The sequence below is a fragment of the Vipera ursinii genome (genome assembly GCF_947247035.1).
Source record: "Vipera ursinii genome assembly, chromosome: 1".
Taxonomy (NCBI): domain Eukaryota; kingdom Metazoa; phylum Chordata; class Lepidosauria; order Squamata; family Viperidae; genus Vipera; species Vipera ursinii.
The window spans coordinates 121,874,113-121,946,201 of NC_139512.1; the positions used below are offsets into that span (position 1 = coordinate 121,874,113).

Consider the following 72,089-nt stretch of genomic DNA (forward strand, 5'->3'; position numbering starts at 1 on the left):
AAAAAAAACAAGTTAAAAACATGATTAAAAAGCAAGGAGGCAGCATTAGATATTACCAAAAATGGAGTCATCTCATCAATTCACCATTCCCTTGAGGTTCTAGGCTTGTTGACACAGCCAGGTTTTGACGGACTTAGAGAAGGTTGACTCTACTCTGGGTTATGTAACCTGGAGGGAGGTTATAACTAGTCACCATCATCCAAGGCATTGCCTACCTATCTGTACCATAAAGGGGGGGGGATGTTTTTTCCTTTACAGACCAAGTCTGATCTGGTCCATGTTTGGACTCAGTCTTTCTTTTTCCCCTACCCTGAATTTAATCCTCTTCAGTTCAATTTTTGGAGAGGTGTTCAGTATGGTGTTGACAGATGAACACTCTTGCCCCCACCCCCTTTCCAACATTCCATTACAGGGCTTTTCAACCAGTGGTACGAGTACCACCTGTGGTACATTGGCACCTGGCAGGTGGTATGTGACCATCCTAGAAAAGTGGTAGTGGGGGAGGGGAATGAGCTGAACCAGTGGCAGCACCGCACAAACCTGAGCGAGAGATACCTGGAGCCGCAGGGCTGTCAGGGCTCAGTAGAAGTGCCAGGATCAGCGCTTCTTCAGAGCTGTCAAGGCTCAGCGAAAATGCCAGGATCAGTGCCAGGCTCCAGCTGGAGCTCGGTGCTGATCCTGGTACTTCTGCTGAGCCCAGAAGAAGCGCCGATCAGCTGGAATGTTGCAGCATCTCCAGGGTCTTGTGATTTACATTCAGATGCTTGGCAACTGATTCATACAGTATTTATAACATTCACAGTGTCCCAGGGTCATGTGAAGTGACCAAAACCTGCTGCAACCACCCAGGAGATGGGGGAAAATAAAAACCAAACACCCCCACACCACACCCCCGCCTGCCAATCCTCAACAGAAATGCTCACAAAAATGAAAACCTCGGACAGGAGGAAGAGCACTGCCGGGTGGGCAGGCAGGTGTCTTACTCGGTTGTGGCTTGGGGGGCACTTTTTTTCAGTGCCATTGTAACTTCGAACAGTCACTAAGTGAACTGTTGTAAGTCGAGGACTACCTGTACTTCATCACTTTTTTCCTTTTTTTTTGGTCATCAAGTTTTTGACACCTTGCTGGGCGACTGGTGGTACTTGGATGTTGCCATATCCTAAAAGTGGTACAATGGGTGAAAAGGTTGAAAAGCCCTGTTCTATTAGGTTGGAAAGCATAAAAAGAGGCATAGTTAGAACAGTTTCAGCAACCTCCCTAATTTGGCACTTCCTGTTCTGCTGGGTATATAACAGACCAAACTGTACTCCTAGTGTATTTGGGAGGACCCAGTTGGAGAAGTCAATTGTGGAAGGCTTAAAATTATCCCCAATTTTTCTGACATATTTTACTACACTAATGGAATAGAATTGGGCTCCAACAATCCATATAACCATGGCACCAAAGAATTAAAGTTAGAATTGCACTTCCATCTATTAGTTGTCCAGAGTTTTGTAGCCATGATCTGGTAGTCATTTCAAAGAATGAGGCAGCAAGAAGCACATTCAGACTTGCAAGATTCTGTTACTAGAGGTGTTATACAAACAACAACAACCCAAACCAAAAAGAACTGATCTATCTTGTAAGGATGTTGTGTGACAAAGGAATGGCCTCAAGGGACTAGAGGCAGAGCTGCTACCAAAAGAAAAATCAGATAAAAGAAACCCGAGTCTGGGGCTGTCAGCCCTCTCAGGTAAACCATTTCATTTCATTTCATTTCATTAAATTTATATGCCGCCCTTCTTCCTGAGGACTCAGGGTGGCTCATAACAATAAAAATTTAAAAAACATAGAGTAAAATTTTTTAAAAGAGAATTAAACAATAAATACAAAATTACAAAACAATTTAACCCAGTATAAGCCTAATTAAAAATCGTAGTCAGTCTTCAGGTCACGGCGGAAGGACCGAAGGTCAGGGGCCATCCGCAGCTCCGGAGGCAGTTCATTCCAGAGGGTCGGCGCGCCCACAAAGAAGGCTCTCCCCCTGGGGGTTGCCAGCCGGCATTGCCTGGCCGACGGCACCCTGAGGAGGCCGACTCTGTGGGAGCGAACCGGGCGATGGGAGGTTGACAATGGCAGCAGGTGGTCTCACAAGTACCCCGGGCCTAAGCCATGCAGGGCTTTAAAGGTTATTACCTGCACCTTAAATCGCACTTGGAGGGTAACCGGAAGCCAATGCAGCTCATGCAGGAGTGGTGTAACATGGGAATACCGAGATACTCCCATAAGCACCCGTGTGGCTGCATTTTGCACCAGTTGAAGCCTCTGGGTGCTCTTCAAGGGCAGCCCCATGAAAGAGCATTGCAGTAATCCAGGCGAGAAGTGACAAGGGTGTGGGTAACCGTGCATAGGGCATCTTGGTCCAAAAAGGGGCTCAACTGGCGCACTAGGCGAACCTGTGCGAAGTGCCCCCTGGTCACAGCCGTTAGATGATCTTCCAACTTAAGCCATGAATCCAGGAGGACACCCAAGTTGCAATCCCTTTCTGAGGGGGGCAATATCTCCCCCCGCATCAAAAGAGATGGAACTTGTTCGACAATACGAGATGCCAGTATCCACAGCCACTCGGTCTTGGAGGGGTTAAGCCTGAGCCTGTTCCTTCCCATCCAGACCCGCACCACCTCCAGGCACCAGGACATCACGTCAAGGGCATCACTGGGTTGGCTCGGGGTGGAGATGAACAACTGGGTATCATCCACATATTGGTGATACTTCACCCCAAAGCCATGATCTCACCCAGCGGCTTCATATAGATGTTAAACAGGAGGGGGGAGAGAACCGACCCCTGAGGCACCCCACAAGTGAGGGGCCTTGGGGTAGATCTCTGTCCCCCTGCCAATACAAACTGCGAGCGGCCCGAGACATTGGAGGAGAACCACCGTAAAACAGTGCCTCCCACTCCCAACCCCTCGAGCCATCACAGCAGGATACCGTGTTCAATGGTATCAAAAGCCGCTGAGAGGTCAAGTAGGACCAGGACAGAGGAACAGCCCCTGTCCCGGTCCCGCCAGTGATCATCCCCCCTTGTGACCAATGCCGTTTCTGTGCTGTAGCCGGGTCTGAAACCAGACTGGTACGGGTCCAGATAGTCCGCTTCATCCAGGAATTGTGGGAGCTGACGCACCACAACACTCTCAACAACCTTCGCTACAAGGCGAAGGTTGGAGACAGGACAGTAGTTATTCAACAAGGCCGGGTCCAGAGCAGGCTTCTTGAGGAGGGGCCTCACCACCGCCTCTTTTAAGGTGGAGGGGAAGACACCCTCCATCAAAGAAGCATTAACAACTGCCTGGAGCCAGCCCCCTGTCACCTCCCAGGCGGCCGAAACCACCCACGAGGGACATGGGTCCAGTAAACAAGTTGTAGTGCTCAGTCTACGCATGATCCTGTCCACATCATCCAGAGTCACAGGGTCAAATGGTATGATCAAGACCTGCCCTCTCCACTCTGCCGGATTCCACCCAGTCAGAGTCCAAGCCAGTCCGGATCTGAGCAATTTTGTCCTGCAGATACTGTGCAAATTCCTCAGCCCTACCCTGCACGGCGTCATCCCTCGGTCCCTGATTAAACAGGGAGCGGGTCACTCTAAACAGGGTGGCTGGGCGGTTTTCTGCGAACGCAATGAGAGCGGAAAAGTAAACACGCTTTGTCACTTCCATTGCTACTAGGTAAGACTTAAGATAAGTTCTTAGCTGTGTTTGATCGGATTCGGATCTGCTGGACCTCCAACAGCTCTCTAGGTGTCTTTTCCGGTGCTTCATCTCCCAGAGCTCCTTGGTAAACCAGGGGGCCACCTGGGGTCTGCGCCGGGTCAGAGGCCACAAAGGCACAACTTGATCCAAGGCCCCAGCAGCCGCCCTCTCCCAGGCTTCTACTAGGGCCTCGGCAGAGACGTGGGCAGGGGAAGCAGGAAATGTCCCAAGCTCTGTCTGAAACCTTTCAGGGTCCATCAGGTGCCTGGGGCAGAACCACCTGGTCAGTTCCACCTCCCAGCGGCAGGAGGTAGCGTACTGAAAGTCTAGCCAGAGAAGAAAATGATCGGACCATGACAGGGGTTGGATGATTAAATCCCCCCTACCCAGATCATTAATCCACTGCCCAGAGATAAAAACCAGGCTGAGTGTGTGCCCTCCATTATGGGTCGGGTCCTGAATTATTTGAGTCAGGTCCATGGCCGTCATGGAAGCCATGAACTCCTGGGCCAACTCAGATGCCTCACCCACGGAAGGCAGATTGAAATTTCCCAGAACTATAAGCCTGGGGAACTCAATCGCCAACCCGGACAAGACGTCGAGAAGCTTGGGCAGGACCGATGACATGCAGCTGGGAGACAGGTACGTGATCAATAGGCCCAACTGAACTCCAGGACCCCACTTCAAAAGGAGAGACTCACAGCCACCTATCTGAGGGACAGTGGCCACTTGCAGACAAAGACTCTCCCTAATAATAACCGCCACCCCCCCTGTCCCTGCCCTGGGCCCATGGCTGCTGAAGCACCCGGAAACCTGGTGGGCATAATTCTGAGAGAGGGACACCCCCCTCTTGGCCCAACCAGGTCTCCGTGATGCAAGCCAGGTCCACGTTCTCCTCCTCAATAAGATCCTATATGAGGGGAGCCTTGTTCACCATGGACCTGGTGTTGATATAGACCAACCTGAGCCCAGGTTCCTGTAATCCTATGCCCCCGGGGGAGCGAGAAGAGCAATGAGGGTGGGAATAGGCCACTGCTTGAAGGCAGCGGTGGCCTGATAAAGCCCTCTGCTCCCACACTCTCTGCCCCTCCCAATCATTGTCGGGATAGAAAGACCCTCCTCACTTGGAGCTACATCCATTCCCAAACCCCTACTCCCCCCCACGACCATCCAATGGTCTGGACTGTTGTCCGGGTTGAACTCCCCCAAGTTCATTCCAGATCCCTTGGACCTCTCCCCTCCCGGATCCCCTTAAAATGTTGTTTAAAAATCTTAGTAAAAATCCCCTCAGGTTCCTCTTTGTGGCATGCCATCTCTCGGGGTCCCACAACCTGTCATTGAGGAAGATCTTCCGTAAAACAGATGGACGCTCCTGCAAGAGGGGGGAATCTCGCAGCGAGTAAAGTTCTGCTGCAGTGTAAGCTGGCATACAAAAGGGAAACGGTCACATCAGACAATGAAGGGTGCGGCAGACCTAAAACAACGGGTTCAGCCACGACAGCAAGAACAGCTGCAGCCTCCATGGTGGCAAAAAAAGGGGGGGGAGGAGGCGAGCACAATAGCAGGCACCATGGCAACAGCAACAGCAAGCACCATGGCAACAGCAACAGTAGGCACCATAGCCGCAGTAATAGTGCCACCAGGTCCACTGCATCCGTAGAGCCAAGCTCGCCGAGTGGCGGAGGGGGGGAACCACGATATCAAAAGCCCCTTTCCCCGACCCCCCTGCCACAGCCCAGGTCCCATAGCCAAACGTACAAGCAGTGTTTGGCTCCAGTTCCAGTTCAATTCGACTCAACTCCATTCGCAAAAGAACAGTCGAGTCGGTCGGCCCTGCCCAGCCGCCGGTGTCTTCTCACCGGTGTGTGTATTTGGATGGCCGGCTTCTCCTCCTCCGTCCTCTGCCATTTCCAGGCATATCCCGACGGGGGAGGGTGCTAACACTCCACCGATAGTTCAGCTGACTGGATGGGAACCAAACGATGGTAAAAAAAGTCCCATGGCCACCCAACAAAGCCGAAATCTGTTCCTCCCTAGGAACTCAGAAACAGCAGACAGCCATCAAGGTCATGCGCAGTTGAACCAGACAGGAAACACAATTAAATGAACCAATTCTACTTTATTGTAAGATTACATTATCAGAATCTTGCAAGTCTGAAGTCACAAACTTCCCATTTCCACTTGATGAATTGCATAATTGATTAGGGCAGGTGTTTCCTAAGTTTCTTTCTCTGACTATTAAATGACTGCAGGCACTTGCCTCTGTTATTTGACTGTTTCCTAGGCAGCAGCTCCACCTCTTTCTCCAAGGTCACTCATATATTCCATTACACTGGCAAAACAGTAACCTTAGATAAGTTCCTTGTTAGATCATACAATGATAAAGTGGGGGAGGGGGATGCAGTTTGAGACTTCCAAGATTCTGTTACTACAATTTTACAATAAAAGAATTCCTGACTTATATAATATCTGGTCTCTCTTGCAGCTTTGATCACAATCTTTTCAAGTCTGAATGTGCTCCCCCTCTTCACTTTATCTTCATGTGGGCCAGAGAGTGGCCTATCTTAGATATTTTCTCATTATTTTCTTGGCTCAGTCTCAAACCCTGCTAACCTGATCATTGCTTTGGCAATGTTTGTTCCTTTAAGGGCATTCCCTTTGCCTTCTATATTATTTTTCCATTTATTGGCTTAGCTCAGTGGTAGGCAACCTTGGCTCTTTTATGACTCTAGGACTCCTTGGCTGGCTCAGGAATTCTGGGAGTTGAAGTCTACGAGTCTTAAAAGAGCCAAGGTTGCCTACCCCTGGCTTAGCTAATCACCTAATGCTAACTCAGACTCAGGGGGATTTCCTTCTAAGAAGACAACACATCTTCCACTTGTCTGATAGGCACCCGATGGATTGGAGTGCAACTTTCCATATCTCCCAGGGTATTTACAACACACAAATGCAGTTGCCTCATATTTATCTAATTTAGCAACTAAGATTTTTTTCAGTGACATCCTTGGTATGTTTACCCACGTAACCCTTCTTGGATTCAGACATTGTGCTTCCCTTCCAGTAGCTGTTGGTAGCCTCTTACTTAAGAGACCAAGAAGCTTCTGCAATGACCCTAGGAACCTGCAGAGGGAACAAACAGTTGGCTAAGAACTTAACACTATTGCACTTAGTTGCTTAATTGCCCAGTTAGACAAGAAAAAGCCAGATAAAGGATGCAATGAATGCATATTTTCTTTCTTGCAGAAACTGTTGAGTAACAATTACAATTGGTTTGAGGATTGATTTTCACCCTGTTTTATACAGCTCTATTTCTTCCTCTGGTGACTTTCAAAGGGAGAATAAAGAAACTGTGGCCTTTAGGTACTGATGGATTCTAACCTCCATCAGTCCTAATCACTAGACTGATAATTAAGAGACTTAGTAGGTGTTGGAATCAAACTCCAGCAACATCTATTTTTTTATTAGTTTTATTCATTTATAACATAAAATGTGAAAATACAAAAGCGAATAGTAGGGGATAACCATAGAAAAAGGGAAAACAAAAAAGGTGTGAAGAAAGGGAGGGGAAGAAACAAAAGGCATTGACTTCCGACTCTGTGGCAGTAAAATCAGACATTAAAATAAAATCTCAACTTTTTTACTTTTCTATAGTAATATGCACTAGCCATTTCTGCATCGTCAAATCAGTCTAAGTGATAAAACCCAAAATCATAGTATCATTTTTTTCCACCTCAAGCACAAAGTCCAGAAGTGGTTTCCAAGTAGAAACAAAAGCACTTAATGTTCTTTTCTTTTATCAGCACAGTCAATTTGGCCATCTCTGCTAATTCCATCAGCTTTTGTAACCATTCGTCCATGGTAGGAATCGACTCCAGCAACATCTAGAGCACGGGTGTCAAACTCGCCATGTCATGTGACGTGTCGCGATGTATTGCAACTTTTTTTTGCATTGCTGGAGCTAGGGTGGGTGTGGCCTCAGTGTGATGCAACCGGCCCACAGGCTGGCAATTTGACACCCCTGATCTAGAGTCTTAGATTACAGATCCCAATCCTTATGGCAGTTGGATCTTCGCCAATGGAAATCTTTAGCTGATGATTTCTGCACATCCAGCCATTGTTAAAAGGCAGAAGGCTGATGTTTTCCTTCTAGAACTTTCAGCAATGGGTACTGTTATGTATCCAGGTGCAGGCATCTGCATAGCAGCGGCCACTAGGGGGCGTTGGCCTGGACGGTTTTGGCGGGAAACCCAGTTTTGGCGGGAAACCTAGGGCCAACTCCATTGGCTAGCCGCCTACCTGGCCAGGTATATAAGGAGGCCAGGTAGCCCTTGTTCTTCAGTACACCCCCCCCCACAGTAAAGAGCTGAACACGTACTCTGGCTGGCATCTCTTCCTTGCGTCAGACCCACTACATTACAGGTACAATGCAAAATTCATAACTGAAATATTAAACAATAAATCAGGGAATAACATCACATTCCATCAAGAGGGCAGAGGGGGTCAGTTTTAGGGCAGCTGTTCCAGCAAGGCGTGACAAAGGGAAAACAAATTGGAGGGACTGCTTTTGTTACTAAGAGATCCAATATCTTTGTGTTCTCTTTTTCTCTCATTTATCACATGGCAATGTTAAGTCCCATCAGGCTTCCTAAAGTATTTTGATGTGAACATTACGAGAACTGCACTGTACTTTGGACAGCTAAGGAATTTGTTTTTTGCAATCTCCCTCTTTACATCTTTCCTTTTGTATCATTCTGTTTTAATGTAAATCTAGACAGGGATTGATGGTTTTTAAAAGAACACAAGCCGATTGGGAAGAGGGTTTGTGAACACACGTGAAGGTTCCAGTCATGAGAGCTTTAAGATGCATTTCTTATACTTTTTGTAGGTGAAAATCAAGTTTCCCTTCATCTACTCCGAAGTATAGTATTAGTCTGTGTAATTTTGGTATGGTATCGATAAATACTGTTAAATAAAAATTTGCTGCTCATTCAAAGAGTCAAAGAACTTGGATTTTAACTTCAGGACATTGTAAAAAAAAAAGAGAGAGAGAGAATTCAATTGTACCCAGTTAGCCTCAACTGTATCTTACCTGGGCTTCAACTGATGTATTAGATTTGGGAGTAGATTCTACTGTACAAAAACATCTTTTGAATCTAGAGGGTATTTTTTAAATATCCAATTAAATGCTCATGTTCTTTAGTGCAGTTTTATGTGGGGGCTAGCTGATTGCAATTTGGTTTGTTGTTGCTTATTACTGCCTTTTTATCATTGCATAGATATAATTATATGAAGATGAAAATGACATTGTTGAACTTCATTGTGCTATCATGGGAAAACCTGGAATATTTTTTTTGAACTGTTTGATCTCCCAGTCATTAATCCCAGGCCAGAAAACTGATGCTAGAGGCAAATCATGTTTCATCTCCCTCTTTCTCACTTCTCACTTCCAAATTATTTAACCAACTGTGTCTGAAGTCCTAGATTAATGTATTGCTTGTCATAGAAGGGCAATGGGCTGGTAAACAAGGCTCAATGGTCTACAAAGTCACATTTATCCAATAGAAAGCAATGCTTGAATAATGGGCCACCTTATGAGAATATGGAGAGCAGGATTAACGTTAATCTTTTCCAGTGCTGTTGAAATAACTTTCCCATTATTTCTAAAATGGCTCATATGAAACAACCTAAAATATAAATGTTATCTGAATTTACAACACACCGGCCAAGTGATTTTCATTAAATTTTATTTCTTAAATACATAGCCTATTTCATAGCAACTACATAATTAGCGATACAATTGTATACAGGTTTCTCCTGAGCAAGAACGTTTCAATCTGTATTCCAGTGTGATAAGCCAGGAATGTAACCAAATTATGGTTCCCAGAGCTAATGATAATATCTCCCCCTCCACCAGAATAAACATATAATGTACAAATTGGTAACACAATAATTATTCAGAGTGGGTCTCTTTCCTAGCCACAATTCCCCTAGTTCATTTTCCCAATTGTGTAAGCATTCTAACTCTGAACTAATAATTTAAATATCTGCTAAATTTACATCCAGTTCCCATAAGCTGATGTCTTCCAGGTCATGCATTAGATATATGTCCCACAACACTAGGCCAATATGGTTCTTGCTGATGAAGATTTGTAATCCAGCTAAATCTTAATAGCACCAAGTATTGGAGACTGAAGCAAAACTTTTTCATAGGCTATTTCAGAATCTGACTGTTTTTTCCTAAACAGACTGTTTTTTCCTAAACAGAGGACAACTTGGGAAGATTGCCAGTGTATGTCAGCATCATTTGAGTGGTCCCTGAATGGGACAGAGCAAAAAGTAGGGATTGGAAGAAACTCTGCAGTGGCTAAAACATTCATTTGTATTCTCTCTTCTGTCTTTTCACCTTAGCACTACTGTTCTGAAGTGAGGATAGAGTGCTTACCATGAGATCATTCTCTTCCACATTCCCTTTTTTTCTTTCTATATATGCAGAGTGCTGATTCTATACTGGAAGAAATTAATTCAGTCTCCTCCATGCCTCTATTGTATTTCTTCAAGTAACTGAATCAAAGTGCATACTGGCCAACATCTCTCTCCATTACTTAGCCCGGATCAAATGCCGTGTGGCTTCCAAATGGTTTGATATTTTATTGCTTATGTGAGCAGGTTGGGGGAATATATATCCCTGCAAGGGCTGAAGGCAGGTTGGCTTCATATCTCATTGGCACACCAATTTAAACAAACAAGTAATAGCATTGCATCATTTAAAAAATAGGGGATGCTCCACACCACTTCTGAGTTTTTTGTTCAGGGTCAGTTTCAATCCAAACAGAGATAGGTAGTTCTCTTTTATCACCTCAAGAGTTCCTTTGCTTTTTTTTCTTCTGGATCTGATATCTCAAATCCACTCATAGCCAGGATGCAAGCAGGTAACTGAGCTTGCAATGAGGCTGGATAGCACGGGATAACTGGATGAGAGCAAGGGTCACGTGCTCTGACCATTTCTCTTCTGGTAGCATGCTATGCAGTAGCGCTCCTTGTGCCCCCTGCTCACTGAACAAGCATGACACACAGTGTTCTGGCACCACCTATGGGAGTGGGAGAGAAAGAAAACAGGAGATCACTTTTTATTCGTGCCCAAATTTAATGACCTGATTCCTAGCCCATCTCTGTCTGATATGAAGGGAATTATACAGTTACAGCTGAATGTTCAGCTTCATCAGTAATGCTGCCTAATTACTCTAACTCACACAGTAGCAATGAGAAGCACAATTTAATCTTGTGTCTTGGTTCACACTATTCCCAATGAAATTTATATACCAATGCAGAAGGCAGCCATTATCTCCCTGGGAAGCAGGCCATAACCAAGAAAAGCCTAATGCAACGGATCACCTTAGCTTACCTCAAAAAGCATGAACCTCTGTAAATATCAAATATATAAACATTGAAGAGCCCTGCCAGATCATGCAAAGTTTAGTCCAGTATTCCAGATACCAATTGAGGCCCACGAGCCAGGTTTGTGTTCCTAGTAACTAACATCCTGCCAACAATAATACCAAATATACTAATAATCAAGGTATAAAGTATAGTTATTATAACCACAAGATATTGAGAAACCCATCTTATTAGTTTGTCTAATTCTCTTTTAAAACCAATGCACATCACAACTACTGATAGCAAATAAGACAATTTAACTGGTATCCTGTGTCCTAAATCTTGTGTCAATCATCTTAATTGAGTAACCGTAGGACTTAGTATTATGAGAGGGGATGAATGTGCCATTTCACATCTCTACATCATGTAATCTTCCTTCACAGGTGAGCAACTCATAACCTCTTCTTTTTAGTTGACCCGTAGCTGCATCTTCTCCAAAGCAGAAATACAGTGTTCTTTGGAGATGCAGAGAACAGAACTGGGTATCACACTGCAAGCATGGATGCACCACAGATTTGTGCAGAAGCTGTGCAATATCAGCATTTTCCTTTTTTTATCCCTTCCCCAGGGATCCGCAATACAGAATTTACAATTTTACAGTAGCCAAATACTGAGTAAATGTTTTATTTGAACTACCCAAGCACAGGTCTACCATCAGACAGCCATGGACCTGGGCTGATTAGCACAGCTGGCAAAGGAACAATAAAGTGTACTGTAAAAGTACATCACAGATGGAAAAGTCTGTGGGACCATGATTAAACAAATAGGATGGCACCACAGCTGTCCCACTTTCTGAGAGCCTCTGCAAAAGATGTAGTATGCAAATAATATTGTGGTATGGGAAAGCCCAGCTGTTTAAAGGTCAACCCTCTCTGTTTTTATCTCCCGAGATATTTCTTATCACACTTGTTTTCTCTGCTTACGAAAATGGCAACATCATATTTAAGGTTTAGACTTCCCTTTTCTGCTGCTTACTGGAAAAGGATGGCCAGCCTCCTGAACCGTAAAAAATGCCAAATGCAGTGGTAGCTGAGCAACGTAAATAAGACCCAGAAACCCCAGAGTGGAGCTTCCATCTCTTTTACCAAGTAAATTCAGACCAATACTCTTCCCCTCACCTTGTAAACTGGATCAGGAGCACAACACCAGAGATAGTTGCATTAGCACTTTCCATAGTGCACTTTCCTCATCCCCTCGTTTCTCTCCCTCCAAAGGCTGTAACCCATTAGCGACCTTCCCTAAACTGACGGCCTTGAAATGTTTTGCTTCAAACCTAATATTAGCGAAGCAGGAGAAGGGCAGTTTTAATCCAAAAATATACTGGGCAATTCTGAGGAAAGCTACTTTCCCCCGGTTCACTGTACTATGCAAATCTGAAAACCAAGAAAACCAAGCCCCAGTTCATCCAGTCCCACCAAGGGGGTGGGGGGTGGGGTGGGGGAAGGGAAGATGAACTCTCTACTAAGGCCAGGCACTTGAGGACATAGTTCTTGTCAGAATCCATTTATATCCCATTCATAAAACTCTATCTGTATGTTCTAAAATATTACATCCCTCACTGGATTCTGCCATTCCCAAGGAGGAGAAGAAAAGATGTTAATTGGCTATCCTTATCCATTTGTTGCATTTATTTCAGCCTGCCTGGAGGCCGTCATTAGACCAGGGGAAGAACCTTTGAACTGAGAAGAACAAAGAAAGCGGGGAGAGGGGGAGAGAGATCTGGTTTGTATCTCCTCTGAAAGGGAGGAAGTAAATGTCGTAAAGGTATGGAAGATTTCTTCTCCCATGGAAGGTTTTGACACCTGAACTTTTTAACTGATCCGGGACTGACCAAATGGACTGAAGGGAGGGGTTTTTCACTGGGGACAATTTAAAAGTACCAATCTGTAACACAGTTTCAAATCCTGTCTAGTATTTCCACTAACAATCATGTTTTAGTAAAAGCTCCTTCTTGGACAAATTCTGGTTCCAAGAGTTCTTTCTTTCCTAAGACGTGGATTGGGGTGGGTCCTGACAGTTCTCAAGCATTGATCAACTGCAATAAGGAAATCACATTCACTGGGTCTGTCAGTCTAGTGGAGAAGGAATCTTTCTCTGAAAACCTATGTTTCCCCCCCCTCCCTAAGCTCTGGGACGGATTGTGGGATGCTCACTTAGAGTTCAATATCTGTTTTGATTGTGGTATGCTTGTTCCCACGTTATATTTACTTTACAGCCATTTATAGGTATTGTATCTGGGTAACATCTCCAGTAGTCAGAACTGGGCAGTCTTATAAATGAAAATGAGAAACAGATGTAAATAAATACATCACCTGCACTGGTATCGGCGTGACATAAGCTTGAACTCTTTTTTGCACTGAGAACACAACCCTGTGTTCTGAGGAACTACATTCACAACTGGCACAGTGATACCTTCCGTCTTCTGCCACAAAGCATCCTTCTCCCTAAAATACAGAAAGCAAATACTCTTGAGTTACTTCAAAATACTTCTTGGCAGTTTTTGTCCCTCTTAGGCATTTGTATTTGGCTTATTTGGTCCCAATGCTGTTACTCTTTCTGAAGTCCCACAGTGGTTGGAGGTTTTAGAACAATTAACCGTAACTTCCTTTTTAGAGGAAGTTGATGAAATTCATTTAGATGACCTCTGGCATAAGAAACCCGAATATCCTGTCATGGTAAACCAAAGGAAGGTAATTTTATACAGCAGCTAATTTGTTTTTTTTATGTTAAAATGATTACATCAAAAGGTTTGTGTCATGGTTCTGACAAATGAGACCAAATAAATCAGAACTCCGAGGCAGAAAAGTTTATTGGATATACAGCATCGGCACGGTCAAAAGTGAAACCACATCTCTATTTTCCCCTTCCCTTTTACCTCTGTTAATTCTCTATCACCAATATATCAAGTTGCATAAGGTACCCAGGGACAGTGAATATGTCACCAGCTGGGACCTTGAAATCTGAACTGGTTTGGCAAAATTGGTCATTCATTACTATATAGCACCTGGCTGAAAACAGTTTCATACAATACAACTGGCCTGTCAGCAGATATTGTCCTCTGTCAGTACAAAATGACATCAATTTGATCTTCACAGGTCAAAACGCAGGTTGGACTATGAATGTATCTGTGCAAGGAAAGCACCGATTGCTATATATCAAGCTTCAAAAGAGAGTTCTCATGGGCCTCCATTTCAGAGAGACCAATAGGAAAGGCAATACAATCTCTCTTAACAGACCAAAAAGAAAATTACCATAAACATTGCTTGGAAGTAATTAACAGCAGCTACAAGATCAAATGACTCTGCCACCTTCTGGAGAGCAGTTACAGTGAGAACATAGTCTGCAGTCTTTCAAAATGAATGCTACATTTCAGTGGCCCCAGGGAGTCACACCTTCATGGCCTTTACTAAAGGAAAACATCTCTCTGTCCCTTCTCTTTTTAAATGGATACTGATCATCTCGCCCTTATCATCTCCTCCTAACTTGGTTCAGAGATACATTAACAGTTTAACCAGCCAAAATCTGAAAGGTACCAAGAGGTAAATCTATTCCCCAGAGCTGATTAAAAACAATTCTGTTTAAAGGGTGGCGAGTTTACCCTCACTTTCCCCCTTTTTTTTGAATTAGCTCAGATTCCTAATTATTGGCTATCATTTTTCTCATCTTCAAGAACACAGTAGTAGCAAAGATGAGCTGGCTAATTATCATCTAACTGGGATCTGAATTGCTATTTGTAAAACCAATGCCAGGTACAGTGGAGGCCTACCTCTGTGATAGTGCAGGGAAAAGAACAGGGAAAAAAGGATAGCCTACTACAAGGTGGCTGGACTCAGTTATAAAGGCAACGAGTACACATCACTGGAAAGTTTGAAGGATCAGTTTAGGGGCAGATTGTCATGGAGAAAAATCTATCTATGCGTTCATTAAAAGTCAATGCTGCCCTGATGGGATATAATCAGTTATAATCAGTGTCATATATCTAAACCTGTAATCAAGGTATTTGTAATGGAAACAATTACATTCATTGTCTGGATGACAAATAAGCAGGCCATCTGCTCTATAGTGGATAATGGCCTTGTACTGTGTCATATGATGGAAAAACATGCCACAGGATCTAAATGGGCTCTATTTGCTGTTTTCATTGGCTTCCCATCGGGTTTCTTACTCTATATCTAGGGTAAAATTATGGTGCAAGTATTCGGCTTCATCAATAGAGAATGTACAGGAAAAATTGAAATCTGACCCTAAGAGAATGAAGGTTCAAGACACACTGGGAAATAAGGCAGTATGAAAACACTGAAGACAAAGGGGGTAAGCTGACTGAATTGTCTTCCTTTGCATTACTCACCAGATTTGCCCATATACATATGGAGTAGAGAAATAAGGAGGTAAGATGTGCTGCAAAATGGAAGGAAGTTTGCCTGCAGAAGTAAGTTAAATTGGATGCTAAGAATCTGATTGCACAGGTCTGTTAAGGGGAAGAAGTCAGAAGCGAAGCTACAAGATCTATAGGGCAAGGTTTCTCAACCTTGGCAACTTTAAGATATGTGGACTTCAATTTCTAGAATTTCTTAGCCAGTAAGGCTTGCTACGGAATTCTGGGAGTTGAAGTCCCCAGGTCTTAAAGTTGCCAAAGTTGAGAAATGCTGCTATAGAAACATAATAGATAGATGAATAGATAGATAGATAGATAGATAGATAGATAGATAGATAGATAGATAGATAGATAGATAGATAGATAGATAAGCTTTATTGTTATTTTTTTTACCGTGGGCACAATTCGCACACATTAAAAATGAAATTTAGTTGCTGGTTCTTAAAGTGTACACATACAAAATAGTAAATGAAAGGAGAGATTGGATAAGAAATCACATATTGCTTGTTGGACAGTGGAGATTAAGTAAGGAAATTAGACTTAGAGCACTCTAGAAAACAGGGATTCTATCCCCAAAAATTAAAAAGGCAAAAAAATCAAAATTTGGATGAGTAGGGAAAAATTGGGGAACTGTAGATGCAAGACAGACTTGGACAGATGCATGCAGAACAGGTGCACAGGGGAGGAAGAGAGCTGAAGAAACCTAGCCTGGAAGTGTGGCTAGGAAAAAAAAGAAAGGAAATAGCCAATAGGAGAAGGCTTAATGTAGCGACAAAAGGGACGCGGTGGCTCAGTGGGTTAGGACGCTGAGCTTGTCGATTAGATGGTCGGCAGTTTGGCGGGTCGAATCCCGAGTGCCGCATAACAGAGTGAGCGCCTGTTACTCATCCCAGCTTCTGCCAACCTAGCAGTTCGAAAGCATATAAAAATGCAAGTAGAAAAATAGGGACCACTACGGTGGGAAGGTAACAGCGTTCTGTGCGCCTTTGGCGTCTACTCATGCCGGCCACATGACCACGGAGACGTCCTCGGACAAACGCTGACTGTTCGGCTTTGAAACGGAGATGAGCACCGGCCCCTAGAGTCGGAAACGACTAGCACGCCTGTGCGGGGGAACCTTTACCTTACCTTTTACCTAATGTAGCAACACTTTTGAGTTAAGGGAGAGGGAGTTTACTTCTTACTGATGAGTAAGAAGTAAAAGAGAGAAATCACTTTGCCCAACTGGATTCCACTGCATGTAGTTTGCAAGTCAAGAAATTTAACTGAGGTATAAGAATAGAGAGGAAGAAAAACAGGCTGGATTCAGATAAGCCAGATGGAAAGACGAGATCCAGTAGACAGTATGAGTGAAGGGATCTGTTGTGTGAAACATGCTCTGTGGTCATTTTTACTAGGGAAGCAGTACAGTAGGTTTCAATATGTCCTGTACTTTTGAGGTACGGTGCATCTTTAAGGGAAAAAAAGTCTCCTTTTGTCTCTGAGCAAGCCAGCACGCAGGGAGAGTCATTCCACCGAATTCAATTGTTTCCTATTATTGAAATGTTTTTCTTGTACTGGGTTAATGCTTCCTGTATATTGTTTTCTTAACACAAGTAGTATAATAATAAACCTTTATTGTCAAAGTACATTCTCGTGTACATTGAGATTAGCTGAGCCTCTCCCTGTGCTCCCTCCCCCCAACACACAGTGACAACAAACCCACCATCCTACCACACCATGTGAACCAACCACACACCGGCCTCCCAAGTCAATTCTGCATAAGTTCACAGAGATTATATCCCATTCAAAAGCCTAACAGCCCACGGATAAAAGCTGTTTTTCAGCCTGTTGGTACGGCTGGCTATACTCCTATATCTCCTACCCGATGGTAGGAGAGTAAAGAGATACCGTCCAGGGTGTGAGTCATCCCTGAGAATTTTCCTCACTCTTCCCAGGCAACGAGCCCTGGCGATGTCATCCAGTGGTGTCAGGGGACAGCCCACAATGTCTTGTGCTGTGCTCACTACCCTCTGTAATATTTTCCTGTCCGCGGCTGTCAGACCAGCATACCAAACCACAATACCATACGAGAGGACGCTCTCTATAGTAGACCGGTAAAAGAGGGTCATTAGCCATTGTTCTACCCTGTTCTTCTGCAAGACCCTGAGAAAGTGAAGCCTCTGTTGGGCCTTTCTAGCCACCTAGGTTGCGTTAACTTTCCAGGTCAGATCTTCACAGAGGTAGACTCCCAGAAATTTAAAGGAGGAAACTCTCTCCACACAGTCCTCCCTGATGTAAAGTGGGGCAGGTTCCTCCTTTTTTCTCCGGAAGTGTAACACCATCTCTTTCATCTTGCCGATGTTTAGGTGCAAGTTGTTGTTACTACACCATATGGATAGTTTTTGTACCTCTGCCCTGTATGCTGTCTCATCCCCACCTGTAATAAGACCCACCACAGTTGTATCATCTGCGAACTTGATTGTCGCAGTGGATGGGTCAGATGATACACAATCTATGTGTATAAAGAGTACAGGTAGGGGCTAAAGCTGTAAAGCTGGTCATGTGTCTGACCATACCTAGAGTTTTTTTTAAAAAAAAAATTGGAGCCCCAGGACAAATGGAGAAAATTGCCCCTTGGTGCTACCCTTCAACCCCTTGGTTACAGGAAGACTTGGCAGCAAGCTTATTTAAACTGAATTAGCTAAAATCTGGAGGAACCACCTTAGGACCTTCTTGCAAAGCCAATTCTAAAAGAGGGCCTACCTACTTTTAGAGTTTCATTGATTACCTTGAATGCACTGGAAGTGTCCATGGGCAGCATTTGAGCTTTCCTGGTCTGTAACTTATGTAGTATGCTCCCAACCCCCCACAGGTATGAATTTCCAAATCTAAAATCAACGTGGGAGAAAACCATTATCTATTCCTGATGGGCTTCCTTTACTCACTGCAGCAATTCCAGAAGTTTGATTTTCATATTGCTGATGACCATTCCCTGTTCCGACAGCTCCTCTTTCAATTTCTTCTCCTTCTCCTTAGATTCCTGGCAGTTTTTCTCCAGCAAAAGTTGTAATTGTTCCTTTTCTTGCTGAGAGCTAAGTGGGGAAAAGAAAGGCTCATGCAAGTCACTGTGCACATCAGAGCTATGGAGTGCTTCATAGTTCCTTCCAAAAATGTGCTTTGAAACTTTTTCCAGTAGAGGGGAAACCTATAGATCTTCCATACAACATTCCCAACTGATCCCGATTTTCTTTCTGTAGGTAATCTTAGTGATATCTAGCAGAGGTGGTAGGTCCGAGCATCTCTCATTACTAGACATGCTGGCCAGCTACCAGAGGTTGTAGTTCAATCATATTTGATGGAACATAGAAGCAAGAAATGCTACTAGAGCAGTTTAAACCTTGATTTAGAGCAGAGGTCCCCAAGCTTTTGGGCACCAGGGCTCGGTTCCATGGACAGAGAATTTTTCCCATGGACCGGAGGGTGTGTGGTTTTGTGTGCTGCCTGCATTCCGCGGATGAGGCTCTGCTTGTTTTTGCGGACCGGTTGCTGGCATGCCGCACTCTGGTACTGGTTCGGGACCCCTGATTTAGAGTCTATTCAAGTGTTTTAGACTGCTGATTGTCTATATCTGTGATCTCTGAGCATGGTATCTTTAGAAGGGCCCAGTCCATTACAAGAATCAAACAACATACAAACATGCCATGACATATCATTTAATTTAATTTACACTGATAATTGCAGATGGCCTTCTTTTCACTGGTAGCAGCCCACTATCCAATGAAATTGTGCCTCAGTTTCAGGTTCACGAATACCGGAACTTGTCTTTGCGTCCTTACCATTTGAAGCAAGTGAAACACATTATTAGAAAGCTTTATAAAACATCAACCCAGAGATTTTAAATTTCTTTTGCAAAATATAAGTGGGATGAAAATCAGAAGTACTTGATTGGTGAGAAAGCTCCCTGCTCTTTTATGTTTCAAAATCACCGAGGTCACACCTTTGACCTACAGTCCCTTGGTACTGTTTGCAGGGACTAGTAATACATCTCTGATATTTTAGACAAGGTCGTTTGTTCTTCAAGCATCCCTTGGAAGATGCCATGGTTTGAACCCTGAGCTCTGAATGCCAGACATGTGCTCTGTCAGTTGGCCAGTTCCTTAAATACAGCTTTATATATAATGGGGTTCATGCCCTCACCAGTTCAGCTGCTCCGTGAGATGACCTGTTGCTTTTTCCTTGGCTATTAACATTTTTATTGCCTGCCGGACATCTTTTGTCATTTTATCCAAATGGCCAGCTAGACTCTGGGAAATCAAGGATGACAAGAAGGCATAGCAGAAGATCAGTGACTATCAGGCAGACAGCATACACACCTGTCTCCCAGGAGTCAAAATTATCGTCAAGATGTGGGTTCTAGCAGTTCCTAGTAGCTCAAGGTTTTTTTTTTTGCCAATTAAGACTTGATTTTGAACCCTCAAATCCTTCAGTCCTGTAACTGCTACAGGCTGACTTTCATTCCACCCAAATTCAGAGAACTGTAACTCTCACCTCTATCTATCTATCTATCTATCTATCTATCTATCTATCTATCTATCTATCTATCTATCTATCTATCTATTCCGCCCTATCTCCCAAAGGACTCAGGGCGGCTAACAACAATAAAACACAATAATACAAATGTTTAAAAAAAAAGATTTAACTAACAAGCCCCAGTGATAAAATATTAAAAACATTTTTTTAAAAAAAAAACCCTATCGTCCAGGTCAGCCTGATGGAAATGTTTTGAGGTCGCGATGAAAGGACTGGAGATCCGGGGCCATCCGGAGCTCAAGGGGAAGCTGATTCCACAGGGCAGGTGCCCCCACAGAGAAGGCCCTCCCCCTGGGGGTCGCCAGCCGACATTGTCTGGCTGATGGCAACCTGAGGAGGCCCTCTCTGTGTGAGCACACAGGGCGATGGGAAGTCGTTCCTGGCAGCAGACGGTCCTGCAAATATCCCGGGCCTAAGCCATGTAGGGCTTTATAGGTAAGAACCAGCACCTTAAACCTATTACTCCATCTCTCGAGTCAGCTTCATCTCTTCTAAACTCTCCGAAAACTCTTCCATTCTGGTAAAGTCTGTGATCTCTATGTATACCAGAAAGAGCTAATTTACCAGAAAACTAGAAAAAAAATCCCTTTAATTTCCTAAAAAATAAACAAATGGCATCCCCCACTGAGCCCCGTTTTCATTCCGTAGGTAATCCTAGTGATATCTAACAGAGTTGGTATCCTTAACAATGCATGACATCTAGGAACATTTTAGCAAAGATGCGCCAGTTCCTTATAGTTTTTTTTAAATATATGGCTCGCCATTGGTCATATCCCATTTAAAAAGATAAAATATTAACTACATGTGGAACCCTCCTCAAGGTTGGCGATACCCTATTCCTTGGCTGTCATAGAATAATAGGCACCTACCTTCTCATGCACTCCAGCTCTCTGTGTGGCACTGTCATCTTTCTTTACAGGTCCTTCCAAATCCTGAAGCACACCAGTCTGAATCTCTTTCATTGCCAAAGGTGATCTTGCTATTCCATGATTCTTTCCCTCTGTGACAATGCCTCTTTCCTTCACAGGAGCCCTGGTTTCCTTGCTGTTGCTCTCACGTGGTAGATGTGTCACTGCGATGGAAGAGACTGGTGCTATCTGCAGGACATCATCTTCTCTGGGCCATTTCCAGCATTGGCCCAGTTCCTCACTCAGCTGTTTTGCTACACTGGTGGCTTGCGTTTTCTCCAGCTGCAGCTTTTCTATTTGATTCTTCAGCTTCAGGCACTCCTCTCTTAGCGTGGAAGCTATGCTCTCACTCTTCTCCTGTTGGGTTTTCTGTAGAGTTTGGCTGGTGGTCTTCCATGTCTCCAGCTCACTTCTCAGCCGTGTAATCTCCTGAATCTGAACTTCCAGACTGGCAGTAGCACTTTCTGTCTGTTTTACCAAGACTTCTCTTTCTCCAAAGGCTTGTTGCAGAGTGGCTTGGAGCTGTTGCTTATCCTCTTGAAGTCCGACTATTTCTTTTTCGAAAGTATTTAGCTGGCCCGTGAGTGTCTGTAAAGTTCTTTCCCATCTCCTCTGTTCCTCAAGAGTTTCTGCTTCCAGCTGGATCTTTTGGCTGGCCATTTCCTCTAACTGGGCTTCCAGTGTTGTGTTTTTCTCCAAGCTTTCCTTTAGGCAGGCAGATTGGTCAGTTAGCTCTCTCTGCCAACTCAGGGCTGCTTTCTCATGGTCCCTCAGGGCCTTTTCCTGCTTCTCTAGAGACCCCTGGAGGGTGACAAGTTGCTCTCGACATACCAGCAGCTCTTTCTGAAGGTCTTTAATTTCAAGCTTGGAAAGCACCAGACTTTCTTCTTGAGACACAAAAGTTTCCAGAAGAGTCTCCTTCTCCTTTTCCAAATTCTTTATTTCAGCCAAACTCCTCTCTAGTTTCTCCTTAAGGGGATCCATTTCTTGCACGGTTGAGTAGTCTTCTCTTTTTACCGTCCTGCAACATTCCTCTTCTGTCAGCTCCTTGACTGTTTCCAGTTGGCCGTGTTGGCTCTTCATGGCTGCCACATATGCTTCCCACCTCTCCAGGCTCTTTTCAGACACTTTCAATTTCTCCTGCAATCCCTGACATTGAGAAATCAGTTGCTGTTGCCTCAAACCTTGGGCCTCCATATGTGCCAGATGCTCTCTCCTCTCTGCCTCCTGAGTACTCAGTCTCTGTTCTGCCTCTTTGAGAGCTCTCTCAGCACCTTCCTTCTTGGCCCATGCCTCTTGGCATTCCCCAGTCAAACTGGCAATCTTACATTCTGCTTCTCTGAGTGCTTTTACTACCTTGGCCAATTCCTGCTGTTGTTTTTCCTGCTCACCTGTTTTCTCTTTCAGTTGTTCTTCGTATTTTGTCAGTTCTTCTTTTAGAGAGCGGTTTTCGTTAGAAAGAGCTTGCTTTAGAGATGCTTTTTCCTCTTGTTGCGAGGCCAACTTTTGCTGCCGAACACTCATCTCCCCAATCGGTGTTCTCATGCATCCTTGCTTCTGCAAGGTGTCACCTTCCATTATCCCATCCGCCTTGCTATAGGGGCAGTGTTTGGTTTGAGGATAACATAATCCTTCGATAGAAGGCATGCTGGCTGGCTGCTCCTTTTCCAAATGGACCTGCAAATCACCATCAGCCCTCTTCTGCTCCTTGTCAGAAGGTGGACACTGGACATACCTTTCCATAAAAGGGTTCAGTTTCAGAAGGGAACCCATCTGCAGGAGACTGTTTTTTCTGCTTCGCCAGACTCCAATCCATTTCTCCAATGGCTGTTCCAGCCCAGGCCTCAACTGATCATCTACCCTTGAATCAGTAACATCCATTGTTCTGGGCATGCTCCTGTGTACTAAGGTGCTTCCTCGACGAAGCCCATGTTGTTGGTTTGAGTGTCCAACCTAGAATGAATGAATAAATATTTGATACAAGATGGTACTACCCTAAAAGAAATACTAAAAGATTTCAAGTTACAGTCACCAAAACATTGTACATACTCGTAAACAAAGTTGGGATGGGATTCTCTTAGCCTGGAGACCAAAAGGGATGTTTCCAAAATGTTGCAGATCAAAAACAGATGGGCGTAATTTGTAGTGTAAGATGCCTAGAGTCACCATGTGCGATTTGGGCAGCCATATAAATGTGTTTAATAAGTAAATAAAAATAACATCGTAAACAATTACCACCTTCCCCATTAAACCAAGACCAGTAAGAAAGAGGATCAGTGACAATGGGTAACATACATATTGATAAATGAGGGCCAAGGTAAACACAGCTAATATTTTGCAACCTATCCCCCTTTTTTTCCTTGCAATAAACCTGTCTGCTCAGACTCTGTAACAATTTTGCTTTGCTGGCTCTCTGTTTGAGCAGAAGTAAAGCCTGGCTGTCTGCTTCCTTGGTTAAGAATTACTGCAAGAAAGTACGTAGCATTTGCGGAGCAATTTGCAAGGAAAAGGTAGTTCTCGGCCTACAACAGTTCCATTTAGTTCAAATTTACAACGGCACTGGGAAAAGTGACTTATGACCGTTTTTTCACGCAACGATTGGAGCATCCCGCTGGTCATATGTGATCAAAATTCTGATGCTTGGCAACTGGTTCATATTTATCCTGGTTGCAGTGTCCCAGGATCACATGATCAACTTTTGTGACCACCTGAGAAGCAAAGACTGTAGAGATGGAGGTCAAGGATATGAAGGGACCATGCGCAGCAAACTGCCTGCCTCAGTATCCTGATATCCGCATGTCTATGAGCTCATCCAATTAGCATTGCCAAGGACTGCCAAGATCCAGCTAGATAAGAGAGACTCTGCCCTGGCTGGGATGTTCGGATGTTCTTTAAGATTGACTAGGTAGTACACCAATAAACAATGCTTTTGCTGTGCGTTATTTCCTGCTTGTTAAAACTGTATAAATACAATAAACTTTGCGTAGGCAGACAGACATTTTGGGACACCCTGCGGACTGGTCTCTGAATCCCACAAAAGACAATGGGGAAGCTAGACTCCCTTAACAACCAGGTTGCTAACTTAACAACTGCAACGATGCACTTAATAACTGTGGCAAGAAAAATTGTAAAACAGGCAAAACTCACTTAACAAATGTCTCACTTAGCAACCTAAATTTTGGGCTCAATTGTGCTCATAAATCGAGGATTACCTGTACCCTCACTGAGCTTGAACATTCATTTTCCTCTCTCGGGACAAACTCTGTAAAGCTGATGTTGCAAAACGGAATGGGAAATAAGATGGCTAGGAGAGAGACTGATTACAGAAGCCTTTATATCTCCATTACATCCTCCCTTAATTACAACATTGAATGTGTAACTTTTTCTAAACGTTTGCCTTTATTCGCATAAGAAAAAGGGTTGCCTGGAATTGTTCCAAACGTTTCTGCAGGATACCAGATTGGGAAAAATGGCTGTAAGTTATCTTTTAAGGGAAATGGGAGAAGTGACCTAATTTCAACTTTTGAAAGGCTAGTCCGGCAATTCTAAGTTTGAATGTGATACACATTATACATATTATTTATTTATTGTGAAAACGGCATAGGTAGCATCTCAACCAGATTTACAAAGCAATTTATGAATTTTGTTCTTGAGTCCATAATCACTTTTGTGGAGAGTTATGCAGGAAGTTCTATATTTTTTCCTTTTAATAGTATGACAAAAATCCTGGGATGAACCAAGAATCCAATCACTGCTGATATCTTCTGGCAGGAAAAATGTTTCATTTATAAAGGAGGCAGAGGAAAAACTGGTGTGGCCTCAAGGCACATACTATACAGCTGATTACTGAAGGTAAGCAGGTGAGGCTTGGTCATTGGTTACACTTGGAGCCCATGATAGAAGAAAGGTTAAATAAAAAAATTGTGTACCTTAGACAATCCATCCTCTGATGGGGTATACTTTATAGCTCTGGTGGAAAATTGTGGCAAAACTCTAGGAAAAAATAACAATAATAGATCAAGGAGGAAATTACTGACTTCTGTGTCTAATTTCCTATTCAGGCTCTCTTTCATAACATTTCTGGAGGAGATAAGCTACTTGAAGTCAGTTTGAATTGTGATCCTCCAGAAATGAGTAAACTACAATTTCTAGTATTTGCTATCATGGCTGCTGTGGATCTTTTATTGACGCTACCCTCAAGAGAGCATTACAGATTATGACGTGGCCTAAATCTGTGAGAAGGGCAGAAAGGGTGCATACCTAGAAGCATTGTATAAAGGGGACAGCAAACAGTCCGTAAGAGTTTGTGCAAGTTTCACAGAGTCTGAGGGTTCACGAGCAGAAAAAGTAAATGAATTTGAACGTGAAAGGTACATGAACAACTAATCTTGTAAAGGTGTGGAGAACAATGACGAAGGAGGAAAGAAAAAAAGAACTTATATTTTATAATTCTAGAGAAGCATATTTGTAAATAAATAACACAATTAACTAAAGCCTGATTATAATTTCCAGTGCAGCTGTCCTATCAAAAATATACGCTCCTTGTGGCCAGCATTTTGAACATTGGAAAAATATACATTCCATAGCACATAGGTACCTGAACAATAAGCCACTGAACTGTTCCCTTATATTGCTCCAAGATGCCTTATTCAGAAACAGCAGTGTGAGATGGCTATATGTGAATCCCTAGTTCCTCACATTTGGGAAGGCCTGCGTCTTGTTACTCACTCTGAGACTATGGGCCAGGCAGCATCCAAATCTTCTCTGCGGAGGGCCAGATGGAAGGCAATGCCATTCAACTCATAGAGGGAGCTCAAAATGTCTGTCCGTAGCTTTTCCTCCAAGAAAGGGCTATGTGCATAGTACCACTCACTGTAAAGAACAAACCACAAAGCATACTAACTCCCAGCTGCCCATGTTACCTCCATTCCGTTCCTACTACGGACCAGAGCCAAACAAATGTAACTGGCTTAGAAAGTGGGAGACCACCTATGTATCATGAAAATGCAAGAGTAACTAATACAGTTAACCTACATCTACCATCCCCTTAGCTTTGCCAATTGAGGATTATCCTAGGGTTGTATCGAGGCCCAGGGCAAAAAGAGCCCTAAAATCTTTAGTGAGATTCTCAAAGCCTATCTAAAAATTAAATTCATTCATTAATTCATTCAATTCATTCGTTCTTGATTGTATTTAAATAACACCATTTAAGTACAATTCATTTCATTCATTCGTTCATTCTTGATTGTATTTAAATAATAGCATTTAAGTATAATTTGTTTAATTCAAAAACTAATTGTTACCTTGGCACGAGCTGTTTCTTTGTTCTGATCCCACTTCTTTAGTTTTTTAAAAAAAGTTTACCCTGTGAAGATAGCTAGGGAATTCTCCTGGAACATTTCCACTCTGCCATGCTTTTCATCCCACAAAACCTCAGAAGCAATTTGGAAGCAACTGGTCTCTAACTCCATTTGAGTTGACTTGAAATGCTGAGGCGAAGGGGTGAGTATCAATGCCCTGAGCTACCACACTCTCTGCCACAACAAAAACCTCATCACCCGCACGCCAAAGAAAACAAGATCAGCAAAAACAAATAAATTATTAATTGTTAAATCTTGTCAATTTTGCACCTTTTAATTTATTTTTTTTAATTGTATAGAAGGGAATTTATGACATAGGCCTTGTGAAATCTCTGCGTTAGCCTCTTCTTACAGGTCTTAATGTTCAGAAATCTGGAGAACAGGGAAGAAAGAGCTCTTGTCAATGTGGAAGCACACAGGTAGCCGAATTTTATGATAGCTTTCCCAGCTCTGTACCTGAATCAGAAATAAATCAGCCTAACTCTCCCAACACGGCTGATGTAATGCGATAAAGAGATCCAGCTGCTTCCAAACTGGATACTTGCAAGAAAAAGCTCTCACCTGGTGGCTTCTGGTTCCATGAAGCAGAGTTGCAAGGTCTCAGCTAACTGTTGATGGACCAGGCAGTAGCGGATGAAAGCACGGCCTTTCCCCACAGCAGTTTTCAGCTATCAAAGAAACAAATGTATGTTCCAATGAAAGACCAAAGTAGTAAAGAACTCCTTAAATTGCCCTGTTTGCTAAAGGTATTTATTTATACATTCTTTCTAGAGCAGGGGTCTTCAAACGTGGCCCTTTTATGACTTGTGGACTTCAACTCCCAGAATTCCTCAGCCAGTGTGCCTGGCTGAGGAATTCTGGGAGTTAAAGTCCACAAGTCATAAAAGGGGCACGTCAATTAGTGGTACCGGTACCACCTGTGGTACATTGGCACCTGGCAGGTGGAACGTGACCATCCTAGGAAAGTGGTAGCAGGGGAGGGGAATGAGCTGAACTGGTGGCAGCACCGCACAAGCCTGAGCGAGAGATGCCTGGAGCTGCAGGGCTGTGCGGAAGCACCAGGATCAGCGCCAGGCTCTAGCTGGAGCTCGGTGCTGATCCTGGCACTTCTGCTGAGCCCAGAAGCGCCGATCAACTGGAATGTTGCAGCATTTCCAGGGTCTTATGATTTACATTCAGTTGCTTGGCAACTGATTCATATTTACGACGGTCACAGTGCCCCAGAGTCATGTGAAGTGACCAAAACCTGCTGCAACCACCCAGCAGAGGGGGGGGAAATAAAAACCAAACACCCCACCCCACCCCACCCCCGCTGCCAATCCTCAACAGAAATGCTCACAACAATGAAAACCTCGGACAGGAGGAAGAACGCTGCTGGGCAGGCAGGCAGGTGTCTTGCTCTGCTGTGGCTTGGGGGGCACTTTTTTCAGTGCCATTGTAACTTCGAACAGTCACTAAGCAAACTGTTGTAAGACTACCTGTACTTCATCGCTTTTTTCCTTTTTTTTTTTTGGTCATCAAGTTTTTGACACCTTGCTGGGCGACTGGTGGTACTTGGATGTTGCCATATCCTAAAAGTGGTACAGTGGGTGAAAAGGTTGAAAAGCCCTGCCCTAGAGACTATCCAACTTGGCTTACATCTTCTTCTAAGTTCCCTGTAATTTGTCTTTCCCCCTTGCTTCCACTGCAATGATCCATTGTGCCAATGTCCTAGTCTTGGTGCAAATCAATCCATACTGATATTTTTCACCAGTCTAAATAAAGAATGAACTATCACCACATTTCCTTGGGAACTGCACTACCTTGCTATAGAACTATGACTGAAAGGTTCTAAACAGAATAGCGTGTATATATTTTTGTAGGTACGTGTGTGAACGCTTATGTATGTGTATGTGCATATATACGGGTATATATGCATACGGCACATAGATAGGTAGTCCTTACATAATAGCTGCCCTGTATAGTGACCATCTGAACTTAAAATGGCACTGAAATTTATGACCAGTCCTCAAATTTATGATGTTTACAGTGTCCCTGGTGTCATGTGATAACCATTTAGCCAGCTTCTGACAAAGTCAAAGGGGAAGCTGGCAAGAAGTTGCATTCACATGATGTTTAATTTAATGCCTGCATCTCTTGAGTGATGAAGTTGCTGGTTCCAATTGTGGTTGTTAAGTGAGGACTACCTGAATAAAGAAAGCAATGTAATCAAGCAGTGGTAAGTATGTCAGGGAACGCTGTATCTCCTTTATATGCATTCCTGGAATAATCTATGCTCAAAACTTCAACAATTTCTTATCAATAATAAAAAAACACTTTAAAGAGTTGCAACCCAATCTTATGTGCCGGTAAGAGGTTACTCAATTACACCTGGGTCTCAATTAGTACTGAATCCCACAAAGGGGTCACACTATTTGAGTTTGCACTATTCAAAGTGATATTTCTAGGGAAAATATGGCAATTGGTTCCAGCTTGCTAGAAATAAGCCATGAACATTTTTCAAACCAAGGATAAGGAGATGGGACCCACATCTGCTCCAGATGGCTGTACCCTAGGCAGGACAGTGGTTCCTCCATTGGTTTGAATGCCAGGAGATAAAGTGTTTAATTATCAAGCTCACAACCATGACAGAGCCTTTTAAAGAACATTAAGTTGACTAATCTTGCTTCTAACTGTTCCGGGAATTGCTTATCTAACTATCTTAAAGTTATAGAGATCTTTGGGATGACAAATTTGAAAAGGCACCTTGTGAGTCTATCTTCATTTCTGTATACCAGAAAAATTAACTATACGTTTAGGAGCTCAAAGAATTTGAAATAAATGGCAAAATATTAAACAAGATTTGAAACCAAAAATGTTATAAATGAATTAAGGGTCTAGAGAAATTTGGAACATTTAAACTTTTACTATAAAATGTTGGAACCAACTATACTGTATGAAATAAACAGCTTGTTGTGGAAACCAGAATTATGTTGTCTTGTGTAAATCATAAGAGAAATTAGAGACCTTATGATTTAAATTGGACACTAGAGGGGACTAAAGATGCAAGGCAAAAAAGAAAACTGCCTTTGGTGTTGATAAAAATTGGGATTTACAAAATGACACATAACACTACAACATTTGAAATATTGTTGTTAGTTGCGAAGTTGTGTCCGACCCATCGCGACCCTATGGACAAAGTTCCTCCAGGCCTTCCTGTCCTCTTTTGAAATATTATAGATTTTTGAGGGAGGGGCCAGACTATCAGTGACAATGCCTGCTTCTGTGGATAGATTGAGTTTAAAGGATGTTAATAAAGGAAAGACAGATCTGAAAACATTCCTTATTACATTTTGCACCCAGAAAAATTAACAGTCTAAAATCCCAACTGCAACAGCACAGTAGTTAGCCTTAATTGAGCATTAGCTGAATTTTGGGTCTCATTAAACATGACCTCCTATCTAATTACATTGTGCACTAAATAGAATATTACATTAGTCAAACTTGCGCTAATCACAACCAATGTACATTATAATTGCTAGATGGAAAAATTCTTTTTTTTCTTCTTAAAGGAAGAAATTAAAGTGAAAAAGATTCTTTAAAAATATTAGACACCATAGGTCTTTGAAGTATTTAACCCTAACCCTATGTTACCATAGAAACATTCTTCCCATTTCTTATCGGGTTCCCTTTGTCAAACACAAAGGCTAATTCCTATTTAAAACACAGAGCACAATTCTAGGACACCTTCCCATTATTTCAGTGGAAAAGAATGATTTTGGAAGAATACAGTATGAACTCCTGGGCATATGCATGTTGTCAACAAGGGAGGTAGAATTATTCAGTAATTCCATTCAACAAACCTCACAACTGTACACTGACCTAGGAAATAATGTACTATATTCAGTTTTGTTTATCACAATGCGCCAAACCAATTGTTTCAGTTTTATAAACTTTAGTTTAGTTTATATGTACATGTGATCAGTAACAGAATGCTCTTGACATGAAAGGCTGAAATGAAGCTCAAAGGGATGAAAAAAATTGTTCAAATTAAGGAAATTGCAATGAGATTATATTGGTCCCAGACATTAAAAATAAAACTAACACTGTGTATCTGGGTAGATCTTTAAAAGCTTAAAAATGGAGCTGTAGAAAGAGATAAATGTGAACAGCTAATCTTGGAATGTATTTCTGGCAAATCATTTTGACTAACCAGATTGCTATAGTAACTACATTTCCTTTTGTAACATGTTTAGTGTTTTTTATGATATAGTAAAGGTAAAGGTTCCCCCGCACATGCATGCTAGTCATTTCTAACTCTAGGGGCCGGTGCTCATCTCTGTTTCAAAGCTGAAGAGCCAGCGCTTGTCCGAGGAGGTCTCCGTGGTCATGTGGCCAGCATGACTACACACCAAAGGCGCACGGAACGCTGTTACCTTCCCACCATAGTGCTCCCTATTTTTCTACTTGCATTTTTACGTGCTTTCGAACTGCTAGGTTGGCAGAAGCTGGGACGAGTAACAGGCACGCACTCTGCTACGCGGCACTCGGGATTCAACCCGCCAAACTGCCGACCTTCTGATCAACAAGCTCAGCATCCTAACCCACTGAGCCACTGCGTCCCTATTTTATGATATACATTTCCAAAAATTTTCAAAAATGAAAGAATTAATTGCCTCAATCTTCCCAAACCTAACAACCTCCCGATAGATCAGGGGTAGGCAACCTTGGCTCTTTTATGACTTGTGGACTTCAACTGAGCATGCTGCCTCAGGAATTCTGGGAGTTAAAGCCCACGAGTCATAAAAGAGCCAAGGTTGCCTACCCCTGAGATACATGAATTGGAACTACAGTTCCCAGAAACCTCATACAGCAGGCTGGATTTGTAACATGTCGTATCTGGAAGGTAACAGGTTGACACAGAACTGTAGAAACAGTATTTACTGTCATCTTTGTGAATATCATCTTACTGTCTTGCTTCTTGAATGGCGAGTTGTTTAAGCCACCATTGGATGACTCACAGATGTTCCTGAATTACTACTCAGAATAGCCCAGCTAGCAGTGATGAATGATCCTTCATCATTAGCCTTGCAGTTTAAGATATTAGAAATTGTAACTCATCAATATCTGGAACATTCCGGATTTGAAGAATTTCCCATATCTCTTCTATGTTTTTCCCATGGCAAAGAGAAATGCAGCACAGTTGATTTGTTCTCACCAATCCACACTGCCCCCTATATTCTAAAATAAACTCACATAAAATATACACTAATCTTACCTTATCTAAAGAAACGACATGTTGAACCCCTGCATGTGGGTTGCTGTTATGCCGGGTGAGGTTTCGGCTCAGAAAATCCCAATAATCTTTTTTCTGTCCAAAGAGATTTTTCTTTTCTTTCAAATCATACTAGAACATGGAGGAATGGGGAAAAATAATATTAATGTTTATATGCTCTTCATTCTCATCAATGATTCTGTAGCTGATTGTAAGCTGACTGGTGACAGAACTGAAGAATAGATTTTCTAAGTAAGTGTGTTTTAGGGAATACTATAAAGATACTGGAGATTCAGATAGGAATGCCGGGGGAAAATAACTCTGTACTCCTGCTGTTTATCACAAAGCAAAAAGTAAAAATCTTTTGAGGCAACCCAAAGATGAGACTTTGCCTAAGGCAGGGGTAGGCAACCTCGGCTCTTTTATGACTCATGGACTTCAACTCCCAGAATTCCTGAGTCAGCTGACTCAGGAATTCTGGGAGTTGAAGTCCATGAGTCATAAAAGAGCCGAGGTTGCCTACCCCTGGCTTAAGGCAACGTCAACGTCAGTGACGTGTTGCAACATATTGTGACTTTTTTGCCATTGCCGGCAATGGGGTGGGCGCGGTTTTGCTATGATGCACCCTTACCCCTGGCCTAAGGAGTAAGGAGTGACTTCAAAAGCTGGGAGTGCATTATGTTACAACATTAGTAACTAGAACCAATTTAAATTGTATTTCTTGTGATGGACTCTATAATCTAGGTGTAGAAAACCATTCTTTACTTGGGGATTCTATAGTATTTCTTGGGTGTTATCAATGAGGATTTTTGATAGTGGCAGCTACCAATGCATGCAATGAGCAGAAATTAGTTAGAACAGTTCTCTCTCTCTCTCTCTCTCTCTCTCTCTCTCTCTCTCTCTCTCTCTCTCTCTCTCTCTCTCCCTCCCTCCCTCCCTCCCTCTCCCTCAGACACATTCTTTCTCCTCCCTGCTTCAAGAGCAGAAGACCACATTGTCAGAGATCTGAATTAAGCCTAGCAGAGGGTTTCTGAAACTGCAGCAACTCCTGCTCTCAACCTCCAGGAGCCCAACAGCCCAAATGCCTGTTGCCAAGCCACGTCCTGGAATTGATGACTGAGTCTCTTACCTGCAGTAGAAATTCCAGTTGGGAACAGAATGGTTGCAGTTCCTGGCTACCATCTGTCACTGGGAGACCCCGCTCCCGGTAGTTTTGATTTAAATCAACCAGCGTATCTAGTGGGAATAGAGGGAACTCATAAAACATTTGAGTCCTGCTGTAGCATTTCTCCTCCTAAAGTTAAAATCAGGTGAAGAGAGTGTGTCAAACATACCCATTATACCCAGGGGTCTTCAAACTTGGCAACTTTAAGACTTGTGGACTTCAACTCCCAGAATTGCTCAGCCAGCCCTGGGAGTTGAAGTCCACAAGTCTTAAAGTTACCAAGTTTGAAGACCCCTGTATTACAGTCTGGCCAAAATGTCAGAACAAGGAACAAAGAGGAGATATATCTAGGACGACCCCATAGAGGGACTTAATAGTCTAGCAAAAAAAAAGGCCGACTTCCATGAAACCATTTTAAAGGAAGGAAGGAAAGATGATGGAAAGAGCATAAAAGAAAAGCTCATTCGGCAAGGTTATTTATGCCATGACCTCCCTTCTTGCAAAGGAACAGATTAAAAAAAAAGGTTGATCTGTTCTGGGCAAAGAGGCAATCAATCAATCAATCAATCAAAGGCAGGTTGACTCATACAGTAAAATATGTTAATTGATGGGATGCCCTACTCATTGTTTTATTACTCATACCTTCAACCAGAAAGCTCAACTTTCAGGTATATCCCTGCCTTCCATGCAGGATAAATTGACTGGGAGGGTCTGTACTTTTTATTGCTGAACTTCTAACAACCCAAGTCTACTCTGAATTTAATTTTATTACTCCGGCCCTGTTAATCTGTTTGTCAAGAACCCATCCACGTCTAGCTTCGGGTCTTACCCAGTGATTCCCATCTTTGATGCCAATCTGTTCGAGGCCTGTATATGACAGTGTCATAGTTACAGCACAGTGAACACAGACAGCATTGCAGTCAACATTCATAACCTCCTATGTGTAAAGGGTATCAGGGAAGGATATCAAGGAAGCATCAGAATAATTTCTTCAGATTATGGCATCCCTGCTAGATGCTGTAGATGTGGTGAGTAGGCCTTAGAATAATCTGCCTTTTATTCTTGCAGGCATCTTTCAAATTGCAGGAAGGTATGTGGTGGGCAACTCCAAATAAATGCAGTGAAGATACATGAGGTTTGCCACAGAAGCATAACCGATGCCACTATAAGCTCCTGCTAAACTCGGATGGGCACACATGATTCCACTGGGTTAATTATTCCATTCTGAGCAGTTTCTTTTCTAGCCTGTGGCATGATAGGCACTTATCTGTGGTTTTCTGGCTAATTCTTTCTAGCTAGAGATTTGCCTAGAGATTATGTTAATCTCCCAGAGAGCAAAACTGAAAAACTGCTTCAATTTTAACAGGCTACCTTCAGCGACTGGGGTCTGGTCACTCTTTCTAATTCTGGCTGGGTTCTAAGTGACTCTCCTAAAAAGGTCAGCAGAACTGCCTATTCCACAGCCATCAATTGTGCTTTGTTCAGATACCAGGTATGAAACATAATATAAACACAATACAAAAGAATACAAATTCCAAGGGATATGTGAGAAATATACCCAAACAGAACCCAGATAATGCCCATCCTTTTGGAGAGCAGCCACACATACTTACTCTTTAAATCCTTAATCACATGGAGTACTTCTCTGTCAGCAGCCATAGTTCCACATCACCAATTCTTCAAAGGAAACAGCTATTAAGTTTTAAGGAAATTCCATGCTTGGGTCTACAGTCAGCAAGAACAGCAAGATTATTTCAAGGAAGCAGATCTGGGTGTCTATAAAGAAATGTAAATTATTTAAATATGTATTGTTATTTAAATATTTACTGTTAGGGGTCCCTGATTCTGGGGATCTCCTCTTAATGGCTGTGTAGACATGCAAAACACTCATATAAAAAACATCAGTATAGAAATAGGTTGAATTTAATGCACAATATATAATCTACTCTATTAAGAGAGAGTAGCTGAATTTTTCTTTGTGTGCTTGTAAATTCGTAGATTATTGATATTCAGTGATTACTAATCCCGATAAAGCAAGACCTTTTTTCCACCCAGAAAATTCAGAAAACTCTGAGCAATAATTTCTTCTCTAAAACATACCAGGAACTAATTAATATCACATGGCCAACATTGCTTAGGATGAGTGTTTTACAGCAGCTGTCTTCTGAAAACATGGACCCATCTGTCCTTTCTTCCTCGCTCACAAGAAGGAAAGCTGAAAAGACAGGCAGGAAACTAGTGAGTTGGTTCTCCTGCTCCTCCTTCATCTGCTGTTCTAGGTGCTCCTTCAATTGATAACCCCAAAAGTTTGCTATCTGATGGATTCAGATGGACAATCCCCTTGCAAGGATCATCAAGCAGTGCAAATATGCCTCTGCATGGAGATCAACCTTGGAAACATCATCATCATCATCATCATCATCATCATCATTATTATTATTATTATTATTATTATTATTATTATTATTATTATTATTATTATTATTTCAGTTTATATACCGCCCTACTCCCAAAGGACTCAGGGCGGTTTACAAGGCAAAATTTAAAAACAATACAATAGTAAAATTAAAATTAAATTAAATTAAGTATAGCCCCAAAAAGTCAAAATCACAATTTAAAATCATTAAAGAGCTCAAAGAGCCAGGTTTTTAGGTCCCGGCGAAATGAACGAAGGTCGGGGGCAGTCCGGAGTTCCGTTGGCAATTGATTCCACAGGGCAGGCGCAATTGATTCCATGGGGATCGCCTGTCGGCAATCCTTGACCGGCGGTACCCTGAGGAGGCCCTCCCTGTGGGAGCGCACAGGACGATGGGAAATTGACGCTGGCAGCAGATGCTCCCTCAGATAATCCGGGCCCATGCCATTTAGGGCTTTATAGGTCATCACCAGCACCATTTTCTCCTGGTAGGGATCCCTGGAGAGTGGAAGGTGAGTCTCTCTTACAATGAATTTAGCTCCTGGGGACTTCTCAGATAGATCTATGCAGCAGTGCATAGATTTCTTGGCAGCAGCGCTGGCGTTGTTTGCCAATATCTTCTGGGAAGGTTTTTCAACTTCTCAGTCTAGTCCACCATCCTAGTACTTTTCAGAAGTTTCCCATCCAAGTCCTGATCAGGACTAATCCTGCTTATTTTACCTGGGTTTAGGAGTCAATTAAAGGAGGTTTTCAATACCTAAGAGTCCTCAGTTAGTACTGTTACTTTAATAACTTTCAAAGAGGTAAGGACACCTTTTTCTTCCATCTGTTAGATAAATCCTTTCTGTCCCAACTGATGTTTCTCACTTCAAAAGGCTTTTCAGCCTGAGTTTCTATGCCATCCATACCTTTATTCCTGCCTTCATATATCCCTTTATCCCCACCCTATTTTCCATCCTGGGGGAGGGAACACCCCTCCCTAATTTGGTTAAAGATTGTGATAGAAAACAGAAACAACTATCATAAAATCAAACTTCATTTCCCTTCAGCTTTCTAGCAGCCTTTTCCCCTTAATGTCCCCCCCCATACTTTCTAGCTATTCTTGGAACTGAACAAAATATCCCAATGACCAAGCCTGCCTTCTCTTATATTTGCCTAATAATTCAAAAGGTCTTAGTCCACAATCCAAGTGCCTTGCGTCTTTTGGCCTATTCAAGGAACTTTTACAAACCACGTCAGGCCTTGTGAGGAAGTCAAGAGAGACCTTGGCAACTCCCACCTTTTGCAGCCCATGGGTAGAACAACAAATGATGACCTAATGGCGCACAACCAGACATCCCAAAATCACAACCATTATTGAAATACTGTTTTTTTTTTTAAAAAAATGCAAATTTGTAAATTTAAGCAATTTCTCAGCTTAAGGTCCAGGCCAGATGACGTCCTCTCCCTCCCCACCCTTGACCCTGTGCCTCTCAAACCTTCGCCAGACAGAAGATTTGGCTCTCTCAGTTCTGCACCATAGCTCTGTAGAAACCTTTCAGACCTTTTCTTATAAGCAAGTCCAAACGTGGGCCTCACGGAGACTGAGAATTAGCTGCCCTGCCCGTGGGCAGTTTTCAACCAGCCTGACAGAGATAGCTACCTGTTCGCAGTTACTTCCTTCATGTCTGCCCCTCCTCTCGTAGGGCAGCTGCTGCTGGCAATCCTGGCATTTGCCTCCAATGTCTGAGCAGCCCAGGCTACACATACCTGATTTGAGAGGCTGGCTCTTAGCTGAGGACTGGAAAAACAAGCTCTGACAGAGCAGCTTCCTCTTTCCATTGGAAATCACCCTTCCCCAAAGGGAAAATGTGATGTTAGAATCTCCCGAGATTTATTTATTTTTATTTATTTTAATTCCATTTATATCCCGCCCTTCTCCGAAGACTCAGGGCGGCTTACAAACTTAGCAGATTCCAGAAAAGGGAGCACTAATGTAGGCCTGATTCTAACCCTTTTAGATTCAGACCTTGCAACAGGTAGAGCGGCTGCACCACTTCTTTGCTATTTTCTGTACTGCGATTTGGTTTGCAATTTGGGGGGGGGGGAAAGGGGGAAATCAGTACATCTTGGGGCAAAAACAAAAGCCAGTATCACTGCGATTGCCAGGTCTTTCAGAGGATACTGTGAGCCTAGTCGTGTTTTGGCAAGGCTGGTTCAGGGTCTGAATTAAATGCAACCCACAACTAATCCTTAAAAAGCCGCCTTGCAGATAAAGGGAAGAATGAAAAGGAACACTGCAGACCTTGCCCTCCGGACACGTATGTGAGGGATGATATATATATATTCCTTTCCCTCTCTCTTTTTTTTTTCCTGAGGCTGATTTCTACACCAGCTCCTGTGAAGGAAAGTACTTAACCACGCGGGACCCTTTCCTGCACCTTGAGATACTTAATGGAAATCCAATCCTTCGGGAGAAGGGCGGTATACAAATTAAATAAATAAATAAATAAATAAATAAATAATAAATAAACCCCGGGTGGGAGGACGAGCTGGCTGGAAGATAACGTAGTTCAGTTTCATCTCAAGGCCGGCCAGTTCGCTTCCGGCTGGGGCAGGTCAGATTAAGGCAGCGTTTCCCAACCTTAGGAACTTGAAGATGCGTGGACTTCAACTCCCAGAATTCCCCAGCCAGCATAGCTGGCTGGGGAATTCTGGGAGTTGAAGTCCACGCATCTTCAAGTTCCTAAAGGTTGGGAAACGCTGGATTAAGGGACGGGAAGCTGGACTTTGGGGCGCGATCGAGAGAGACAGCTGGACTTTGTAGCCGGATCAAGAGACTGATGAATTTGGGGGCGCGATCAGGAGACAGCGGGGTGTTTCTCCTCTGCCCGTCCGCCGGACAGACGCAAAGCGCCCGCAGCTGTGAGACTCACCGCCACGTCGGCCCCTCTTGACCCAGCGGTTCCTTTGCGACCTCCCGGTCTCTCCCGCGGCAAATCGAAAGCTTCTCGACGGAAAACCTCTTTCCGGGTTCGAGCGTCCGCTGCCCTTTCCTTCCTCCGGAGGCGCCGCGCCACATCTTCCTCTTCGGAGGGGAAGGGCGAAATCGAGAGTCGCAAACCAAGAGCCTGCGAACAGGGGATCGGTAGCAAGGCTGGTGAAGAGAAGGGCCCACCTTTGCCATCCTAGACCAGGCGCCAGGGTTGCCGAAAGCAGGCACCCCCACATCTAAAAAGACGCGATAATTGGGCGACGTGCCTATTAAGTTTTGAAATTGTGAAATGTTTATGTGAAATTATAGACCTTCCTCTTACGGATGCCCATACCTGAAATCGCAGAATGGCGGTAGGTATTGAACGGCTAACAAACGCATAAATGGCTAATGAACACAAAGACACGCTTTTCTGCACTTATGGTCTCACAGTTTTATTACCTTGGCTACAAGTGTGAAAGCTCTAGTTCTCAAGCTCAGAATCTGTAAACAGCAAACTCAGAAGCAGATGTTTGGTTCACACATCGTGCTAAACCACTGCTCATTTAATAAACCACAGATGGCTCAATGAACAGTAATAAATTATGAGTTACAAGCCCAACTACCCAATAGCAAACAAACTACTTTATAGTTTGCATGCTTGTGAGCCCAATCCAACCCTGGCCCTAGAAATGAAAAGCTAATTCTTTGTGCTCCAAAAGCAATCTTAATGCACACCTGTGAGAGCCATTCTGTTGAAAATAAACAAGATATGAGTGTATACTAGGTTGAGCTCAATGTTTATGGGATCTAAACGCATACTAAAGAAAGCATATTAATCTCACCGACCTGTTACAAGGAAAGAAAGACCATGCTTCTATATGCACAATCTTACGTAAATGATGGTTTGTATTATGTGTTATGCTCAAAAATATATTCCAAGTGTAAAAAAAGGAAACTTAAAAGAAGCCACCTAAACAGTCTTCCTTGGAATTTTAAGCCTTAAATCCATATATGCATTTATATCACAACAGTATAAGCATACTAATATTTTCATATATGAATTTCTGTAAAAGTCATTATTACCTAAACTGTTAATAGCTAATATTATATTGCTCAAAATGATGCCTTTTTAGCTTCCCTCAATATACATAGAGGGAAATATATCAGATCTATCAATGTCCTCTTCATGTGCATACAGCACCAGCACCACCAGTATGGAATCCATAGTTCCTTTAAAGCTAATGGGGAAAAAGAGGAGGCAACAGTAAGAATAAAATGAAGACATTCAGTGAAGACTGACCCTGAGGTTATGAAGGCACTTTATGCCTCACACTGAATATTAGGAAAAAATCAGTGTGGTATAACAGAACCAGTTTGGTGAAATGGTTAAGGCATCAGGCTAGAAACCAGGAGAACTTGAGTTCGAGTTCTGTCTTAGGCAGGAAGCCAACTCCGGAGCCTTGGGACAGTCACTCATTCTCAGCCTTGGGAAGAAGGCAAGGGTAAGCCACTTCCAAAATCTTGCCAAGGGAACTGCAGGGACTGGCCCCGGGGAAGTTGCCAGAAATCAACACTCACTTGAAAGCATGCACACATACAATGTGGCATAAAGAGTAGAATAGGGGGTGGGCAGTCCACAGGTTGTGTGCAACACTTATGTCACATCTGCCATTTGCAGTCACTGGGGAACCTTGCTTGCTTTCCCCATCTATCAGCTAATTGGCTGAGAGATCATGGTAGCAGATAATGATCAGTTGTGACCAGGATCCCTTGGTGGGCTTGCAAAGAGACCCTCCTAGTGGCCTTACATAAAATTGCTGATTTCCTGCAGTGGGAACCAGACAGTCTGGTGAAGGGAAGGAAGTAAGAATCGTTTACTGTTTCTATCTTCTCAGCAAGATCTCTAGCCAGGAAGGAGGGCAATATGTGTGCGTTTGTGGTGCACTTCATCTATTGCAGCTGTTATCCTCCAAATGGCAATAGTGCAGATCTCTAGGCGAAGAAAGCTACTCAGCCTTTGGGCTGAACTGTTGCATGAAGAACAAAAGATATGAGGTCCATCTTGCCAACAGGCACTGAGTAATGCTGACTTTTGGTCATTTCTTAGCCTACCTCACTGGGTTAGGAATACATGAAATATATGAGGGTTGCCTTGTAGACATTTCTTTGTAGGTGGGGTTGAAGTTTGAAGGAGCTGCACTGCATCACAGTACCTAAAACAAATAATTCAGGGTGCTTTTAAATGGATCACTTCATTTGTATAAACAAGCAGGCCCTGTGTACTTTTCTTCCTTAATGTTTTTTTTCCCAGTAAGAAAAAATAAACAGCAGAAGCAGTGCCAAATTGAGGAAGATTACTAATGGAAAACAGCTATCATCTCACATCTGATTCCATGAATGAAGCAAGATTTCTTTCATAAGGAAACTGCCTCAATGGGCCATCTTTGGTGCTTTTATTTTTCACTGTGTTAGGTGCCTACTTGGACATGTTTTTATTATGCAATAGGATGGGCAAACTAGATGCTTTGGACTTCCGTTCCCATCCTCCCTGTTGTCATAGCACACACTGGCTGGAGCTGGAAATGAAAACAATTATAGAGTGCCAAGTTGTTTCCAGGCTTGTATGCAAAAAATATGGCATGTAGGATGATCCTGTGAGTGTTCCTTGCAGCCACTGCAGTGCATTGCAGGAATCCACTGAGGGCAGGATTACACACAGCCCCTGCCACCTTTCTTTTGACCAAAATTTTTCAGTCTTTGACAGCTGTGTGAGAAACAGGAAGCGTGGAGAGGCAAGAATATAAGAAGTTTCACTAATATGCAAATTGCAACCTTCACACCCTTCAGTTTTTAAACTTCTTATAATATTAACACCCTTAGTCTTGCAGGACTAGCCTGAGAACAATATTGCATGTAACTAGCAATGCCTATTCTTCACTAATTGAATTTCTACCTATCTTGTAGCTGGTCTGGACACACTCATTGTCACTTTGCTTTTGAGGTCATCTATCCCTGCCTTAGTACTTATTTATCTCAAAAAGCCTTTAAAAACCTTGCAAACTGTTATGTTTTATTTTTTCTCTAAAGCAAATTTCAGTTTCTACTTTGTACTCGGATATTTTTTTTTTGGATGTCAACAGGCTAACGTGATTGCTATTTAGGAGGTGAAAATATGGGGTGGTGGATGGATGGCACCCACGCTTGGAGTTATGAAGATTTATTTATATATATATTTCATGTTTTTAGAATGCCCTTTGCCTCGAGGGGCATATAAAGTTAACATTAGAATATTAAAATATTTAAGATTAAACATTCTAAAATTATGAGATTATAAGATTATAAATTTCAAAGAAAAAATTCCAAGATGGCCATTTAACACTGGTTAATATGGTGGATGGAGGGTTCTCATGGTTATACTGTTTTCAGTAAAATGAAAACAACAGATGGAACAAAAATTGGATGTTAATTGGATGTTGGGATAGCTTGCCCTTAAGGATTTGAAAAAACATTTACAAAATGCAAAAGAAGAGCTGAGAAAATAGTATACAGGTGGACCTCATTTAGCAACTGCCTTGTACAGTGGCCATTCACAGTTATGACAGTGATGAAAAAGCAACAGTGACCATTCCTCACATTTATGACCTTCACAGTTCTGTAAAATGAAGGAAAGCTAAAGTAAGATCATAAGCACAGTTCTTGTTTCACTTAGCGACGGTTTCATCTAATGGTTCCAAATATGGTTGCTAAGCAAGTACTATCTATAGTCCACAGAGCTATGGGACTCTTTAGCCCTCCAGATAATTACTGGATGACACTTGCAGGAACACAGTCCATACGGCCAATGATAGGGGATATCTAAACCTCAGTGGCTTCTGGACAGCCATAGTTTCCTGACACCTGCCTTGGATTCAGACTGGACACTGCAACTGTATTCCCACTCAACAGGAAGGAAGGACTTTTATGATAAAATTGCAGTTTTAATCCTGTATAACTGATCTAATTCTAACCTAGGGACAACCAATAGGACGTGACACAGAGGAGGATTGGTAGGTGAGAGGGTGAGAAACAGTGTTCCAGTTTCTTTTCTGCTCCTAGAAAGTCCAGACACAAGCACTCACTGATCTTCAACAAGAATGCGTGCTCATGTAATGACATGGAGCATTTTTCCCAACCTGGGACCCTCATGGTACATGAAGACCAGTGCTTTTTTTGTAAAAGAAAAAGGTGCCGGAACTCACACATGTCATACAACCCGCCTTGCCTACCCTACAAGGTTCCATCCAAAAAAGGTGCCGGAACTCCGTTCTGAGCGTTCTATGAGAAAAAAAGCCCTGATGAAGACCATGTGGCTACCTACCATGGCCAATGGCAAACTATGATCTCAACACATCTGGTGCCAAAAGGTTGGGAAAGGCTGATCTATAGATTCAAAAATGCTAGATGGAGAATGGATGTTTACAGGGCAGTGATTAAAATATTTTGGTTTATAGCCTAGCCTATCTGCTTTGTTCCTTGTCAAATAAAAATGTACCACACAATAGACACTATCAGAAAATAGGGATGGGAAAAGGTCTGATTACTGCAACCTGGAGATATTTCACAGAGACAAGACCTGTTTTGAGGCTTTCCCCATCTTAAAAGTACAGTTTCTATAGGAAAACTAAAAATAAAAGAATTAGGGAAGAGCAGCCCGAAGCTGTTGGCCCACTTTTTCCCTATTGTGTTAAATCTCCCTTCCTTTAATTGCATTTCTAGCTTAATCTAGCTCCAGGGAGGAATTTTTATTAATAATTGACTGGTGTAGCTATTTGTGTAAGTTTCCACTCAGACAAACAGCTTTTCTAAGTTCTTCTGCCACCTCCGTGGCAAAACCAGAGACAGAGGTTGTTTTGCAAATATTTTTCTCCTTGTTTGTCAGCTAGCTGACATGAATGACAATCATGGTGCTTGCAAACATCTGATCTGTGACGAAAATGTGCCTGCTCACCAAGCTGGCTAAGTGAGGGATAATGAAGGGAATTGTGGCTCTGTGGTAGAATCATGTAAAAAGGCTCAGATCCAGCCCCAAGCATCAACCCTTAAAAAGAGCAGGTGGTTACAATGGGAAAAGCCACTTTCCATCCAAAGACCTGAACATCCTCTGTTCAGTCAAGGTAGATGATGACGAGCTGGAAGTCTAAGCTATCTGTATCTCTGATAGAATTGCCTCATCCCTAAGTATACTGATTTAGGAGACTTCTAGTCCAACACATCGGGAAGAACCTGGATTGTGAAAGAGTGAACTTGGAAGACAACTTTTACACACTTTTTCCTTTCCTTTCTCTGATTTTATATTAACCGTAAATTATCTTCTCTCTTTCCCCACCCACTCTCAATCCAAATTTGCTTAGTTTTCTATCCTGAAAATGTGTGTTGTCCATTACCTTTTACTTGCTTTAGGATAGAAGAATGCAAGCAAACTACTATTTCAAAGCAAAACTCAATCGCCACATGCAATGCAACTGTATTTTTCAAAGGAGGAAGAGAAGAACTACTAAATAAAACCTCAGTTTTCAATATTTTTTTTTAGAAAGCTAACACTGAGTTCTCTGAACACTGTTTTCATGTGGTGGAATAAATTGCAGTGTAAGCCAACATCACTTCATGCAAACTTTATAAAGCATTTAATTTGTGACAAATTCCTTTTAAAAGGCATTGATTTCTTAAGCTCCAGTGCCTTAACAGCTAGCCCTTGGTATCCCATTCAGAAAGCATTGATATTTGACATATGCACAGAGCCTTTCATTTGTAATGCTCTATATGCCTTTATTCACAAGATTTGAAGATGAAATTAATGCTTCTTTGCCTCTCCACCCTAAACACTTATTTTAAATTTGCAGATAGTCACAGCTGGTGTAGGGGCTGTTCAGAAAGATTTTGTCCTGGTTGATGTGGGAAGTTTTGAATTGGTGATAGCTTTTTCTACCCTGTTTATGCAGGAGACATTCTCCATTTTCCTCTACTTTAAAAAAAGACTAAATTAAGATACTCTCTTCATTTGCCATGCAATGTTAGATTATATAATAGATTATATTATTATTTTTCTCACATGCACGTGTATTCATAATCAGAACTAGACTGTGTTGTTTCTCTGTGCCATATAACATATGTGGGTATATGCATAATTCTGTATTTATGTCATATTTATGTAGTGTATATTGGAGGTGGTGATCCTTTGAGAGCTGTATGCAATGAAATTTCATTTTAATGTATGCCAATTAGTGTACATTCGAAGTGACAATAAAGCTATTATTCTTATTCTCTATTTTATAATTTTAAAAACTCATTTAGGATTTCTCTTACCTTTTACCTTATTTGTCAGGTGTTAAATACGCCTAAGCAGTAGAATAATCAGCCAGAAGGGCAGTTTGCTAGAGTTCCTAGAATCCTCAGAGAATCTATCCATCTTTGATCAACTACTGCCTCCTTTCCTCCCTAATTTTATTTATAAACTGTGGATTTGGTGGGTGGGTTTCTAGTCAGAACCAGAAGAGAGGTTTAAGTTGCCTTATTTTCATAAGGAGCTCTCTAGGGCAGGTCTTTTCAACCTTTTCACCCATTGTACCACTTTTAGGATATGGCAACATCCGAGTACCACCAGTCGCCTAGCAAAGTGTCAAAAACTTGATGACCAAAAAAAAAGGAAAAAAGTAATGAAGTACAGGTAGTCCTCGACTTACAACAGTTTGCTTAGTGACTGTTCGAAGTTAAAAATGGCACTGAAAAAAGTGCCCCCCAAGCCACATCCGAGCAAGACACCTGCCTGCCTGCCCAGTGGCGCTCTTCCTCATGTCCGAGGTTTTCATTGTTGTGAGTATTTCTGTTGAGGATTGGCAGCAGGGGTGGGATGGGGTGGGGTTTGGTTTTTATTCCCCCCGTCTGCTGGGTGGTTGCAGCAGGGTTTGGTCACTTCACATGACCCTGGGACACTGTGACCATCATAAATATGAATCAGTTGCCAAGCATCTGAATGTAAATCACAAGACTCTGGAGATGCTGCAACATTCCAGCTGATTGCTGCTTCTTCTGGGCTCAGCAGAAGCGCCAGGATCAGCGCCGAGCTCCAGCTGGAGCCTGGTGCTGATCCTGGTGCTTCCATGGAGCCCTGATAGCCCCGAAGCAGCACTGATCCTGGGGCTTCCGCTGAGCCCTGACAGCCCTGCAGCTCCAGCCGTCTCTCGCTCAGGCTTATGCAGTGCTACCACCAGTTCAGGTCATTCCCTTCCCCCGCTACTACTTTTCTAGGATAGTCGCGTACCACCTGCCAGGTCCCAATGTACCACAGGTGGTATCTGTACCACTGGTTGAAAAGCCCTGCTCTAGGGCAGGAGACAGTGTCCAATCCTAAATCAATTTAGATTGTACTTCAGTGATAAATCTGACTCTTTACAACATTAAACATATATTCTTTTCGTATATACATACACTATAATACATATATCTCATTTTCTCCCTTTCAGATTAAGCCATGATATGCTTTCTACCATTAGGAACCATTCTAGTTGCGTATAGCATGTCCATATCTCACCTTGTGTGCTGGCTTTTGTTTTTTTTAAAACTCACCTCTATTTTTGGGGAGATCTCATAAACCCCATCTATCTTCTTTCTCTTGACTCATTCACTCTTCACATTTTTGTTCTGCAATTCAATCCTTATTCATTCTCTAAAGCACATCCATGCAGGATCCATCATTTCTTACCCTTTCTTTTGGTTTTACCATGCTCATTTTATAAATACCCCATTCTCACTGATTGAATTTACTTTTGATTTCTCCTGACATCCCCAGCTCTTACTTCCATATAGCAAAGTGAGGGAAAACTTCTCTCTCTACCTCCCTCTCCCTTCCTCCCTCTCTCCCTCTCTCTTTCTGTAAAGGAGAGAGCCAGTTTGGTCTAGTGCAGGGGTGTCAAACTGCCAGCCTGTGGGCCGGTTGCATCACACGGAGGCCGCACCCACCCAAGCTCTGGCAATGCGAAAAAAGTCATGATATGTCACGACACAAGTGGTTAAGGCAGCAGGCTAGAAAGCAGGAAACCACAAGTTCTAGTCCTTAATCATGAAACGCAGCTGGGTGACCTTGTGCCAATCATTCACTGTGAACTCACCTCACCTCACAGGGTTGTTGTTGTGGGGAAAGGAGGAGGAATGTGTGTTGGATATGTTTGCTGCTTTGAGTTATTTGTAAAAATAGTAAAGGTAGGATATTACTTACGGGAGCACCTGCGGCCGGCATCAACTTCCCTTCGTCCAGTGTGCTCCCACAGAGAGGGCCTCCTTAGGGTGCCGTCGGTCAAAGAGTGTCAACTGGCGGCCCCCAGGGGGAGGGCGTTCTCTGTGGGCACGCCAGACCTTTGGAACCGTTTACCGGTGGAGCTCCGGATGGCTCCCGACGTTCGCTCCTTCCGACATGACCTAAAAACATATTTATTTGAACAAGCCAGCCTGGTCTGATGGGTTTAGGGGTATTTTAACACTATTGTATTAACTTATTGAATTGGGCTGTAGTATTTAATATTTTTTTAACTTTTATATATTGTATTTTATTGTATTGCCCTGTATACCGCCCTGAGTCCTTCGGGAGAAGGGCAGTATAGAAATTAAATTGTTATTATTAAATTATTATATAAATAAATGAACGAAGAAACAAACAAACAAATAAAATATTAAGTGTACTGGCCCCCAAGGTCATGAAATATTTTCTCTATAAAATGAAATTAAACATATACATATGAATCTAGTTATCTGAAACACAATTTTATTTGATTGGTCAATTTTCTGAAAGCTTCCTCTATTTGATTATTGGGCTGTTACCAATGGCTATCTGAACAATATTCAGCTAAACTCACTCTACGTTTAGTCTCACTCACTCACTCACTCACTCACTCTACTTTTAGTCTACTAATTTTCACTGGTTGCATTTTGGTGTTCTGGGTTTTACACTTTTCATTTTTTTAATACAGTAGGCTTTTAGAGTCATAAAGTTGTAGAGCTGATAACCTAAGAGATCATCAAATCCAATCTCCTACACAGTACTGCACCATCTTCAATAGATGACTATTCAGTCTCTATTTGAAAACCTTCACTGAAGAGAAAGAAACCATTTCGTAGTAGGTCATACCCTTATTGAGCATATTTTTATATAACCATATTTTATTATTATTTTTATAATCACAAATCTTTAATATTTTATCAGCAACATGTTGTCTGGGTTCCAATATTTAGCTTACTAATACATGTTAAACTCCTTTCTCTCTACCTCATTTTTCTAGCCATTGATAAAATGCATCCTATGTTCTAAAGTATTCTGAATCTTCTTTTTCCTTCATTTGTCTGTCCATTTCTGCATAGTCCAAAAGTTTCCTGATTATCTTTTCCTCCACTGGTAATTCTTCATCTTTCCAATGTTGAGCAAATACAATTCTCGCTGCCGTTAATACATATAACATTAAATATACACATTCTTTCTCATAATTTCCTGCAATTACACCCGACAGAAATAATTCTGGCTTAAAATCTACGTGGTTTTTTTTTTGTAATTTTCTCTAAGCATATATGTATACTTGACCAAAACCTTTTAGCCTTAGGGCATGTCCATCAAAGATGATAATATGTGCCTTGTTTTTATCTACATTTTGAACAATTGCTAAACATATTTGTAAACTTTTTTGCTAACCTCACAGGTGGTAAGTGCCATCTGTAAAACACTTTATATAAGTTTTCTTTGTAATCCACAGCCTTTGTTAGGTTAGAATTTGGAAAGAAACCATTTCATGTGGTGACTTTTTCCATTGATTGGCAGGTCTTCTTCAATTACATGTTATTAACTTTCCTAACTTCATATGTTCAGATATGTAGGAGTGGGATGGATGAGAAGATTGCATTTTAATAGCTTTATGCATATGAACAGCCACAAAACTGTACTAATTCAACACATTCTGCCTCTGCCAACTCCAGCATCTTGCCAGCATTAGGATTAGTGAAGTGTAATGTCAGGTATAATAACTTGCAGGTTTCAATGTTGCATTTAATTAACAGTTCCTGTTAATGTTTAAATGGATTTGCTCCATAGAGCATTTGATTTCTGTGTTAATTCTGACATCCTTGCTTTTTCCTGTGCATCATTCTTGGGTGATGCACCTGTTTGTGTATGTGCGTACACACAATCAGTGTGGTAATAACTATGTATAAAATATAAATTATGACAAGGATATTGATGCCAAAGCCTATATAAACTTAAGCATAAAAGAAGAAAGAGAAGCATATCCTGTTAAGAAAAAGTGTGCTATTGTGTTGCTTAGTATAAAGATCTTAAGTTTGAGGGTAGTGATATAGGAGGCTGGATGAGAAGAATATGTGAGGGATGGAGATAAGCTGGAGGAGGAAAAAAAAAGAAATTTCCAGAGGATGGTACACTGTAGAAGGATGGTTAGCTCTAATAATTTTTATATGAAAGATCATTGTAATTCCCTCTACCATTTAGTCTCCACTGATTCCCTATATATTGACAGCCTGCAACCCATCAAAAGGTGGCTTATCGTCCCTGGTTGCAGAGAGTGAAGGTTCAAATTTCTTCAGAACTTTGAAGTTCTGAAACAGCAGGCCTCCACCGTGTCCTGTAGCCTGTTATACCTGGAAAGAAACTTTTGAATTGAGCAACTTCAGGCAACCTAACCAGGAACGGTCCTCAATCTCCCATGTCAGAATAGGAAAAAAGGTATTCTTTAATTAATCTGTGTTTTATCTGTTTTCATATTCTTCTCTACTTAAATAATATTTATGTCATCACATAGATGTCTGTATTACAAATTTACTTGATTTCCAAGAGGCATATATAAATGAAGATATTTGGTACCAATAGAAGAAAATATTTGTACCTCAGGATTGAACTTTGGGGTTCTTGGTGCTGTCTGAGCTTGATTGTTTTCTTGCAGACATTTCATTACCAAACTAGGTAACATCATCAGTGCTAATGATGTTACCTAGTTTAGCAGTGAAACATCTGTAAGAAAACAGCCAAGCTTAGAAAGCACCAAGATATTTAAATAACAACTGGCACATTTATCTGGAATTGGTATATGATACCAAGTTGTCATTCAATAGGCTGTTAGGTGTTAAAGTTGTTAATACCATGCTACTGAATGGCTTGATTAATTTAATGTTTTAGATATGGAGTAGTTTGCTTCCTTTAAGATGTGTGTGTTGTGTAAATCCAACCTTTATTATTGCATGGGTGATGCTTCCTTGTGACATGTGAACGGTGTGACATGGTTTTTTCAACAAACTATGATTACAAAACCATACTCTTGTGCAGTGTTTGTCCCAAAGTCCTCTGTTGCGCCGACACAGATTTCTTATTTAATGGATTCCAAAATTTTGCTGTATAATTTCACAGCATATTCATATTTTAAATTCTTAGTTCTCTTTCCAATGCCATATTAATAGCTTTATTGATAGTAAACCAATCCAGCACAACCGCAAAACAGCCCCAAACATATGAGTCTATTTCCCCCTCATAATATTATATTTTTCATCATAGGGAAGTTAACACATAACCCTTGCTAAACATCATCTGTAGTGTCAAACATTAAAAAAAACCTTTTAGTTGAAATAATTGCATCTTATTATTTTATGATACAAGTATTATTTTTTAGCTTGGTAAGGCAATATTCCTTGTCCAGGTCTCATCTTATTAGCACAATTCAGGACTATTTTCACTATGTCTTTAAACAGGATCTTGCTTTCCTGTTGAAACTGTGCAGTATGGTATAAAGAGAAGATAGTGATTGCCAGAAAGGCATTTGTAGTTTCTCAGTGTGGCAACTTGAAGAATCAAAATTGATGATAGTGGACTGAACATTATTTACAACAAGGTCTTGAACTGTAGTACTTCCTTGTTGGTTGTCCATTAGGCCTTGAGAAAGTGTGATGACTCCATTGTTTGTTAGCTATTTGAAAGAGTTTATATAAATCCCTTGTCAGAGAGATGGTATGCAATCCTAGACACAACTTGCCTTCTAGGAGCTGAGGCTCCTCCTCTTACCCCATTCCCATGCCCTTTGGTGGCTGGTGACTCCTGATTTCAATTAGTTGAAATATAGCAGGAATGTATCTCCCTAGCAGGGAACTGACCTGGGCTTTCACCCTCTGAAAGCAATGGATGGTGTAATGGTAAGTCCTGGGGGTTCAGGAAAAGGCATGGTGTCAGAGTCCACATGAGGTAGACATCCTCCTTCCCCAGCTGCATTCTTGGTCAAAAGGGGATGGCTTAGATCAGTTAATTAGTTGTCTGTCTGGAACTTTCTCCCAATTTTATGTCTACTGGAATAATTGCCAATAAAGACACAACTGAGTTCTGTCCTAGCAATGTGATGAAAGGGGGATTGGGAGTGGGATTGGATCCCATTGCTTTGGCCCTTCACTTTACTCAACACATGTATTTAGAAGCTCTTTCTGCATATAGTAATGCTAAAGTCCTAAATTGTGCCCTCAGAAAAATCTTTGACATGAATCATAATAATATATCCGTAATAACACATGAGAAATATGGAAGGCATGAGCATTTAGTATAATAAGGATAACAGCAATTCTGTCCTCTTTCCTGTTTCTTATAACATGCTAATATACCATGGTAGCATTTTTCATGTTACCAATCAGGGCTAACTTCAGTATAGTTTATCTAGGCAGAAAAATTTCTAGAGAAAAAGAACTCCAGGTTGTAGTCACGATTTCACATACGGTATATATTTTGCAGTTGTGTGTTACACCATGGGAATAACTCAAGTTAGGCTCCAAAGTTAACATAGTTCTAGAATGTTAAGAACCTGCTAATCAAAGCTGTTAGAAGAAAAGCTGGAGAACACATCTATCATGTTCCAGATATTGACATTTCTTCTATGCTTAGTCAAAAAACTTATAATTATATATGTGTATGTATCTACTTTTCTTATTGAATTTTAAAGCATTTATAGTCTACTCTTCACCCTGAAAATCTCCCAGACATAAAATAGTAAGAATGGAAGTCCTTGACATCAAACTTGCTCACATAAAATATGTTGCAGAAGGAAAATACTGTAAAATGAGCAGGAAAAAAGAACAATGATGATGAAGGAGTTATGGGAACTGAAAGTTCAACATGTTTGGAAGCCAAAAAATTGCAGAAGCTGGAAAGACAGATCCTGTGAAAATAACCCTCTTTGGTTAAAGAACATGCCAGCTCTGAAATGTTGGATATGGTTGGATATGAAGAATGGAAGCTGTAGATGTAATGTTGATTTCTATGTTGGCTAGACAAGTTGGGTAACACATCCGGACAGCAATAATTTGACAGCTACTTCATAAAGGATTCATTTCTGAATGATGAGGTTTCCATTGTTATTGTCCCAGTCTCCTGTTCTCTCAGCTTCAGGTCTTCCAGTGACTCAAAAATAATTCATAAGAATGAAAGGCCCTGGATAATCATTTGATATTCAAGAGCTGTTTTTTTTAAATAAAAGAAATCTAACAATCAGTATAGGCCCTGACCAAAAAGGAATGTGAATCTATTTCTCTGATCAGGGATGGACAACTGTGCCTTCCAGATGTTCTTGTTAGTATAACCTATAATCAGAGTTGATGTTAAAGTTGTAACAGCAATATTTGGAAGGTGGGCTGCTTAAATTTCCACTCTGTAATGAAAAATTAGAATGGGCAAGATCTATTTCTTTAGTTGGATTTAAGTTTGAAATAATTAGATACAAAATTGCATTTTTTCATTTTTAAATCAAGTGTACAATTTTCCCTTTTTCCACTTCATTTCTTTTAAGTCATGTTTTTGCCCACCTTGTATATTTCTTCAAGAATATATGTAAAGGTCAGAAAATTATTGAAGAATAATATCTCAACAGGAGGAAAAAAACATCTCCTTGGGGAAGACCACCCAGAGGTTTCTTGCCAAGGAAGAGGACAAGCTTTTGAGATTGGGTCCATGTGGACTGGAGGAGGGTTGAATTAAGCCAATGGACTGGAGAACTCCCATCCTTGCTTTCATCACTTGATCTAAAGTTACTACTTGTAAAGGGGCTCCTCCTGAGTCTTGGTGCTCCAGACTACAGCTAAAGATTACTACAGGATGGAAAGCTTCCTTCCGCTAAGTTCATTCACAAGTAGGTGCTGAAAGCTGTTGGTTCAACAGCACATGTAAGTGCATTTAGCAAGGAGTTAGAACATCACACTTGTGCTTGAAATGGCAAGTTAAAAAGACTCATCACAACTTCCTAAATGAGTATACTCTCCTGCCTGTAATGTAACGAGAGGCACTTTCCAAAAAAGCTAGACTCTCTTTAACTGAAGCATCAATCTTTTGCCAATGCAAAACTGGAGTCCTATTCAAACAACATGGAGGCCAACCAGTTACTTCCTGTACTGTATGTTTTAGGCTGGGACTTATTTTGGATGAAAGAGCTTAAAAGTGTTTTTAATTTTTTCTTTTCTTTTCCTGAAGTTGTACTCAAAGTGTCTTTATTCATTTTACCTTTTTTGAAGAATGGTAAATCATTACACATCCAGGCAAGAAGAGATTAACTCTTACTGAACACTTTTTGTTGTTGTTTTTTATTCTGGAGGTTATATGGGATTGGTAAATGAAGTGATGTGACTGCAGAAAATAATGGTTATCTCCATCCATCCATCCATTTAAGCTGCCAATATAGAAAGACGGAAGAGAGGTAAATAAAATGAATATTTGTTCACCATTTTCGAATATTAAGTTCACTGAGTTGTTCTGGGCAAATGTTCTGGTGTTCTTTCTAAACAATCACACAAAGGATTAAAAAAAAATCTCCTGCAATTGTACTTCTGTACGCTTACAGTCCTGTCAACAAAAGTGTGTATAGTCAACGCTATGGTCTTCCCAGTTGCAATGTATGGCAGTGAAAGTTGGACCATAAGAAAGGCTGAGCGCCAAAGAATTGAAGCCTTTGAACTATGGTGCTGGAGAAGACTCCTGCGAGTCACTTGGACTGCAAGGCGATCAAACCGGTCAGTCCTAGAGGAGATCAACCCTGACTGCTCTTTAGAAGGCCAGATCCTGAAGCTAAAACTCAAATACTTTGGCCACCTAATGAGAAGGAAGGACTCACTGGAGAAGAGCCTAATGCTGGGAAAGGTTGAGGGCAAGAGAAGAAGGGGACGACAGAGAATGAGGTGGCTGGATGGAGTCACTGAAGCAGTAGGCGTGAGCTTAAATGGACTCCAGAAGATGGTAGAGGACAGGAAGGCCTGGAGGAGCGTTGTCCATGGGGTCGCGATGGGTCGGACACGACCGCAACTAACAACAACAACAACACTTACAGTATTTCAATGCAGAATACACTTTATTTCTATTACAGCTTTGCTTTCTTTGACATATTCCAGCTGACAGTTAAAAGTAAAAATTAATTGAAGTTAGTTAACAAAATTAAGACACTTCTCTTCAAAAATAATAGTATTTTTAGTTAACTTATTGTCAACTTATGAAATTGCTTTGTTCTGGGGAGGCTCCCTGGTGTTTCCAGCTCTGATAATGATTTCTAGCATATTAGGTAGACTCGTCAATCTTAATAACACAAGAAAGAATTCCGAGATTCTTTAAATACTTATTTTGGTTGAAGCTGTTGTGGTCTGCAGTTCATTTCATTAAATCGATGAACTGTCATATTGAATTAAACATTTATGCAGCATGACTATAAGCCAGCACTGCTTTCCACACAAAAGGCTTTCTAAGTCTGGACATCTCCAGGTTGAGCTTGGAAAGGATTTTGTCTGAAATTATGGAGAATTACTGACAGGTAGGTTAGACTAGGAAGTTAAAAAAGACAAGCCCCCAAAGAAAGCAATATCAAGCCACTTCTCCAACACTGCTAAGAAAACTGCATTGGTATAGTTATTAGGAGTTGAGCTTGGTTCAGAGACATCTTTATTGATCAGTTAACTAGTTAACCGATTGTCTGTAAGGTAAAGCCATATGTTGTTGTTTTTTTTGCATCTGTCAACTGCTCTTGAAGTTTTAATCCAGCAGAACCTTTCGCATTCAAATTAAAAAATGTAGCAAAGTACTGACTGATAGATTTTATTTAAAAGATTTATATAGCCGCCCATCTTAAGGAACTCTGGGCAGCTTGCAATGCAACACTACATCAGTCAACATGACTGAAAATGCTGTAAGATGCACATCAACAGCTGTCTCACAAAGCAGTGGGTTTGTCCGCTCTGCGAAGGGCAGGCAACAATTTCAGTTTTCACCGGAGGATAGTTTGTACACACGAAGCATCTGCAGATATTACTGTATAGTCCGTTCCTATGAAGACTGCCAACGATTCACCTTGGGAGGTGGCAGTTGTACATCCCCACCACCCCCGCAGCCTGGCATGGAGACTCCTGAGGTATTGAAGCAGACAATCCTTCACTTCATTATAGAGCTTGCTTTTCCGCCCCCACCAATATCATGCGCCCTTGCGTCCTTCCTCTCCTCTCTCCTCTCTCTAAATCAGGGACAATTTCTCTTTGTCGCTCTGAGCCAGGAGCTGTAACATGTGCCAGCTTCATGGACTCTTTCCTCCCCCGCTCCCCGCTTCTTCTGGGATACTGTCAGAAAATAGATCCTCTTTCATCTCACTATCTCCCAGGCTGGTGCATGGTCTCTCTCTAGGCACGGTGCCACCTAGGTTGGGAGCAATGGCCTTCCCTCCCTGAGGTGTAATGTTGCGGGTAATGATGTGTGTGAGAGAGGGAGGGAGAGGGGGGAGGGAGGGGGAGAGACAGAGGCACCCACACGAAGAAAGGTACCTCAGGCAGGCCTAGGGGAGGGAAGGAGGGAGGAGCAGCAGCGGCAGCCCAGAGGGTGAGCCAACCAGGCAGTCTCTTCCACTCTCCGTGGTGCCCGCTGTGGAGCTTGCACAGCTGGGCGCGGGGAGGATGGCTTGAACCTCGCGGCCCGGTTGGTGTCCAGGGCAGAGACTGAGGGTCGGAATCGCCCATCCTCACCGCGAGAGACCTGGTTGGATGGGATGTACGGCGAATCTCGGGTGCTGTGAGGGAACCCCTCGCCCCCTGCTATCTTTGGCGCCCCTGAGGCGGGAAGAGCAAGCCCCAAAGCAGCCGGGCAAAAGGAAGAGGAAACAGCTGCCAAGGGTAAGTAGAGAGAGAGAGAGAGAGCCGTCCGGCAGCGCTCCGGAGGACGTGGCTGAGCAGGGGTCTTCAAACTTGGCCCTTTTATGACTTGTGGACTTCAACTCCCAGAATTCCTCAGCCAGGCATGCTGGCTGAGGAATTCTGGGAGTTGAAGTCCACAAGTCATAAAAGGGCCAAGTTTGAAGACTCCTCTGAGAGGATCGCTCCAAGCCACGAGAGGCGGCGCGTGTGGAGCTGCCGAGGGAAGCAGCTGGGGGCGGGCTGAGGGCTAGGTCGGCAGAGGGGGAACTCCGGCGGCGGCGGCGGCGCAAGAGGGAAACTAAACGGGAAGTTTCTTCCAGCTTGGAAAGAGGTCTGAGCAGAGAGGAGGCGGAGAGGCGGCATCTGGATCGCCTTCGGTCATCCTCGCGGCGTCCTTTTGTTGCGTCGGCATAGCGGGCCCGTTCGATGGTGCTCTAGTCCAGGGGTCTTCAAACTTGGCCCTTTTATGACTTGTGGACTTCAACTCCCAGAATCCCTCAGCCAGGCATGCTGGCTGAGGAATTCTGGGAGTTGAAGTCCACGAGTCATAAAAGGGCCGAGTTTGAAGACCCCCGTTAAAAAACGCTGCGCGTCCCTAGCAGGAGCTGAATGATCCGAGGTAGCGCAAGGAGGTACGGAGGAAGAGGGAAAACCATAGTAGCAGGATTGAAAGTGAAGGGGGGGCGGGTGGGGGCTGTTTCATCTGTCCGGAGGGGGGGGGAAAGAAAAGAAACTACAGGGAGTTCTCCACTTACCACGACAACTGAGCTCAAAATTGACGTTGTTAAGTGAGAAATGTGTTAAGTGAGTTTTGCCCCGTTTTGCGACTCTTCTCGCCACACTCGTTAAGTGAATTGCTGCAGTTTCCCCACTGACTTTGCTTGTCAGAAGGTCCCAGAATGGGATCACATGACACCGGGATACGGCAATCGTCATAAATATGAGTCAGCGGTCAAAGCATCCCAATGTAAAGCACGTGACCATGGGGATGCTGCAATGGTCATAAGGGTGAAAAATGGTCATAAGTGTGATAAGGGCCGTAAGTCACTTTTTAAAGTGCCGTTCTAACTTCGAATGGTCACTAAATGAACTGTCGTAAGTCGAGGACAACCTGTAAAAGACAGGCGAGACAAGAATCACTTACATAGAGACTGGACAGCCATTTGTCTGAAATGGTGCTATATAGGGTCTCAGCTCAAGCAGGGGGTTGGACTAGAAGATCTCCAAGATCCCTTCCGACTCTTTTCTTCTGTTATAAGCATCCTTCTCAAGTACTACTGGTTTGTTTGGCACATGGCCCGGTGGCTTCATTGGCAGTGGGCCCCATCGTCACAATCCTCCCTCTCTTTGTTAATGGCACGCAAGGTAGTTCGAACTGGGGGTGGGGAAAGTATTCTGTTGGCTACTTCAGAAACATCTAAGTGAATTACAGGATTCCCTACTTTCTGCAATAGAATGGCACGCTTATCTGTGCCACACGTTTAAATGGATAAAAATAGATGAGCAGGCATAGGAAGTCTGGAAAGAATTAAAATATAATTGGGAGCACGTTTCTCAGCCAGTTCTAAATTTGGGGTTATACTGTAGTTTACACAACTTTGGACATTTTGGAATACATCATCATAACCATTGTATAGTCCTCAATATAATTGGTCAGAACATCTAGCGATGATTTTAGACACTAGAAAACTTCTGTCTATTGGTTAAGGAAAGGCACTAGACTAGAAACCAGGAGATAGTGAGTTCTAGTTCTGCTTTAGGCATTAAAGCCAGCTGGGTGACTTTGGACCTGTCACTCTCTCTCAGCTGAACCCACCTCACAGGGTTGTTATTATTATTATTATTAATAATTTTATTTATATACCGCCCTTCTCCCGGAGGACTCAGGGCGGTGAACAGGGCAAATATATAAAAATACAAAATACAAAAGTTAAAAGGAATTAAACATATGCCCAACTAAAAACAGTGAATACAAATATTAAAATAACAATAAAAAACCCCACCCATCCCCCATCAGGCCAGGCCGGCTTGTTCAAATAAGAATGTCTTTAGATCGCGACGGAAAGAGTGAAGGTCGGGCGCCATCCGGAGCTCAACCGGTAACCGATTCCATAGCTCCGGGGCGCCCACAGAGAAGGATCTCCCCCTGGGGGCCACCAATCGACATTCTCTGACCGGTGGCACCCTGAGGAGGCCCTCTCTGTGGGAACGCACAGGGCGGAGGGAAGTTGATGCTGGCAGCAGGTGTTCCCTAAGGTATTCTGGACCCATGCCATGTAGGGCCTTAAAAACCATTACCAATACCTTGAATCTCACCCGGAAGTTATTGTGTAGAACTGGGGTTCCCAACTCCTGGTCCGTGGACCAGTACCAGGCCGCAGCATGCCAGCAACTGGGCCGCACAAACAAGCAAAGCGCCATCCGTGGGATGCAGGCAGCACACAAAACCACGTATTCTCCGCTCCATGGAAAAACCTCTCTCCACGGAACGGGTCCCTGGTGCCCAAAAGGTTGGGGACCTCTGGTGTAGAAAATAAAAGGAGGAAGGAGCATTAGATATGTTTGCTGCCTTGAGTTATTTATAAAAATAAATAAAAGTGGGATAAAAAATAATCTGTCTCCCTCTCCCAGGTAATATCCCTTTTGGAAGTTTAAGGGCATTCCTCGATTAAACAATCTGTTTGATAAATAGGCTAATGTGAAAGATAGCTTGCCTACAACCAATGGGAAAGAAGATCCCAGGAGATTTTAATTTTCCTGTGGTCTTAGGTGCCCTGTCAGTGTATGCCATATCATGATGAGAGATCTAACAGACAGTGACCTTGTGATAATGAATGAACTATGTGTGCCTTAAAAATCTACCTCAGAATACTTCATTATGTGCAGTCTAGGCAGAGCAGTTAACAAATGATTGCAAGAGGTTGATAACGCCTGAAATATTTCAAAGAAGTTCTTTTTTCCTTGACTAAATATCATCAAAAACATTGGAAGTAAGTAGAAAGGCATTATGGCATATTTGCCGTTACTTGGGGAGGTCCAGATTCAAAACCATATAGTATGAGCAAGTTGTCTCTCTCTTCCTTTTAAAAAAAATTCCTATCTATCAAGGCTCTTTGAGAATAACCTGGTCTTTATTTAGGTATGCAGCTGTGATTGGGATGAAGCCAAGATAAATAAAACCTACAAAGGGAGCAGCTGTTGAACCCGCTGAAATGCTCATAAAGTATCTATAAGGCTTTTAGTATAATCCAGTGTAGAGCTGTGGACATCCTATGTAGAGTTATTTATGCGCATGCGCGTCCGTGCACACACACACACACAAAGCACACACATCAAATAAGTGTTGTTGCAGAATGTCCTTCAGGAATGCCTAGAAAATGAAAGATGTGGGGTTCTTTTTGATGGGATCAAGGAAAACATTTGAGAAGATTCTTGGCAGCCTCCAACTACCTTGTTCTTTCTCCTGATTAAGCCATCCATGGTTGTGGGGGAGTGTCAGGGAACACGATCCCCCAGGGAAACAGCCTTTGAGTCATTAGCAGACAAATATGATCCTCCACACTCATCACTTCACTTGTCACCACATATGCAGCATTTCTCTGTGTGCAAACGGAAACCTACAGGTAATTGGCCTGTTGCCTTCTCAGGTACTTACAGCCAATGCAGACATTTCCAAAATTTCTTCTCCCTGATTTGCTGACCAACATTCTAACCCACCTAAAAAACTCACACCATAATTAGAATACCATCAGCCGTCCCTGCTGAGCCGCTTAATGTATACTTCAGTGATCGGTTTCATGTGTTGCATGCCAAAGGTTTCAAGTTCAAGCCCTGGTTTCCCCAGGTGCAGATGGAACAAAATGTGCACCTGAATGGTGGAGAGCTATTGCCATCCTGTGCCAGCAATACTGAGCTAGGCTCTGATGAGGTCCAGTATTATTGTATTGTCTCTGCCAAGGCTCTTCTAGTGCTGGTCTGGCTTTCTTCTTCAGAAGAGTAGGGGGAAATGGTTGGCTTTATAGATGCCCAAGGTTTGACCACAAAAAAATCCCTCTCAGCTAATTCTGATTTGTTTCACACTAGCGTGTTTAATTTCCAAAAGCAATCATGAAGTGGCATCTTCTGTGCCAATTTATAGCCTGTTTAGCTCAATCTGCTGTTGTTTCTGAATGATTTTTCTTAATAAAGACTACAGTAAGAGAAATCAAGGAATGTTTCCCCTGGGTGGCACAATGCAGTTGGGCTAATTTCCTGCAATTATGCTATTAGCTTGAGCAGTCTCAGTAGATGTATGGGATATTTAACTCTTCACTTGCCTATCCAGCATTGCCCCAGAGAAAGGATTCTGGAGACTTGCTCAAGATTGATAGCATGAGAGTGCTTATATATAGAGACACTTACAAGCCATACACTTACAGATTGTGTATCCCAAAAGGCAAGTACTAAATAATTTGAATAAAGAAATAATAGTTCTGGTGCTCTGGTCCGGCTATGAGAGTATTCTGTTCTTTTGAGAATCTAGATTCTTCCTGCTGGACTGGGATTTCTTCTCTTTGGCACAAGAACAATCTCTTTTCAAATTATAAGGGAGCTTTTGTGTTCAACCAGATTAGCCAAGGCATTTATATTGGGGTTGAAAGTCTTAACTGATAGAACTCTCCTTCTTACTAAGAGCACTATGCTCAAGAACAACCTTGGATATTTATTCTGCGCCAGGAAAGAACAGAATGGGAGAAAGATAACCTTAATTTGTACCAGGCCTAGAATCCGCTTTGAACTTCAAAGCTGATTCTGTGTTAATGCCAAGTTAACCTTTGCATTTGTGCAGAATGCTTTGTCCCCTTGCCAAGAAACATCCTTGGCCTGTCCACACAATTAAAGTAACAAGAAGCCAGGTGGTGTCACACTTCTGGCACCAGATGGCATACTTTGGGGGCAACCTTGATTTCTACTTATTCTTCCCTCCTTTCTATCCTCTTGATTTAGCATCAGGCAGTTGACATCCTAGCAAAGAATGCTGATTTATCTGTCTGCACACAGGCTGGGCACATTTTCCCCTGAGGCTTCATTGGTTTGTTCTGAAATTAATTTCACTGATTTCTGGTTAATCTCAGCCTGACTTTCCTTTTTGCTTTGAGACATCCCATTTGCTATAGGAATCATTAGGATCCCCTTCGCTTTATGGGAGGGGTATGAGAGAAGAGAAAGAAGGATAAATAGACAGACACAATCAGTGTACCAGAACTGCTTTGTCCTCAATATTGGGCCTGTGGGATAAAATAAAACATAGGGAAACCATTTCTTTTCAAAAGATATCAGTTATAAAGTCTACTGTGCCCCCCATGTCATTTTTTAAAAAAAATATGTCCAGTTGATCAGATTATCCAATTTCAGATACATCTTCTTTCTTTTGAGTTGTGTTCGATAATGTCCTATATTGATGGATTCACAATTGACCAACCATAGTCAGCAGGTAGTCCTCAATGGAACTACATCTACATGGAGGGAAGTGTGCTGTGGGTTACCTCAAGATTCATTCTAGGGCCCAATATTCATCATCATCTTCATAAATAATCTATATGAGGGGATAGGAGCAGAACTCATCAAATTTGCAGATAATAATAATAGTAATCATCTTTGTTTCTCTTCTCTGTACTCTTTCTAGAGTCTCAACATCTTTTTTACATCGTGGTGACCAAAACTGGATGCAGTATTCCAAGTGTGGTTTTACCAAGGCATTGTAAAGTGGTATTAATACTTCATGTGATCTTGATTTTATCCCTCTATTAATGCAGTCTACCACTGTGTTGGCTTTTTTCACAGCTGCAGCACACTGCTGGCTCATATTTAAGTGATTGTCCACTAGGACTACAAGTTCCCTCTCACAGTTGCTACTATTGAGCAAGGTACCACATATACTATAACTATGCATTTGGTTTTTCTTGCCTAAATGTAGAACCTTACTTTTTTCACCATTGAATTTCATTTTGTTAGATAGCGCTCAATGTTCAAGTCTGTCAAGATTTTTCTGTATCTTAAGCCTGTCTTCTGGAGTGTTGGCTATTCCTGCCAGCTTGGTGTCGTCTGCAAATCTGATGAGTTCCCCATCTATCCCCTCATCCAAATCATTGATGAAGATGTTGAAGAGCAGTGGGCCCAGAACAGAGCCCTGGGCACCCTATTACACACTTCCCTCCGTGTAGATGTGGCTCCATTGAGGACCACACGCTGAGTACGGCCGGTCAGCCAGCTATGAATTCATCTGTTGGTGATGCTGTCTAACCCATATTTTTCTTTCTTATCAAGTAAGTAGGTCGTGGTCTACTTTATCAAATGCCTTACTGAAGTCCAAGTAAATTATATCCACAGTATTCCTCTGATTCACTAATTTTGTCACCTGGTCAAAGAATGCAATAAGATTTGTCTGGCATGATCTGTTTTTGACAAACCCATGTTGGCTTTTAGTGATAACTTTGTTCGCATCAAGGTGTTCACTGATTCGTTGCTTGATTATCTTTTCCAGAATCTTCCCAGGTATTGAGGTCAGGCTGATAGGTCTGTGGTTTCCTAGATCCATTTTTTCCCCTTTTTTGAAGATGGGAACTACATCAGCTCTCTTCCAGTCCTCTGGTAGTTCCCCAGTGCTCCAGGATCTGCCAGTTCCTTCAGAACCTTGGGGTGTAGTCCATCTGGTCCTGGTGATTTGAACTCATCTAGGGTGGAGAAGGTGCTCACTTACCATTTTCTTGCCTATCTTAACTTGTGTTTCTAATCTGTTTTTTACGGTACTGTTTTTGATAGGTTGGACTGTTTTTTCCTTTTGTGTAAATACGGATGCAAAAAACGAGTTGAGTAGTTCTGCTTTCTCCCTGTTGCTTGTCACCTTCTTGTCACTTTTTCCCACTAATGGACCAATCCTTTCCTTAACTTTTTTCTTGTTTTTATTACCTCTGGTTGGGTGGCCTATAGCAGTGATGGCGAACCTTTTAGAGACCGAGTGCCCAAACTGCAACCCAAAACCCACTTATTTATCTCAAAGTGCCAGGGCTGCATCAGCATTGTGGTGCCCTCAGGCGGGGGTAGGAAGGTGTGGCCTACTGGGTGAACATGGCTGCAGTGGTCACGGCGATCATTTGACTGGGATGGTACAAGGCTTCTGCCTTCAGCAGGGGGTTGGACTACTAGAAGATCTCCAATGTCCCTTCCAAATCTATTATTCTGTTATTCTGGCAATGACTTAAAACTGGAACATTAAAAGCAAACAAATGAAGGCTTGATTTTGGTTGCTCAAGAGCAAGCTATTTGAATGAATGCAAACAAGGCCGGAATTGAAAAATCATTCAAATTGCTGATTGTGCAAAGAAGCAGAAGAAACAGTAAATCATATACTTAGCTCATTCAGGATCATACAAACTGATTATAAATGACATTAACATAGTTGCCAAAACGATTCACTGGAGCATCTGTAAAAACGTATCATGTGCCGGTGAGTAATGAAAAATTGGTGGAAACATAGAATTGAAAAAGGTAATAAAAAATGAGCAGATTAAAATATTGTGGGACTTCCGAATACAAACTGATAAAGCCTTGGCTCATCACACACACCAGATTTAACTGTAATTGAAAAAAAAGAAAGAAAGCATGGATAGTTGATGTGGAAATATCAGGTGATAGTAGAATAGGAGACAAAGAATTTGAGAAGATCACAAATATCAAGATCTAAAAATTGAAGTTGAAATTATGGCATCCACCGGCCATGATGGTCCCAGTTGACAATACCAGTTGTCATAACCAAAAATCCTGGACAGCACTTAGGAAATCTGGGCATTGACAAACTTTCCATCTGTCAATTACAACAGTTCACACTGCTTGGATCTGCACATCTACTATGTTGATATATTACGACCTCCTAAGTTCTTGGGAAGAACTTGAAGTGTATGAAGGCCAAAACCATTATAAAGAATTGGCAGCTGTGACTTTACATTGTTGTGTATATAATATCAACATAATATCTAGGTAAAGAGGAGGTGATGCTCAAATTAGGAATAGGATTCACAAGCACACACCTTCTCTACTTTCTGGGTTTACCTTATGATTTTGTTTTGTTTTTAAACATTTTTTGTTTTTTAATGGATATTTTATGATGAGATTGTTAACTCCCTAGAACCCCTGTAATTGGATAGCATATTAATGAAGTAAGTACGTAAATAAAGATTTTGATAAACATTATTCCTGAGGAAGCTTCTCTTTTCTGTTTTGACTAAAACCTATCATTCTGTTTTGCAAAGCTATTTGCAAGATCTATTATGTCAGAGAAAACTATTCCACCTTTATGTTCTTGTTATTGCTTTGTTCCTTTTCAAGTAAATTTCTTTCAGTTGATGTGTGGGAAATTTTTTTTAAAAAGCAACTACAATTTTCATCAAGATTTCTTAGCACTTTTTTCTTTTTTTCTGATTTCTCTTTTGTATTGCTTTTTCATCACCTGCCATAGCACCGTCATTCTATTCCCTCCCTCCATCCCTCAGGATTAAATAATTTAAATAATTAAATAAATTATTAAATAATTTCCTTTTGTTAATGCAGAACCTTTTATGTTTACTGAATTGCTTTACTTTTTAAACAACCTTAGAGAATAATTTAAAATTTCTTTGGGAGAATAAACGATGCCGAAGATTATGCAGTCCTTTTAAGCAGTCCTTAAAAGAATTATCACTTGACTATGGCTTGTGACTTTACTGCTGGCTTTCCCATTAACTCTGCTTGTTGGAAGCCGGTCTGTGAAGCGCACAAATGGTGATCACGTGATTGTGAGATACTGTGAAGGTCATAAATACTCACTTGGTTGTGAAGCAGCAGAATCGCAATCACATGACCTTGGGAATGCTGCACCGACATCATTGTTATAAAGTTACCTTTTTAGCATCTTCATAATTTCAAACAGTTGTTAAACAAGGCAATTGTTGCAAATTCTACTTGTAGAAGATTCTGAGGTTTGAAGCTTTGGACAGAATTACATGAGCAGCCCTGAGAACTAAAAAACATGTAGGGTTTTTCATCGTAAGAGCTAAGTCTTTATTATGAAAACTAAATCTCAGCATCATCTTTAATAGTTTGGATTTGTTGCTAGAAATCCTGTTCCGTATGTTGCAGCCACCTTTAAGTACCTCCTTGTACACCTCCAAACTACTCGAGTACAGTATTTGGTAGAGTTTTGATGTAGGCAGGAGACTCAAAATGAGAGGTAAGGTAAGAGAAGGTAAGAGAAATCTCCCGTTAGGGGTGTGGCCTCATATTTTAATCAGACAGAGGATTAACTTTAGAGGATTAACCACTGTCTATGCCAGCCTGCTTACAGTCACAAATTAATAATCCCTCCTCCAAGAGTCTGTTTTCTGCAACAGATCTCAGATAGGTAGGATTTCTCATTACCTTGCCTCCTCCACTAGTTTTAAAAATTATTCTTTTTCTTTTCTTTTCAGTTTCTCAGTGAAAATCAACATGGCTCTATGTGCTACAATTATTATTATTATTTTTTAATTCCATTTATATCCCGGCCTTCTCCGAAGACTCAGGGCGGCTTACAAGCTTAGCAGTAGCCTTCATTCTATGCATATGCCTGCTTGTTAGGGCTTTCACACACACCCCAATCGGCATTATTACAAAGTCAGCTTAATTGCCCCCAACAATCTGGGTCCTCATTTTACCTACCTCGGAAGGATGGAAGGCTGAGTCAACCTTGAGCCTGGCGGGACTCGAACCTGCACTAATTGCAGGCAGCTGGTGTTACTTAAGGAGGCATTAGCCCACTGCTCCACCAAGGCTCTGTTATAAGCGAAAGAAAGAAAGAAAGAAAGAAAGAAAGAAAGAAAGAAAGAAAGAAAGAAAGAAAGAAAGAAAGAAAGAGGGAGAGATGTTATGGTGGCGAGAGTAATGTGTGAAGGTGTCCATGATTAGCAGCACTTATGGCCTCAATTGAGCCCAAACTTTATGTGAGAAATTTGCTAAGTGAGTTTTTGCCCCATTTTACGACTTTTCTAGCCACAGTTGTTAAGTGAATCATTGCAGTTGTTAAATTAGTAACCCAGTTGTCAAGTGGATCTGGCTTCCCCATTGACTTTGCTTGTCAGAAGTTCGCAAAAGGGGATCACGTGACTCCGGGACATGGCAACCATCATAAATGTGAGTCACTTGTCAAAGCATCCAAGTATAAATCATATGATCGTGAAGCTGCTGCAGTAGTCATAAGTGTGGAAAATGGCCATAAGTCACTTTTTTCAGTGCCGTTGTAACTTTGAATGGTCATTAAGTGAGTTGTTGTAAGTCGATGACTATCTGTAATCTCTACCCATCCATAGGTTGGTTCCCTGCTTTGGTAGACTCTGAGTATTCACATCAAACGGATGCATGAACCACCACTGCATAGCAAGAGAATCTACTTGCACTCATTCTGTGCAGTGTTTGCCTTGCAGCATGAAGGCTCTTCTTCCTTGCTACAGTGGCTCAGCTGCTTTCGATGCACATCTGTAACGTGATGTGCTGGCAGTAGAGACACATCCCCTTCATTGCATGTATTTTTTTTAAAAAAGGAGCCCTTTGAGCAGCAGCCAGTGGGATGGTGATGTTTCCAATGGCCTTCATGATGATATCTTTTATCTTTCTTAAATCTGGACATGGAAAAAATAAAGCTGTGCCAAAATGGAGTGACCCAGGTGTTAAAACCAGTGGGAAAAAAACCTGAGGGACAGGGAACTCTGAATGACGGCACAGTTACAGTGTTAATTTAATAAAGCATTCAGATCAAAAATTCATTGTGATGATGCCTTGAATTTAATTCTTGAGTATGCCATGGATTTCCCGTGTGATTTTTTTTGTTCCCCTTTTAAAGCTTCAGCAAAAGGAAAATGAAAGGATTCTTTTGCTATTACACTAGAGGACACTGCTGATCCTACCAAATCATTATGTTGTATTGGGCCCTAATGACTAATCAACAATTGGGGATTTGCTTTGCTGTGCAGCACACTCACATAGGTGTTGTTCACACAGCCAAGTTTATCTCACTGAGGTATGTGCACAGACCTTATCACACATCTGCCTTAAAACGCTACCTACACATCCTTGAGTAGATAACCATACCAATGAATTTGCTACCACCCCTATTGAGCCTATCCTGCCTCTGTTCTAACTCACAACCAATATAGTTTTGTCCTACGACGGGCAAAGAGATCCTTGGTGGAGCAGTGGGCTAATGCCTCCTTAAGTAACACCAGCTGCCTGCAATTAGTGCAGGTTCGCATCCCACCAGGCTCAAGGTTGACTCAGCCTTCCATCCTTCCGAGGTAGGTAAAATGAGGACCCAGATTGTTGGGGGCAATTAAGCTGACTTTGTAATAATGCCGCTTGGGTGTGTGTGTGAAAGCCCTAATAAGCAGGCATATACATAGAATGAAGGCTACTGCTAAGCTTGTAAGCCGCCCTGAGTCTTCGGAGAAGGGCGGGATATAAATGGAATTAAAATAAAATAAAAATAAAGTAAATGACTGGGCCCTCCAATCCTTCTGCTGCAGCAAGAATAAGGCATCAATAGAAGAGAATATTTGTAGCTCAGGGTTGAACTCTGCTACACTGAGGATGTTACCTAGTTGAGTAATGAAACATCTACAGGAAAACAAGCAAGCTTAGAGAGCACCAAAGACTCCACAGAAAAGGTGGCAAGACTTTATCCAACATAACTTGACTTCATTCTCCCTCATATGTTTTATTCTGTTATAACCCATGAAAGGTGTTTGGAAAAACGAACGCAAAGCAAAAATGGGAGCTGTGTCACAAGGAACACTTGGGTTCAGAAATTATTTTCCTTCCTTCCTTTTCTTTACATTGGCAACAAATGGTAAGTTTCAGATTCTTCTAGGTTTTGTTCAGAAGTCAGTGAAGATCAGTTGGTTCCCCTCTCCCCGCTTTTACTTTTAGGCTAGTTCAGCTTTGCCCTAAAGCAGGGGTGTCAAACTCAATTTCATTGAGGGCCGCATCAGCATTGCGGTTGCCCTCAGGGGGCCGGGTGGGTGTGGCCAGGGTGGGTGTGGCCTACTGGGTGGGCGTGGCTAGAGTGCGTATGGCCTACTGGGTGGGCGTGGCCAGCTCTACATCGTTCGCATCAAGGGTGCCTATGGAGGCCTGGGACAGATCTGAGGGTCTCTGGCAGGAGGAGGGTCTCTGGGCCAGGGCCAAGGCAGCGGGGGCCGTTCCCTCACTGTTTCCAGGATGGCTTCGCGGGCCGCATGAAACCACTTCGTGGGCCAGATCTGGCCCCCGGGCCTTGTGTTTGACATGTCTGCCCTAAAGTAATGAAGTTTTCCCAGTGGTGTTCTGAATGCCCCCTGAGCATTCAGCTGTTTGCTTGAAGACCAGCAAGGTAACATCATCAGTGTAAGTGAGTGTGAGGTTTGCTGCCTGATGAAATGCAGCAGCTTGCCCTGCCAGTTTTGATAGTGGTATAGTTTCTTCCTTGGTGACTTGTTGATTAGAAAATTGCTTTCTGCCTGATGGTTTGTCCGGTGCTGATCCCTCCTTATCTGAATATGAACTTCTGGAGGGGATATATATTCTAGTCTTTTTTTTTGTTCTTTCCTAGGATTATTATTGTCTTTTTTTTGAATGGCGTGTTAATGTGGTTTATCTCTATGTGTACACAGTTCTTACAATACTACCAGGTGAGCAGTTCTCTTTAATTGAAACAATGATGCACTTGGCAATGTAGCCTAAGGGGGCCAGTAAACATGACTATGAAATGCATGGCTGACATACTTCCTCTCTTTTCAACAATTTCCTTTAAGGCAGAAGCAGGCAACTCTTGTAATTGATTCTGTACTTCAATTGTTTTCAAATTGACCTCTGAGGAACAAAGGGCATAATTGCTGATGTGATAGTATTTCTGAAGAGCGTTTGGGGCTATTTTAGGAATTCTGCAGGAAGAAACTATTTAATAGCCTTCTGCCACAATTATATTTCCAGAAATTTGTAATGTGCAATTAACAGCATAATCCTGAGGGACTTTGGGTCCTACATTAATGGGATTCAGGGCCTCATATAGCTAACTACAAGATGCTAAAGGTAAAGTAAAGGTAAAGGTTCCCCCGCACATGCATGCTAGTCGTTTCCGACTCTAGGGGCCGGTGCTCATCTCCGTTTCAAAGCCGAAGAGCCAGCGCTTGTCCGAGGACGTCTCCGTGGTCATGTGGCCGGCATGACCAGACGCCAAAGGCGCACGGAACGCTGTTACCTTCCCTCCGTAGTGGTCCCTATTTTTCTACTTGCATTTTTACGTGCGTTCGAACTGCTAGGTTTTCAGAAGCTGGGACGAGTAACAGGCGCTCACTCTGTTACGCGGCACTCGGGATTCGACCCGCCAAACTGCTGACCTTCCGATCGACAAGCTCAGCATCCTAACCCACTGAGCCACCGCGTTCCAAGATGCTAGGTGTGATTAATTCATTAAGTGCCATCAAGCTGTTTTTGACTCTTAGTGACCCTACAGATAGTCAACGCTAACCAAATTATGAAAAGGTGGGATGGAGCAACAGGGATGGATTCTTTAGTAATGGGCCTTCTTGATAGTTTCTGTACATTTCTGTCCTCCTACCATACCACATCAGGTGTGACCTGATATATCTGAATACATAAGAGCCTAAGTAAGTGATGGATTAGAGCAGTGATGGGATTGAAATATGTGAACAACCGGTTCTTTGTGTGGATGCCGCTTCTGGAAGTCCATTCTGGGCCTTGACAACAAAAAAGTAGCTACTGGTTCTGACGAAGTGGTGCGAACCAACTGAATACCACCACTGGATTAGAGGAATTCCCTGCCCTGTGTAATATCAGTGAACAGAAAAGGAAATCTTATAAATGTTGTGGTATAAACTGGGTTATGCCACAACCTTGAAGAAAATAGAGATTCAAACATAGTTGTTCCATTGTTAGCATGGTGGCTTTGTTTGGATTCTTCTTGCCTGATAACATACAAATCTTAGCATTGTAAAAAGGTGCAACATATCTTAGCAAAATAATTGCCAAGATAACATACCTAAGGAAATGGTAATTAACAAAATCAACCCTAAATGTATGCCCCAACATTTTGCAAGATTTTCCTTATGTGTTGCACTTTAATTCCCATCATCCCCAGCCACTTAGTTATACTGTATCCCTGTAGCGAAAAAAATTACTGGAATAATATACACACATTTTGATAATGGCTGCTCCCAGATCCACCCAAAATGGAAAGGAATGCTATAAAACCCTGTATCAGTCTACATTTTTAGTGTAAGCAGGACCCATTCTAGTGCTTCATGGCTGAAAGAGTGTTCAGAGGAGTAAAACCATTTCAATTATTTCTCTAGTTCAATCTTAGCTTGCCCTCTTGAGGCTTCAAGCTCTAGGCTACCGTTTCACGAGTCAGCATTTTGTCTTTGCACCAAACATGTTAGCCATGATGAGGAATGAAATCAATATGATTTCTTCCTTTCTCTCTTTTTTAATATTAAATAATTTGCTATTGACAAGAGAGTTGGCTTGCAGCCAAGCCCGCTGCATTTTACAGCTTCTATGGCTTTCTCCCTTCTCTTTGACTTCCAATATAAAGGGACTTGTGTGTTTCCCTTCCTGTTCCCATTTTCCAGGAAAGATTGTGTGACTTTTCATCTTAGACTGCAAATGGTTAAACATAAATGATCTGCCTCCCAAACTAGACTGTCTGTTAGTCCAAGTTATAACTTGCATGATCTAGATTCTTCATATATTTTCAACTGTACATTTTTAAAGGCCAACATTTCCCTTCCTCTGTAATTCCAGAAAACTCAATTTTATTAAGCATTCTAAGATACCTATTTCATAATGCAGTGGTTCTCAGAGTTAGCACCCCTGAGAGTCCCTGAGAACCTTTTCAGTGGCTCCACAAAGTCAAATGTGCTATTTAAATTCCAAAGAGAAACATTGGTGTTCTGTGCTGGTGTTCCAATGGAGTCCAAAGGTGTGTTGGACATTTTTGGGAAGATACACAATGGAGCAGAATGGTGCCTCACATCTTCTTGCAATAATAATAATAATAATAATAATAATAATAATAATAATAATAATAATAATAATAATAATAACAACAACAACAACAACAACAACAACAACAATAATAGTTATGTATTGGGCTCAATTATAGCATCACGTGGTAAGCTGGAGCAGCTAATGGCTCTCCAGCAACCCAGACTCCAGGTCTCCAGTGCTGCTATTGGCTGCCCCTAGGCGGCAATGGTTGCTTTAAACCCATTGGCTGCCACCTGGGGGCCTGGCTATAAATTGCTGCAAGCTGCAGCCCAATTCTCAGTTCAGATCCTGCAAGCAATAAACCATGAGCTTTACTGAACTCACTTGCCTCGTCTTCTTTCCTGCACGAAGAACCCGCGACATAACATTGGCGATGAAGGTGGGATCCTGCTTCCCAAAAAGAGCTGAAGTCCACTAGGGGAGAGGCAGCCCACGCCTGGAGGGAAAAGGCATTTCCCCCCCATGGCCGGCTAGCAAGCCACGCTAGTGACCACGTGCTCAGTGGATTCATTCCCTGGGCCTTGGGAAGCAGGATCAAAAACTGCAGGAACCAGCCAAAGACAGAATGCCGAAGGTTAGAAGACTTCATGAATTCAATGTCAAGCACCCAGAGGGATGGTCTTCCTACTTGTCCCAGGTAGAAAACTACCTCCGGGCAAGCCAAATCTCAGAAGATGGGCTGAAGGCCACCACGGTGCTCTGCATGTGTGGCCCAGCCACTTTCGACCTGGCCGAAAACCTCTTCACTCTGACACCGCTAGAGTCGATTTCCTACGCGGACCTCAAGAAGAAGCTAGGAGAACATTTTCAGCTAAAGATGTCAGAAATTGCCTGGTGCTTCACGTTTGATCAGCGAGTGCAGCAACCTGGCGAAACAGCACTAGAATTTATCACGGCCTTGAGGCAGGCTGCACGCCTCTATAAATTTTCGAACCTTGAGGAGCGACTGCAAGACCGGCTCGTCTGCAGCCTATGGAACCGAACGCTCCAACAAAGAGCATTTGCCAGACCGAACTTAAGATTCTCAGAAGCTCAAGATGAAGTTATGGCAGATGAAGCCACTGGGGGTGCAGTCCAAACAGTCCAGCCTGCCAAAATGACAAAACATGAAGAAACGGTCCACCATGAGGACGCAAAACGCTCAGAGGAATCTTTGGAGGAGGAAGATCCTGAAGTCAACAAGCTCCACAAGCAAACTGATGCGCAGCATCGCAGCAGCAAACAGCAAGAGCACACTTACAAGGCAGTTCTCTTACCTAGATATAAAGGGTGCGGTGGCAACCATTTTTGCGCCGATTGCAAATTCCGGTCAGCCACGTGCAGGGTCTGCAGCAAAACAGGCCACATCGCAATGGTTTGCAGAGCTTGCCAGAGAGACTGGTGGCCCAAACACCAGTCGGAAGATCTGACCAGGAGAGGTACCTGGGCCCAGGGTCCATTAAGTGTGGGGTTTTGTAGAAGCCGTAGAAGCGTATGCCACTCGACGCCCCCTCAACCCTAAACTCAAACTGCAGGTAGAGCTACAAGGAGTCCCTTGTAAAATAGAATTGGACTCTGGCTCTGCTGTCTCCATTATTTCCCAGGACACCTTCAGTTTTGTGTGCAGGCGCAGTAACAAATGGG

General features: G+C 42.3%; 2 protein-coding genes across 7 annotated transcripts in view; one reads left to right on the plus strand and one right to left on the minus strand.

Moving 5' to 3' along the window:
* Nucleotides 1–9,456: 9,456 nt before the first annotated feature.
* RUFY4 (RUN and FYVE domain containing 4) lies at nt 9,457–38,251 on the minus strand. The gene is made up of 12 exons (XM_083348297.1): nt 38,131–38,251; nt 34,413–34,575; nt 32,764–32,870; nt 31,638–31,766; nt 26,942–27,048; nt 25,749–25,892; nt 24,950–25,013; nt 20,982–22,973; nt 19,720–19,826; nt 18,468–18,614; nt 13,478–13,609; nt 9,457–10,819 (listed from the first exon to the last, which is right to left on the minus strand). The coding sequence occupies exons 2-12, from the start codon at nt 34,456–34,458 to the stop codon at nt 10,717–10,719; spliced, it is 3,078 nt and encodes a 1,025-aa protein (XP_083204423.1). The 5' UTR covers nt 34,459–34,575; nt 38,131–38,251; the 3' UTR covers nt 9,457–10,716.
* A 16,815-nt stretch (nt 38,252–55,066) lies between these two features.
* Nucleotides 55,067–72,089, plus strand: part of TNS1 (tensin 1) — a 402,998-nt gene continuing 385,975 nt past the window's right edge. For 5 of the 6 annotated variants that reach the window (XM_083349831.1, XM_083349836.1, XM_083349838.1 and 2 more), the window contains exon 1: nt 55,067–55,355. In XM_083349831.1, coding sequence (XP_083205957.1) covers nt 55,227–55,355 — 129 coding nt within the window. In that variant the 5' untranslated portion in view covers nt 55,067–55,226. The remainder of the gene's footprint in view (nt 55,356–72,089) is intronic. The other variant, XM_083349834.1, reaches the window with a different exon arrangement.

Coding starts and splice junctions, on each gene's coding strand:
- RUFY4 (XM_083348297.1), bottom strand. CDS start 34,458: ATGGCTGCTGACAGAGAAGTACTCCATGTGATTAAGGATTTAAAGA. Junction 31,767..32,763: donor AACTGGAATTTCTACTGCAG/GTAAGAGACTCA, acceptor TCCATGTTCTAG/TATGATTTGAAAGAAAAGAA. Junction 22,974..24,949: donor CAGAGGATGGATTGTCTAAG/GTACACAATTTT, acceptor CATTCATTCTAG/GTTGGACACTCAAACCAACA.